Source organism: Coffea arabica, chromosome 3e, assembly GCF_036785885.1.
Source record: "Coffea arabica cultivar ET-39 chromosome 3e, Coffea Arabica ET-39 HiFi, whole genome shotgun sequence".
Taxonomy (NCBI): Eukaryota; Viridiplantae; Streptophyta; class Magnoliopsida; order Gentianales; family Rubiaceae; genus Coffea; species Coffea arabica.
In genome coordinates, this window is record NC_092315.1 from 14,295,910 (window position 1) to 14,367,998 (window position 72,089).

The 72,089-nt window shown below is 35.1% G+C and overlaps 2 protein-coding genes and 1 long non-coding RNA gene across 5 annotated transcripts in view; 1 reads left to right on the forward strand and 2 right to left on the reverse strand.

Annotated features, from left to right (window-relative positions):
* LOC113736550 (uncharacterized WD repeat-containing protein C2A9.03) overlaps positions 1 to 3,432 on the reverse strand; it is an 8,010-nt gene extending 4,578 nt beyond the window's left edge. The window contains exons 1-4 of one of the 2 annotated variants that reach the window (XM_027263578.2): positions 3,138 to 3,432; positions 2,372 to 2,554; positions 2,068 to 2,235; positions 1,896 to 1,982 (exon numbers count right to left, since the gene is read on the reverse strand). In XM_027263578.2, the coding sequence (XP_027119379.1) occupies positions 1,896 to 1,982; positions 2,068 to 2,235; positions 2,372 to 2,512 (396 nt within the window). In that variant the 5' untranslated portion in view covers positions 2,513 to 2,554; positions 3,138 to 3,432. Of the gene's footprint in view, positions 1 to 1,895; positions 1,983 to 2,067; positions 2,236 to 2,371; positions 2,568 to 3,137 lie in introns of both variants that reach the window. The other variant, XM_027263577.2, reaches the window with a different exon arrangement.
* Positions 3,433 to 25,303: 21,871 nt separating this feature from the next.
* LOC140038665 (uncharacterized) lies at positions 25,304 to 28,407 on the forward strand. Its single transcript, XR_011842238.1, has 3 exons — positions 25,304 to 25,514; positions 27,007 to 27,054; positions 28,011 to 28,407. It is a non-coding gene; the product is annotated as an uncharacterized lncRNA (long non-coding RNA).
* A 4,453-nt stretch (positions 28,408 to 32,860) lies between these two features.
* LOC113736552 (aspartic proteinase 36) lies at positions 32,861 to 45,309 on the reverse strand. Of its 2 annotated transcripts, XM_027263582.2 has the most exons (10): positions 44,860 to 45,306; positions 43,821 to 43,950; positions 43,451 to 43,698; positions 39,289 to 39,513; positions 37,903 to 38,065; positions 37,747 to 37,820; positions 36,497 to 36,584; positions 35,821 to 35,896; positions 34,433 to 34,504; positions 32,861 to 33,286 (listed from the first exon to the last, which is right to left on the reverse strand). In XM_027263582.2, exons 1-10 carry the CDS (start codon positions 45,150 to 45,152, stop codon positions 33,129 to 33,131), a joined length of 1,527 nt encoding a protein of 508 aa, XP_027119383.1. In that variant the 5' UTR covers positions 45,153 to 45,306; the 3' UTR covers positions 32,861 to 33,128. The 2 variants fall into 2 exon arrangements, with proteins under 2 accessions (XP_027119383.1, XP_027119384.1); XM_027263583.2 differs by lacking the exons at positions 37,747 to 37,820; positions 37,903 to 38,065 and having other exon boundaries at positions 44,860 to 45,309.
* Between the last annotated feature and the right edge of the window lie 26,780 nt (positions 45,310 to 72,089).

Genomic DNA, 72,089 nt, shown 5'->3' on the forward strand with positions numbered 1-72,089 from the left:
TTCTAAAAACAATATGTTAACCCAGAAGACACCTAAAGATGCAACAACTGTTGACTGTATTCCTCTGTCATTACTAAATAACAGAAACTACTCTAGTAGCCAATTCAGTTGTAGTAGGTGAGCTTGACAAGTAAACTACTTGATCTGGGGTAAAAACAGAAAGAAATATTGGCTATGTTTGGATAGATAATTTTTCCAAAAAAAATTTTCGCTTGCATCATAAATACATTTCCCAATCCACCTTTTTATATTTCCAACCACCTTTTTATCTCACATACATTACATCACAAAAAGTGCTACATTAATTATTCCAAATAATTATTTGGAATAATGCTCTATTCAAACAAAGCCATTATTTTCCGACTGACTTTTCAATCCCAACACAGATAAGTGAGTACTGATCTTCGTAGTCATACATAATCTTCCAGGAATTCGCAGGATTGGCCTGCCACCTAAGTGGCCAGTGGGTAGCTTTTGGTGAAGCAGAGTAATCACAAAGCCAAGAAATATGGTTATTCAGGACTAGAGACAGGATTAGGCGCATAGAATCCACATCAATCAACAATTTATTAAGTAGCTACTTCCAAGAAAAGAGGTTCTTCAGTAGAGACGATAGAGATTTCAGTTAAGACTAATAAATGTAACATTTGGTAGATGGCTTAATTGCATGTTAACTAGGCTTGAATAAAGATGAGATTTTGATTGATAAAGACATGTAAAGGCTTTTCCACGGCCTGATTGAGGAAACAGAAACGGTAAAACCATACCATCTTGGATAATTCATCCTACATGTGACAAATTTGTAGGTGTGGTTATTGCAAGCCTAAAACATGGTTGAATGTCTTAGAGTCTAGGTCATCACAAAAACATAAAGACAATAATCAATAAGGTGCATAACAGCAAAGTAATGGGTCATAAGGGGAAAAAAAAGATATAAAAGGATCAAAGACAATAATCAATTAGGGGCAGAAAGTTTGATTATAACCAAAGGCTTCAAATTTGCAGAGATTTAAGGAAAGTACTTGCCCGAGTATAGCCCCAGTGCCATAAAGAGCACCTGTTTCAACTCACATTAATGTTTATCTGCTCAATTTATTGGTTAAACTCCTACAGCATCATGAAACTCAACTCACACATAACAGAGAGACTAAGTTATCATTATCTTGTCTTATAAATAATATCTATATCCTTCTCTCTTTTAACATAAAAAACACATTCTGCAGAAAAAAAAAAAAAAGCCATGGCATTGTAGAACTTAAATGAAAAGCTGAGATGTGTCAGAAAATCCAAAGATATGCTCAAAGAAGAGCATAGGTTGACTTATAGCTTTACATGTTATCTTGTAAGAGTGAAGACTTAATCTTCTAGCTATTCAACAGTTTAAATATGCTTGTACTGCACTTCAGATCAATAATTAAATATTTTGATCCTCAATCTGATTCTTCAATTCGAAAAGGCAGAAACACGGAAAGACAGATCAATACAGACAACAGATCATTTATATCTACCATTTGCAATAATTTTCAGGTCAGGGACGATTGTAGAAGACCAACAAATCGGAAGATAACACTTCAATAAGTGTATCAATCAAAAAACACACTGAAAAATCAAAGCAACATATCTGCCACCTCAAGCATGAACTCAGATATTCAGCAACATAATTACAAGCAAGACGAGTTATGACACGGGGACACAAGAAGGCCTAATATTTGCAAAATGTTCAAATAAAAACTCCAAGAAGTGGAAGACAGATAGTATGCATAGTGCCACCTTTATTTACTAAAGAGAGTGAAATATGAAGAGGTGCATTTGAAACTGCAACACCTCATGTAAACATACAAAATGTAGACATCAGCTTATAGAACTAGGTAGTGGCATAGCATTTTAGTACATACCTGAAAATGAAGGATGGTAGGCTTCACCAATCTTGTGTTGTAGAAAAACTCATAGTACTCACCACCTTTCTCAATTGGCGTGCATTGCTAAATAAATAATCTGAAATTAAACTCATAGCACAGAGAGAGAGAGAGAGAGAGAACTCACTCAACTTAAACCAACGTTACCTACCTTATCAACAGTTTCACCAGATGCAGGCACATTTTCATAATTCTGATACTGCAGAATCCTTGTCCTTCTATAATCCTCTCTTGTAATATTTAACCTATCCCAAGGAATTCCCTGTATATCCTTCCCATTCCTCGCTTGTGAAGCCGAGGTATCAGTAACTTTTGTAAGCTAAAAGCACCCAAAAGAATATTACCATCAAAGACAGATTCTAATTCCATAACAGACTGAAAGTAGAAAACAAAGAAAAATCCAGGAATCCGACCAATTTATCTTATACTTAAACAAGTCAATTGAGTAAACCAACCATATCATATTCATCAAGGTTTACATCTTGTGTATCATCATTTTGGGCTTCCCCTTGCATTTCAGCCACGGAATCTGCTTCATCCTCTCCATCCTCCTCCATGTAGTCCAATTGGTGAGCACTTTGGCGGTTGTTAGCCATGTTTACTTGATTTTCTCTCCTTTTAGTTGGCTTTTTCCACACCTGCAACATACAACTATTGTTCCTTAGAACAACAAGAACAGAGTTTCTCAAACAACAAAGCTAACCTCCATATTGCCACCACCGCTACCCATAAGTAAACAAACAAAGGAAAACAGAAAAAGGAATCATTTTTCCCCTTCTCTCTGCATCTAATTTTAAAAATACACCAAAAGAAAAAGAAAGAAAAACAGGGATTTTCTGTAAAATAGTGTGGAAGGAAAAAATGGTCAAATTGGTTCTCATTATATATGACAGAACATTTGTATGGACAACATAAAGTCTACAAAAATGAAAAAATTCAGTAACCCATTTCTGGATTAGACCCACAAAAAAAAGTAAATTAGAAAATCAAAAAAAGGACCGAAATGATGAAACATGCAAACAAAGATTACCGGGAAGAAATGGTATGCAGAAATGAAAAGCTTTTCTGATTATATAGATTCCTTCATCCACAAAATTTCCGCTCCAAAACCATTATCTTTTATGAAAATTATGATAAAACACAAACACCTGAAAAAAAAAATAAAGAACAATATGTTTTCTTTCTTTTTTCGATTTCCTACACCAAATAACTACAAATTACCTGAAATATCACCTCAAAGCTGAGATATGGCCTAATAATTAGAACACCCTTTTTTCAGAGCTTTTGTACTACCATATATGCAAAGTTTCAAGATTTCTTTTGCAGGCAAAAAAACAAAGAAAACCCAGAAACAATTTTAAGGTTTATCTGCTCTAGTCTGGACTCTGGAGGGGTGGGGCAGTAATTTCAGTACCCCACATCAACTAGGATAGTGGTGGCCTGGTGGGGACTGATCTTTTATTAGCAGCAGCTAAGAAATTGTCATAGAAACCTGTGAACAGTTTTCATTAAGCTTAACAAGAGATGATGATGGGAATGGTATGTCTACTAGTACAAAAGTACAATTACAATGCACGCATGCGGTTTCATTTCAGGGGGGTAGTAGTGGTAATATGTCATCATGCATACCAATTCGATATGATGAGAGGATGTGGATGGTTGGACACTTGTCAAGTCGCGGTAAGAAAAGGAAGGTAAAAATTTGATTTTGATAATATTATATGAGAAGATAGTTAAGTTTGAAAAAAAAATTTGGGTTCCAATGAACATTTTTATTTAATTCTCAACAAATTATGGTTTGGGTATATTAGATAATATCTTGAGTTAGTTAGCAAGAGTTAGAAATTAGTGCAAGTTTTATTCGGTTATTTTTGTGGAATATTGGTAAGAAAGAAGTTAAGTTTACATCTTTTTATTTCCAATTGACTACTTGTAGAAGTTTTAATATTGTCAGTGGTACTACAAGTTATTAATGTATGAAAAATATAAGTGATATAAGTTATTTATGTATCAAAAATGCAAATTTAAAATAGAGGGGGATGATTTCATGATTTTCATCCCTCCTTAATAGGTAAATTTAAAGTTAAAACTCGTAGTTTAGGTGTTCAGACATAAATTTCTAAGCATTTAAAGGATTAGACTCATTCTCATTGCATTGCATTGAAGAGAATTTCATTCCATTACACCCTAATAAAATTAATTTAAAATTTATTTTTGAAATTCAACATTGTTCATAATATATTTCATTATTTATTTTAGTTATGCACAAAATTTCATATGAAATTTACCAAGTTTTGCCATCTGATTAATTATTCTAAATTTTTCTCAATTTTGACAAATTTTTCACTGTTCGAATGTTTCATGTAAATTGAATTTCGAAATATTCTTAAAACAATATCAATTTTTAGTATGTTGATCAAGAGATCAAAACAAAACTAATGACACAATTACAAATTTTTATAACATTATATAAATTTAGATATAAATAGATGAAGAAACCAATGGAGAGATTTAATAGAAAAGATCCTAACCCCACCCACGTCCAAGATCCATTTTGTAAAATCCGAAATCCATAATGCATTGTGAGATGTTCATATGGTACTTTTAAAATACAAAGTTAAGATATTTTCAAGCATCTAAGGTCCTTGGCTAGATTTTAAGGGTGCATTTAATAAAATTGAAGTTTGAAAACTGAAATCTGAAATTTGAAATTCAAAATCCATTAAGTTGCTAAATTGTTAAGCACTAAATTTGATATATTTGAGTGTATATCACGTTAAGTAATAAGTGAATGGTTTATCACTTATCTTTTGAAACAAATTTTGTTTAGAAAATCCAGCGCCACTTAATTAATCTAGATATTTTAGTTTTGGTTATCAAATACGTTTGAACATGCTAATATTTGAATCCATTGAATTTAAATACTGAATTAGATTATCAAACAGGCTCTAAATCTTGAACTCATTGAGTGATGTCAGAAAGTGTTAAAGTTTAGAGCCAAAACACATAGTTTAGGCATTCAAACGTGAATCTTTGAAGCATCCAAATTCCCTTGTCTAAATTGTAGATGCGTGGCTTACTGTGTTGTCCATAGACTAAAGATAAAATTTAAAGTTAGAAAAGCATAGTTTAGGTATTCAAGCTTGATCTCTGGGCCAAAAATTTTGGTAGGCTCCACCAGTAAATTAAGTGACTAAAATTTATAATACAATCTCACCAATTCAAATATTAAATATACGACGAAATTTGGACCACGGGATCTAGTAAACTAGACCTGTCCAAATTTTTGCTGAGCTCTCGAAACATTTGGATTTTCTTCTCTGTGTCCTACAAAATCCCCACAAGCCCCTGTTTAGGTAATGAGTGACCGTATACTTTTTTGGAAGGAAGGAAGTGATCCATGTCGTAACGTGGATCTCGAAAGTGCGGATTGTGCCCAACTATTGCATAAAATCATAAAATATTACTTTGTAATAATCACAAAGAATTGGTAGTTTATTACTTTATGCTACCATTTGATTAATCGGAGTCATCATAGGTCACCGTTAACATGTATTTCAGGTGTCAATTTTAAAATTATATATACATATATAATTTATTAATTTAGAAATATTTAAATATATTAATGTAATAATCATAATTATGTATAAGTTAAGTATAATTTAAATATGTTAATAAATTATCTACCGGACACTCATTAAAAAAAAAATCTTTTATACTATTGAATTATAGAAGCTTGTAGCAAAAATTAGGGATGTTCCTAGAACCTGCTCAGGTAGAATTTGGGATAAAAAAATGGTTAATTAACCTGTTTTTTTGGGTGATAATTCTTTGAGTAAAAGAGGCTATATTTTATGAAATCTAATGTCAAATTTAAGCATAAAAAATGATTGTTTTCAAGTGTCTTCGTACGTTTATCTTTTTTTAATACCGAAATGTATCAACGCATTTAGCCTAATAGTACTCTCTCATAATTTTTTTTTTGACTCTAATGAAAAGACACAATAAATTTACAAATTATGTGTTTTTTTGAAATTACAAATACTTCTCGGTCATTAATCACGATTTAATATGATTAAACTAATTGCTTAATTTCTCAAACCTAGGCCCCGTTTGGCAAGTGAGTTTTTTGGGTGTTTGTCTACAACTTTACTGTAACTTACTGTAGAAGTTTTTTAAATTTTTGAATATTTTTAAGTATATAGTTTAAAATTTTTGAAAAGTTTTTTGAAATTACTGCATCTAAAGCTTTTAAAAAACTTATAACAGATAAACTTGATAAAAAAACTCAAGTGCCAAATAGGGCCTAATGTTAGTTTCTTCTTCTTATTTCAATGTGTTTTTTTTTTTTTTAGCCTAAAGCAGAATTTGTTGTAGTGGCACACTTGTCGTCTAGTTTATAGTTTATAAATACACAAGGCTTTGCAAAATTAAAGGAATGGAGAGTAAAATTAGTTTGCATATATGCATCTAATTCTCAAACTCACAAAAACCGGAACTCAATAAAAAAGTATATATTCTTTCAATCAAGATCAGTTCCTACATTTGAAGGGTACAATCACTATTTGTGAATTAGTTTAGTACAATGCATATCTTTTGTGATTTTGTGTGTCTCCCAGCCAGGATCCAAATTTGTACTCATTATCTTGATAGTTTACTTCCAAGTAATCTTAGCAACCATTCTTCTCCTTCCCTAATTTATAGTAATATTTTTTGCAAATAAAAAAAATAAGTTTTCCTATCAAAAGATTTTTCTCAAATGCCAAAAAAAAAACCAATAATCTCTGTGTAATATAAATTTTCATTCTTTATAGTTACTTCCAATAACATTTTCATTTTTGTCTTTGGGGGTATAATAGGTATTTTGGTTACCTTTATATGAATCTCATTGTATTTAAAAATTTTTTATTTGTATTTAAATATTTATTTCCATATCCTTCCAATGGTCACTTGTTTCACTTCATTGGCTAATTGATCAGAATATTGGTGTATAAAAAAAAAGTCAGACACTTGTGGGTCTGACAGGTTCGACGTATAAATCTATGGGTGCCGGGCTGCGGCACCAAAAAATTTTTTTTTTTTTTTATAGTTGACACATGGGTGCCGGGCTGTGTCAGCCCGGCACCTGACAAAAACTGCAAAAGCTGGCTGCCGGGCACTCTCTGCCCGGCAGCCAGTGAAATTGTTTAAAAAAAAAAAAATCGGCCAGGCTGAAATTTTACACCTGAGTAGCTCCCGTGAATTTTAGCCAGTGTTTTGCTTCAGATTTGCCCCTTTTGGCAGGCTTGTGGACAAAACTAGCTGGGGCTTGCAGCTGCCCGTGAAGCAAAAAAGCTGAATCAGGCTAATAACTGGACAATACCGACTATGCTCCATTAGACTTTAGCAGGTCGTGAAACAATAATTGTGTGCTACCGGTGGTTCTTTTTTTTTTTTTTTAATGGAAACTTTGTAATCTAGCCGTCCAAACGGACGGCTAGATTTGACCTAATGCTCTATATATGCATTAGACGAAACTTCCTCATCGTCCGCACCTCTCACTTTCTCAATTTACCTCTCACTTTCTCAGTTTATATTTCTAACTTTTCTCTCAGTCGGAGTCTCTCTCTCTTTCTCAGTGTCTCACACTTTCACACGAGCACTTCACATTACATTTTGCAGAGACACTTTCACACAAGCACCTGACTTTACATTTTGCAGAGTTGGGCGTAGGCAAAGAACTGTCCTGTGGTCCAAAGCGTGAGTGTTTGTTGGCTTAGTCCTCCTTATTTAACAAATGATTATTACCTTGTTTGGCAGTAGAATTGGCTTGTGGTCCTGTTGGTGTTTCTAATAATTACTTTATTCTTATGCAGAATTGGCATCAGGCGCTTGGTGCCGTGTTTTTGTTAATCGCCGTGCTGATTAATTGCGGTGCTTCTGTTAAGGTGGCCGGACTCATTATTCACGGTGCTTCCGAGGCAATCGGTTTTTTGGATTCAAAAAAGGTTAGTGATTTGTATTATATAAAAGTTGTTATAATTTGTCACTTTATGTTAGTGAATTGTTGATAAATATTTTATGTTATTGTTATAATATGTTATTAATTAAATATTTAATTTATTGTTGAAGCAATTGTAAACAGATAATGTAATTTACGTATGTTTGCTAATATTAGTTAGTGAAGCACGGTACACGCTTAGTTGAATTAGTTTAGTGATTGAATTAGTTTAAGTAGATTAATTAGTTGTTTAAATTTGTTTAATAAATGTATTTAAAGTGATTGATTAAATGAATGTAAATCTATAATAAATGCAGTACATAAAATTGGAATCATTAGCATAGTTTAATATCGAAATTAGTATTATTGGTTCAATGCAATTCACTTTATTATGCAAGTTAGTTGATAATTAGTCCACGGTATTTAGTATATGATTAGTTTAATTAGTTTTGTGATTTAATTAGATTAATTAGTTGCTTTTTAATTAGTTGAATGAATTAAATTTAATAGGTTCGATTAAATGAATTTAGATGTATTTGTCGAGGCATGTATTGAGTTTTGCTTATGATAGCTATTTAGTGGGGATAATTTAAGTATTTGAAATAATTGCTACATTTAATACATTAAATGCATAAATATAATGTAATTAGGTTAGCTTTATTTCAAAATTAGGGGTATTAGTTTAATGCAATTCACTTTGTTGCGCAAGTTAGTTGATAATTAGCTTGTGCTATTTAGTATCTGATTAGATTAAGTAGTTTTGTGGTTTAATTAGTTAAATTAGGAACTCTCACTCTTTTGTAATTAATTAATTTTAAGAGGTCGATTAAATGAACTTAGATTTATTTGTCAAGGCATGTATTGAGTTTTGATTATGATAGCTATTTAGTGGGGATAATTTAAGTATTTGAAATAATTGCTACATTTAATACATTAAATGCATAAACATAATGTAATTAGCATAAAATCATTTTAAAATAGGGTTTTTAATATTAGTAAGATATTTGATTAGAATGGTTATTTAATTGACCCAATATGAAATGTAGGTGCATGACAGACTTAGCATAAGGTAAAATTTTTATAACTAAATGTAGTAATTAAGGTGGTTAATTAGGTTTACTTTGTTATTTATTAAATGATACGTTTATTTGTTATAAATGGTTGAATTATTTAATTATAATGCATTTTTTGTTGTTATTTGTTATATTACTGGTTATTATTTGTTACAATTATGGACTCATAATTATTTATTTATTTGTTATAAATTATACATATTTGATTCGATCAATTAATTGATTATTCAAATAAGCTTATCAATGCGATTTTACAATGTTATCAACACTCGTCCGTAATAGGTATAACATGTCAAGTGATAATTGCCTGGTGATACAATTATATTGGGGAGGAAAAATTATATACAAAAAGGGGTCAATTTCATATGATCCTCCTATACCGAAAGATGCGTTGTTCCTGACAGAGGTGGTGGGTTATGATGAATTGGTAGACAGAATATACACTAGTATGGGTTTAGATCGGAACAGCTATAAGATTAGTTTGATATATCGGAGTTGTCTCCAAAATGGCAAGTTTGGTGCAATGCCTTTGGTAAATGACAATGGAGTTGCTGGTCTGTACTACTTACAATCTGGTAGTAGACTTGCAACCGAAATATATGTGGAGGTCGAGAAGCTATTGGGTTTAGAAGAACATGGTACCGATGGTTTACAAATTATAAGTGGTAATCTTGAGCGAGGCGGTAGCAGTTCCGAACATATATCTTTATTCCAGCCAGTTGGCCATTTTGAGAGTCAAATGACCCAACTAGCTGGAGCAGATGTCGAACAAAGGCATAGAGGGCGAAGAAGGGGTACTGGTCGGCAGACGAATAATGATCCTCCATGTACAGGTGCTCGATCGATAATTCACCTCAACCATTCATTCTCGAGGTGCGAATATTGAATCGGCACCAATGTTTGATACACAGCCATCTACTGACGATCAGTTTGTAGATGTTGACATGGACTCCGAACCGGAGCCCAATCTTAGTGGTTCCGATGATGAGAACCACGAACATGGTACTGACAGTCAAGCAGGGCATCTAGAGGGCACATCTATGGCCCATGATGACATGGATCATGGTGCTCCTTGGATAAATAGTGAGGGTCCACAACTGCGTTATGAAGCTGGTGTTGACGCTGCATTGAATTTTGACCCCCTTGATGCTGGGCGAGTGGAGAAGTTAAGAATGTGGAACGAACACACCAGAGATTTAGAATTGGGCCTCCTTTTTGAATCAAAGGAGCATGTCCAACGAGCTGTGAAGTTGTGGTCCATCAAGGAGAACAGGGAGTTCAGAGTTCGTGAGAGCACGCCAACGACTTGGTATGTCCGTTGTCGGGCTCGTAACTCCGTCCCCCCTTGTAATTGGCAGCTTCATGCAACCTTACGGAGCTCGCACAACATGTGGATGATTGTCACACTTGCTGACGCACATACTTGCGTCCGTGTTTGCCATAGTAACGATCACCGTGGATTGAGTAGTGACATAATTGCCGAGCACATTATTCCCCATATTATGAATGGTCCGGTGTACAAAATCAAGGAAATTCAGGCATCGGTGAAACAAGAGTTTCATTGCGATGTGTCATATAAGAAGGCTTGGTACGCTAGACGCCGTGCCATTGATATATTATATGGGGACTGGCCGACATCCATATCGCAACTGCCGACATATATTGAGGAGTTACAACAGTCGAATCCAGGGACGGTAGTTGTGTGGGATCATCATCCATTAAGTGCCCCCTCTGCAATAATCTTTGATTATATATTTTGGGCATTTGCTCCAGCCATCCAAGCTTTCCGTTATCTAAAACCGGTGATATGCGTGGATGGTACCTTTTTAAAAGGGCCTTATCGGGGAAAACTTCTTGTCGCCATAGGGTTTGATGCTAACAATTCAATGTTTCCCTTGGCATATGCCTTAGTTGATGAGGAGAATAATCGGAGCTGGTCTTGGTTCATGAGACTGTTACGCATTCACGTGTGTGGTGAAGTGCAAAATATATGTATTATTTCTGATCGTCACCACGGCATTATAAACGCAATGCGTACACTCGAAGAGTGGCAGGAGCCATTAGGGGTGCACCGATTCTGTTTGATTCATATTCGGAGCAATTTCACACAAAAATTCAAGAATGAGAGGTAAATTGTCTCCGAACCCTTAAATATTTTTTCATCGCACCCTAACATACTAAACATATATTAAACTTATTCTGACGATATTTTATCACGCCTGGCAGACTTAAAAGCCTGATGTACGCTGCTGGTGTGGCAAATCAGCCGCGCAAGTATGAGGATATCATGAATGTGATTTACTCCATGAATACGGAGGCGTACACATGGCTAACGGGTGGATCAGTTCGACCCGAGCAATGGGCTCTGTGCAAAGATGGGGGATATCGTTGGGGGCACATATCCACAAATATGGCCGAATGTTTCAACAATTTATTGAGGGACGCTCGATTGCTTCCAATTACTGCATGTATACGGTTCACATTCAACCAAACAGTTGACCTGTTTGTCAAAAATCACAAGGTGGCATGGAATCAAGTATACGCGCTCCCAAAAAAATGTTGGGGTCAATATGTAAAAAATGAAAAAAAAGGGAGGGCACATGCAGTTCAAGTGTTCGATCACCAGAGAGGCATTTACTGTATCACAACTGCTAGGAGGCAAAGCCGACAAGGAGGTCATGCCCAGACTGTCGACATTGGAAGTCGCACCTGTACATGTGGAAAATGGAGAGAACTACGCTTCCCATGTTCACATGCTATGGCAGCGTGTTATAGGTGTGGTATTAGTCCAATGACGCTTGTCGCTCATGAACATACGTTTCCCGCTTATCAAGCTACATTCAGTGGTTCTTTTCAGCCGCTACGGGATCAAAAATATTGGATCTCGGCGGAATTAAAGCTGAATGTCAATGGAGATCGGTTGAAACAAAAGATGCCCGGACCATTGAGAACTGCTAGGATCAGAAATCAAATGGATAGAAGATGCCCTGATGCACCACGCCGATGCAGTAACTGCTTACAGCCGGGTCACACTGCCCCTAATTGTCCATATGCCGGTTATTTTCATAAATAACTTGAGATGTCTCAGTTCTGGTAGACGGTTGTACTAATAAGTAACTGGATTTTGATATTTGATAGTATTAAATGCATAAACTTTTGATGTATTATCTATTGTGAACTGGTAGTTGGTCGTGATAAATATTAAACTCTGGATGTATTGTGGTTGTGATGCATTTATTAAAGTGTTAAAATTTGGATGTATTATTTTTTATGTTATTTGTATCTGAAAGCAGGATTTAAAATGGAGCGATGGGCCAGAACCACAACACCCCCTCATCCCGGTCCCTTGGATGACAGTGTTTTATATCTACAATCAGAACATAGGTCATCTGCGATCTTCCAAGGCACAGGTGTGGATTTAGATGTTCGGCGGTGTGATAAGAGGTTTTTTCAACCTCTTATACATTTAGATGAACGGGTTGCACAGTACATCGATGCTGCTGGCTTTTATGGCATTCGCCGAGCCGGTTATCTCACAGTAGATCATGGTCTTATAAATGCACTTGTGGAGCGTTGGAGGCAAGAGACACACACTTTTCACCTTCCAGTTATGGGAGAGGCGACTGTGACTCTGCAGGATGTGGAGGTTTTGTGGGGTTTAAGCGTTGATGGTCTACCCGTCACATTAGTACAGACGAAACGTAGTCCATTAGACCGCAAACAATTGGTTAACGACCTTTTGGGATATTGGCCAGAAGATAACATGCTCAACCACGGTCGTCTGAAGTTATCATCCATATCCCGACGGTTGAGTACGCCACTGCCTGCAGATGCTTCTGATGAGATGGTTCGCCAGTATGCCCGGATGAACATCCTAATTCTATTGGGTGGATTGCTATTTGCAGATTCGTGTCAGAACGTCGTCAGTTTAAGTTGGCTAGACTATGTTCGTGATTTGGATGCCATGAGCCAGTATAGCTGGGGATCTGCGACGTTGGCGTGTTTATACCGACGATTGTGCCACGCATCACGTGTTTCTGCAATCACATCTGGAGGTCCGTACTTGTTAGTACAGCTTTGGGCGTGGGAGCGGATTCCCGTGATTCGTCCTGATGTACTCCCATATTCTGGGATTGGGGATTTTCCTAGAGGTGGTAGATGGGCCGCTGAACGAACAGGGGTTGACCCTTATAGCCGATCCACTACATCTTATCGGGAGCAGTTAGCCTTATTGCGGTTGGATCAGGTATAACGTCCTACATATCAATAAATTATATTTTATAGTCCCTCGTTTTTAATTTTGGATCGTATCTAAATTATGGTTATGGTAGCAGTTTATTTGGATGCCGTATAGCGATGGCGTACTGGCTAGTCTACCTGATTATTGCAGAAGAGGGGAGCGCATATGGCGGGCAAGAGTCCCTCTAATTTTCTGGCACATCGTCGAAATACATTGTCCAGATCGTGTCATGCGCCAATTTGGGATGAGGCAGGAAATTCCGGAAGAAGTTGACACTAATCGAGGTTTACACCAATTGGAGATTTCCGGTTATCCTGGAAGAAATTGGGCTCATTTTCATCGGGATTGGATAGGATACTGGAATGCGCGTGGAGAAGCACAAGTACCTGGTGTGCCTACAACCACGTTCAGGCCTTCCAATAATTATCTGGAGTGGTATCACAATCACACCGTTCTGTACATTACGCCGCCTATCCAGCAGCAGGCACAAGTTGGACAAATGTTGCATGGAGTTTCGGGCCAGTTTGAGTATTTAGTAAATTACTACTATCTCCCAAATTTAATTTATTTACTTTTGGACAATGGATGATCATGTTTTCTCCTATTTTGTATATGTCAGATGAATACTATGCAGCGCATTGGTCGGCAATCACATGATGCACTTGAACTTGATGACCCTGGAAGTCGATTTCATCCACGTCTTGCAACAATTGTTGATGGAGCATATGGATCAATGCAATATCTCCAGCGCTTTGATCGCATGGTTGTTGGTGATTATGATTCTTTCAATCATAATCCTCATGTGACACCAGAAATTCCTATCCAACCTCGCGTGCGACGTGTCCCTACACAAGGTGGACCATCATCTAGTAGAAGTCGACGCCATAGGCATGGGTTGCAGGACGAAGTCATTGAGGAGACGGGCATTCAAATGACCGAGGGGGGCACTCAGTCGCATTACAACCCGACTAGTAATCAATTCACCACATCTGTGCCTTTGTCGATGACAGACATCCACGGTGTGTCACCTGGACAGAATATATCGGCCTTTACCCCTCAGGTGACATCGTTCCCGCACTCACAGCATATTGCTCTAGATGCCACGCCTTTGCCACAGTTTCCACCTTTTGGTGTATATTCCAGGCCCTCTCCATATTTGCCTGTATTTGGGGGACATTTTCCATCCTCGTCAAACGAGCCTCCATTTGGATACGTTGCCACTGCAGCGGACTCATCTTCTACTGCTAAGCTACATCCAATATTCAATTTTCTGAACGAAACGGGTGGTGTCCCTTCCATTTCAGACCTTCCCGATTATTACAGCCTTGGACAGACTACGACCGTACCTGCGTCGATCCAGCCGATATCTACTACTACATACGGTCAGACGGGGGATTTTGCCACGTATCGTTCTCAACACGATGGTGATAGCAGTACGACAGTTGAGTCGGATGAGGAGGATGACGTAGGACCCTATGCTCTTCGTGATCGTTGCAGACGAAAGCTTAAAAGATTTTGTTGTCCGTCTACAACACCAGGTGATAAAGGCAAGGGCAAAAGGCGTACCAACCGTTGATATGATCATTTCAATTGCATGTTTTACAATTTCAAATATTTGAATATGAGGATTTAGCGTTAATTTAATCTTTTATTATTATAATGCTTATCGCTATTTTTAAATTCACGATTGTACAATGTCATGTTATTCATTTTTTCTTCTTATGTTGATTTTTTATTGCATAATCTCAAATAATTATAAAATCTTTATTTCAAGTGAAACTTAATAGACAACTACTTGAAATGTCCAAAAAAATAACTGCTTACATATTATTCAATCGACTTAACGCTATATAGTTACTTATATTATAATAGAATATTTAATTAACTATTTAAATTTACCAAATATAAGTATTGAACATTAGATAATGAATAAATTTTTAAGAGGACTTTTATTGTAATTTTCAAATATATACTATTTTTCATATATACATAATCAGCTTTTTTCCAGTGCCCAATATACTTCTCTGTGCGTCTCCACATTTGCATTGCTCCTGCTTATTGTGCGCAGAAAAGTGAACTTTCCACCATACAAATGTAACCTATGTTTAATTCTTCTCTCCGCTTTAATTCCGTGGATGTTTTTAGGGTTTTAGGGTTTAGGTTTTAGAAATGCATTCTTCTTTAGGGTTTAGGGTTTAGGGTTCCTTCTTTAAGGTTACATTATTTTGTACTTCTACGCTGTGTATAGTCTAGGGTTTAGGGTTTAGGGTTCAGGGTTTAGGGTTTACGGTTTATGGTTTAGGCTTTTAGGGTTTAGGGTTTAGGGTTTTAGGGTTTAGGTTTCAGAAATGCATTCTTCTTTAGGGTTTGGGGTTTGGGGTTTAGGTTTCAGAAAATATTTATTTGTTAAAATTTATCATTTGTTTGTCATTTGTTTTATCATTTAATTTGTTTTAACAAATGATGAAACGTGCATCATATATAAAAGAAAATTTAGTGAAATAGAAAATTTTAGTTTGCGTATATAGTAACTTTAGTTGTAAATAGTATTAGGTATTATAATCGGTTATAATCAGGTATTATGATTAAAATAACAAATAAAGGTGATTACCAATATAAAGAACTCACATTAATTTTTAAAAAACTTCTTGCCATTTCTTCTTGTCTTTCTTGCATATTAAATCAAATATTTGAATCATACAATTTGTTTATCTTACATTTATTTTTTCATCTTACATTTATGTTTATCTTACAGTGATTTTTTATTGCATAATTTCAAATAATTATAAAATCTTTATTTCAATTAAAACTTAATAGACAACTACTTCAAATGCCAAAAAAAATAACTGCTTACATATTATTCAATCGACTTAACGATATATAGTTACTTATAATATAATAGAATATTTAATTAATTATTTTAATTTACCAAATATAAGTATTGAACATTAAATAATGAATAAATTTTTAAACGGCCTTTTATTATAACTTTAATATACATAATATTTTTCATCCATGCATAATTTGATTTTTTGAGTGTCCAATATACTTCTTTATGCATCTCCACATCTGCTTTGCTTCTGCTTATTGTGCGCAGGAAAGTGAACTTTTCACCATAGAAATGTAACCAATGTTTAATTTTTACCTCTACTTTAATTCCGTGGATTGAAGAATATTGTCAGAAATGCATTCTTCTGCCGCATTTTTTTTTTAAAACAAGCCGACAGCCAGCTTTTCACACAGGTAGAAGCCAAACGCATGGCTAATCTAACCACTTCTTCTTCATAAAGCGCTATAGCTTTGAAGGTCGTTTCATAGCTTGCCAAATGTCCTAGTGCTCTAACAGCTACCCTTTGCTCTAACCTGGGTCATCTTTCCTCTAAGAAGCTCTAATAATGGTGGTATAATTCCCCAGCATCAACAGCTTTGACAGCATACTCGGCATTGTTTATCGTGTAGGAACCAATAATATGGCTAATCTACTCGGCATTCATCTTATAAACAGTATGTGGCCGAATTTTTTTTTTTTAACAATTTAACTGGCTGCCGGGCAGAGAGTGCCCGGCAGCCAACTTTTTCAGACTTTGTCAGGTGCCGGGTTGACACAGCCCGGCACCCATGTGTCTTTAAAAAAAAAAAAAAATTTTTTTGGTGTCAGGTGTCAACCCGGCACCCATATATTTATACCGGACTCCTGTCATATCCACAAGTGTCTGACTTTTCTTTTTAATACCTATATTCTAATCAATTAGCCCAAGTTCTTGAACTTCAGAGAACTTTTGGAACTAATTAAAAGTAGTATGGGGCCTTGAAGCCATGCTGGACCAGTCAAATTTGGCCCTCATGGTCATAGCCACAAATATAAGGTCACATTAGAAAAAAAAGAAAATGCAAAAAGGCTACGATATTATATTTTGACCCTACATCTCAATATTTCATTCTATCATACCTTTACAAAATTTCTTAATTTTCTTTAAGCCACAAAAGCACGAGTATAAAAGATCCAACCACCTATAGTTTCTTCTTGTTTATAAAGGCATCATGAGTTTGTCCATTATAGAACATGTATTGATGTCTTTGCAAAAAAGTAGGACAACAGAAAGCAACCATCACGTCAAAATTCTCAAATATTCCTAAATTTCAAATGGTTAATAACACAATTAATAAGTTAATTAGCAGAATAACTATCTAACTGAATTAGAAATGGAAAATCTGCAACACATGGATGTTCATGATCATTTATTTACAAACTTAACATCTCCCCGAATAACTTATAGTAATTTATAGATACATAGATGTTCATAATCATATATTTACAAATCCCTTAGCACCTCCCCAAATAACTTATAGTAATTTATAGATATATAATATGTTCATAATCATATATATACAAAACCCTAATCATCTCCCCAAATAGCTTATAGTGTGTATATATATATATACGTATACCTGCTAATTATTATTTTTTCTACTATCCAACTGCAGAAACTACTAATCCTCCTTGATCCTATACCTGCGCTGCGCCCCTTCGTCCAACACAAATTTGATTGGATGAGGGGCAAGTTAGCCAAAGTTAAACAGGAGAGAAACATGGGGCAGAGATTCACCACACACTTGATTTTGATTTTTCATTCCAATCTTTCCATATCCCCAAAAGCCAAGTCCTCTTCAATTCCTTCAGGCACGACAGGATGACAACATGGATAATATGCCATAATCTGATCAAGAGTTGGTCGGTTCATTGCATTTGAATGGGTTTCGACTGCAACAAACTGCCCCGAAGCAATCAAAGCGCAGATAGACATATAATCCGCATAGATTGCGTCATGCCATTTCCCGACTTATCTCATTGCCCGTTTGATGAGTACTAGGTGGTTTTGCCCTGCTCTTTGCGCAGGATTACCCATGATTTGGTGATAGTTTGTCACTTTAATTAGCTGCACCATTCTTTTTTTTTTTCTAATTTTTCCTTCTCGTTTGTTTTTTTTTTTAGCAAAAAACACTCATTTGAGATTTACCTTATGGAAATAGAGAACACAACAAAAGGGAAATGGAAAGCATTTGATAACGACAGCATATTTACAAGATAGAAAGTATAACGTCAAAAACATCAAGAAGATCCCATACCCCCCTACTACCCCATACCCTAACCCCATTTCCTTAATATTCTCCTAAACCTAACCCTCTCCTAACTTTTCTAGACACAAACTCTATTCCAACCTTACTAGCGATTGCCATGAGGCGTTGTTCCGACGGCTTATCTCGGCCATTGGGCTTATATTTTGTGGGAACTTTAACCTTCACCTCCCAATTGGGATTGGACCACTTCACCTTGATAACAGTCTCCAGATCTGCTTTCGATCTAATTACAACTTTGGGAAAACTCTGCAGACGTTGGTATTTCTTGTCAACATCTTTCACGGCGACGAGATAGGTCTTAAGGGCCTTCGTGGCAGTTTTCTTCGCGGTGCGATATGCCCTAAGAAGCCTTAATGATAGTGGGGCAGAAGTCATTTTTGGAATGATTAATTTGGGTTATGATTTCTGGAGTTAGGGTTATGAAGAGGAGCACCCGTCGGCGAAGACAATAGGGAGGAGCTCTCCTTCTTGTTTGTGTGACATATGACTTTGTTTATGTTACAACCAAAAATGGTCCAATGTTGATGTTCATTATCATCATGAGAAGCTATCAAAAAGGAGTGTAGGCTTCGCACCCTTTATTTTTCAATCTTTTTCTTTTTCTTGTATTTTGATCAATTAAAATGACTCTATGAAGGTCAAAAGATGTTGGGGTTGATGTTTTCTTGCAAGGAAATTGTATAAAATTGATGTTTTGTGAAGTGTGTGCATGAAACGCGGGTAAGTGAAGAAGAAGAAGAGAAAATGAGCTGCATTTGTCTTTTAAAAGAAGAACGAGCAAAACACGGCTCTGAAAACGTGGAGCAGATTTTACAGCGAATCATGTTATTTGGATTTTTTAGGCTTTTGTTTAATGGTGATAGGAAAAATGTTAAGCGATGATGTTAGTTGGCTAGTAATAAAGTTTAATAATATTATTATTGAAATATTGATTAATGGAAGTGGAATTGGAGGTAAAATATTTCACTAAATTTAAATGGAAAAAGGGAAAAATTTGAAATGCAGAGATATGTGAAGTAAAATGTATAAGATAATTTTTTTAAACATGTTCTTTGTGTTTAACTGGAGCTCAGTATATTCAATTATAAATGATTTAATGTTTTTGTGAAGAATTGAGAGGAATTTGGAACATAATTAATATTAAATTATTTAACTAAATTCAAAGGAAAAAAAGGAAATAATATTTGATTTAGAGAAATTTGGAGTAAAATCTATGAGATGATTTTTTTTTATATATAATCATGTCATGTTTATTCAATTGGAGTTCACCATGCGCAATAGAGAGGATATCATTATTATTATGCTATTAAAATTAAGTAATAAACAAATAGTGTATAGGAATAATAATAATAGATTTGTTTAGAAAGTATTGAATAAGTATCTAATCAAGAGTTCATTTATTTCTTCTTTTAATATAAATAGAAAATAAGTGGAATAAAATTTATATATTTGGAACAAAATTTATGTTAGGATTTTATTATGACATTATGGTTGTTCAAATACTAAATTAAATTTGAATAAAGAAGGGAAGGAAAAAAGTGAGATATGTAAAAGAAATTTTGAAGCGGGATTTATATTGGCATTTTTTTTATCACACATAGCCGTTCAAACACTAAGCTAAATCTGAATACAGAAGAAAAAGAGGGAAATCAAAGATGGAAATAATTTTGGAGCAAATTTTATTTTACAATTTTTCACCGGACCATGTCTGTATTTATTTTAGAATCTTTTATCAGACCATGTTTATATTAATATAAAATTCTCTCAAACTATATTTATATCATTGATATATAAACTAATGTAGAGGAACAAATAACAAATAATAAATTGGACCGTTCACTTTCTCTGCTTGGCACAAAAATACTACATACTCATTGTTACTAATTATTATCATTTTTTGAATTTTTCAAAACACATGGTTTAGCAATTAGGAAAAAATTGGACGAAAGGAGCAATTAGGATACAATTTTATCGAGCAAAAAGCTTTTCAAGGAAGCAAGTAGGAAAAAATAAATTCAACCTTGCATTCTCTATGTGTAGCATTTCTAGCTATTAAACATTATTTTTCTATTATCTAAAAGTCATCGAAACAATTGGAGCTCAACACATTTAACACAAAAAATATTAGCATAATTATTTTTTAGCAACGAAGAAATAAATAAATGGCGCATACAAATAGCAATAATTAATGTATCCAAAGAGCATTAAATAAGTGTCGAATCAAGGAAATTTCTCTTTTTTCTCTAATATAGAGGAATTTGGAGCAAAATGTACCTTGGGTTTTTTTTATTAGATTATGTTCATTAATACCAACCATGTTTCACTAATGCAGTGAGATTTGGAACAAAATTTATTGTAGAATTTTTTGTTACGCTATGTTTATTAATACAAAGTAATAGTTAGGAAAAAAGCCATTTAAGGATTAGAAAAAGTCAGAGAAACAGACAGGAAATAATAAAGTTCGGCTATTTAAAATGTATACAAGTAATTAAAGCTCATCATTATTTTTTACCAAGACTTTATATGTGGCTTGTTTAATCATCTATTGGTATTATTACTTTTTGACTATTTAAAATGTATACAAGTAATTAAAGCTCACCATACATTTTTTTTCAACAATGTAAAAGAATTTTGAACAAAATTGATATTAAAATATTCAATTAAATTTGGAACAAAATTATACTAAACTATTTTTATGCAACTAATTAAACGATGCATAAAAATAGTAGCAATGAATTAGTACAAAAAGTGTTATATAAGTTGCCACTCAAGGTACTCTTTATTATTATTATTATTTGGCTAGGAATGTAGACAAAGCTGACCATACCTCTTTTTCTTTTCTAGTGATGTAGAAGAATTTCGAACAAAATTGGTATTAAAATATCCAATAAATTTGGAACAAAAATATACTAAAATTTTGTGTTAGTAGCAATGAATTCGTGGCTTATTTATTCATTTTTTATCAGGAATGTAGACAAAATTTGGAGTAGATTCTCTGGTGAGGAACGTAGATGAAATTTGGAGTGAAAATCACACTAAAATATTAAGAGTAAATTTTATATATGCCGTTAATGTATACACTATTATAGTTGGATAGATAACACATGAGCAAATTTTGAATTCAAAATTTGTACATGTGTCATATATCTAATGGTAATGGTGATGGTGTATACGCCGATAGTGTGTATAAGATTAATTCAAATGTTAATGATATGTCTATTCATCCAGATTTGCATCAGTTAATCTAAATTTATAAATATCTCTCAAAGAGAAAAAGCAAGCAAAATCATTTTTTTTCTTAGAATCCATTTGGGGCAAAATTGAAAAACAAAATTTTAGTAGCAATGAATTCATGCTTTCTTATTTTTTACAAAATTGGTGTTAAAATATTCAATTGAATTTGGTGCAAAATTATACTAAATTTTGGTTTTAGTAGCAATGAACTTGTGCTTTATTAGCATTGAAACAATTGGGGCTTTCATTGCTAAAAAATAATCATGCTAATATTTTTTGTGTTAAATTTGCTGAGGTCCAATTGTTTCAATAACTTTTTTAGTATAATAAAGCATGAATTCATTGCTAATAAAAATAGTAATAGTTAATGTATCCAAAGAGCATTAAATAAGTGTGCAATGAAGGAAGCTTCTATTTTTTCCACTAATATATCATGCAAAAAGTAGTGTTATATAAGTGGTCACCCAAGGGACTCTTTATTTTTTTTTCTGGTCAAGAACGTAATCAAAATTTGGAGCAGATTTTTTTGGTCGAGAATGCAAACGAAATTTGGAGCGGAACTTGTACTAAATTGTTAATGTAAATTTATAAACCATGGCTAAGAGGGCGTTAACAATCACTAAACAGTCACACATGAAACCACAAAAGCGCTGACTTGGGCAAAACCGAAATAAACTGCAGTTGAGAGGGCCATTAACAATTGACCAAATGCATACATGGGTCAGTTAAAGAAAAGTGAAAAACGGTGAAAAAATAGAAAGCACACAGCAATGAAAATGACGTGCACAAATTGCCCCTAATGTTGGAGGAAATCACGAAGCAACCGGCAGAACATCAGAGGGGACGACACTTCTACTGTTCCTCAACGTTACCGAGAGATGTCTCGTGTCACTCGAACTTAATTGTTGTGTTTCTTTTTGTTTTCTACATTAACTTTCAAAAGAAATCATATCATATATTATTTGAAAAAATCTTATACTAAACAACATACGGCTGAAACGATATAAATAAATTAAAGGATGACCTACCTCTTTGATTTTAGAGATTTTCATACTTGTATCTATCATTTAAAAATGTTATAATTTACGGTCGCTTTTATAGGTAAATTCATATTATTTATTAAAGAAAGGAGAAAAAACAAAAAAGGAAGCAACATAATCAGTAGTACATGTCTTTTGCTACCACAGTCCTTGTGGATCATTTCCATCACATGCCTTGCTTTGTCAAATGGACACAAAAACACTGAAAAAACCAAAAAAATCTTGAAAAGCCAATTCCTTAGTTGGGATAATAATACATAACTTCACGTGCTTTGCCCAAGAAATTATTAATGTGCAAAACTATGCAGTTTCTTGTCATTTTCACATAATTTCACACTTTTGGTACATTATTAGGGTGTACAAGGCGTGACAAATTAGGATGAATGGTGTGGACATCGATTAAGTCTCTCGCAAAGAAAAGAAATGGGTAAATCAAGCCAAATCCCCTTCAAATTTACTTTGAGCATCAATATTAATTACATACACCAAATTCATACACTCACTAATTAATCCAAAATTTTAAAATAAACCCAATTTTAAGTTTCGCACAATCAATAAAACTAGGAAGGAAAAAAGTAAATTAACTAGCAATTAATAATTCCTTTGCTTAATATATTTCCTCAATAGTTGCACCTACACACATAGACACTGTGTATTTATATATGTTGTGTATATCTTTTTAAATCATGAGAAAACTACATAAGATTTTTCAGGAATATGAAATTGTCAAAATCAATGAGACTCGGTTGCATAGTCAAGTCTTAGAAATACGTGTCTGGGTGTGTGTCTATATATATATATATATATATATATATAGAGCGGAGAATATTAAATTTGAAATCTCTTATTTACACTTTCTTCGCTCGTACCATCCAATTCATTCCTTCCTCCAGTGTATATATGTATATATATATATATATGTGTGTATGTATGTATGTATGTACATATTATAAAATCTACAATGACAGTTTTTCTTTTTGAATGATTTCTTATGCAGCAGCAGTTAATTGGCCAAAATTGTCTCTGAAGTAGTAAAACTTAGTAGGGTAAGTCCTAAGTTCCTAATTAACAAACAAGAAAAAAAAGATTAGAACGAAAAAGACTACCACAAACTTACACCATATCAGGAATTTTAATTAGGTGATATCGCATCAGATGGCAAGTTCGATAATGATGGGTTCATTTTTATATTAGAATTCGTGTTTAACTTGTTTATGTGACTAATGATGATAACTTCCATTGATTATGCTTCACCTACAACGGGAATAGTTGTTAGTTCTAACCCACTTAACAAATATTAAGGTTGTATTTCTAACTCAAGAAGTCAATAGAAACAGTTGTCTTCAGATTTATTTACTGCTGGAGCTTCCAGAAACCAAAATCTTTTCTGCTTTAGTTCAACAATATTTTTAAGATATTTGTACATGATTTTTTTGTTTTTGTTTTTTAGGATAAACAAAGATTCACGTTTTTGGTTAGAGCAATTAATCAACATGGTTAGGTAAGCACAAAGCAAGTAAACTATTATAAATGATTTAAAATCTACAGCCAAAATGATTGTTTTGACCAGTTTGCAAAATCTTTACATGGTTAGGTAGGCGCCCTTGGAACCGCTGAGCTTAGCTTGGTGACCACCAAGATGGGTCTTAAGACTCTGTTTGGGTTGTAGGTGAGGATTCAAATCTCATCTGCAGTAAAAAAAATTTAAGGGTTATACCAAAGTACTCCCTTGGTCCTGCTAGTCTCTAACACAAAGTCTCTTTAGACTCCCCCTCCCCTTTAGTTTAGGATAGATAGGTTATACAATAGTTGTCATCTCCGAAAAAAAAAAAGGTAGGCGCCCTTGGTTCTAAAACCTAGAAAGTTAAGATAAAGATGGAAATTTGAGGATTTTTTTTTTTTTTTTGGGAGGAAAAGCCAATCATCAAATGCTTGGGAATATGCCATAAAATGGAATATTAGGAAAGATGGTGGAGAATTTGTTGAGCTTGTTTATGAAGTTATATTGCTTTTTTCAATTTGATATTATTATGATGAGTGATTGATGGAGACACAGTTTGTGACTTATCTCTACATTTGTCAAGACCAATTTTGTAATTGCAGCAGTCTTCATCAACTATGAGAAATGGCCTGGAAATTGCAACAAAATACAAGACAGAATTTCAAGAAACTTCCAATTTAGTGGCAGAATAGAAGACATAATTTCACTATAACTCTCTTAAGTAGTTAAGTGTAGTACATAAGGGACTAAAATGCAAAACAGGCAAAAGTATAGGGAATTTTAACCGCAATATCAATAACCAAGATAATTTTTTCAGCTAGTGAGCCATGAGATGGATAAAAGTGGCAATCTAGACCTAAGATTAGTTGATGAGAAACAAAAGGAAGACAGTCCATAAATAATTTTGGATCCACTCAAAAAAAAAAATTTTTGGGAGCCACTCCAATCAGAATCTAAGATATAAATTAATTTGTCATTTTGAATTATTTTATTATCCTAGACAACTAGAAGATATCCAATGAAGCACATGTAGTTGGCGAATGAAATCAGTGAAGGCATATTTTTCGTAACGAGTCTTCTTGTAAAACCCACGATTTTTGGGCTCATTTTATCTTGCCAATTTAATTAAATGGTAATTTATTATGGGTAAAAGCAAACATAATTGCATGTTAGGTTAAATAGGGTAAGGGGTCTAATAAATGAAAACTCTTACCCGAGCCACCTACTAATAAGTAGTGCTAGGTTTAGGATTTTATTAAAACCCTAGATAGGAAAATAACTCTAACCTTACTTTTCTTTCGTCTACCTCCCTAGAGCAAGAGCCGTCAGAGAGGAGAGAAGCAGAAGCAGACAACACCGTCAATCGATCCAACGACTAGGCACCTAAACCTGTAAGTCTCGAGTTCACACAAGAGAACCTCTCTTTTAAGTTTTAGTAGTTGTATCAATTGTTCTAATAATTTTATGGGCATGTATCGTTGCTATATAGGTGTAGATATGTATGTTTTGATAAGATTCGTATCTGGATTAATAGGAATAGGAGGGTTGATTTTAACCCTGATATTATAGGGTGTTTGAATATGTTTTAAAAAAAAAAAAAAAAAGAAAGGGAAGAGCAGCGGCGGCTGCCACTGCTCTGTTTCGGCCAGGCGTTGCAGAGGCAACGCCACAGGAAGAATTCCAAGGGTTGGCCGAAACAAAAAAAAAAAAAAAAAAAAATTTGAAAGTTGATGTCGCCAGCACTTGCTGGCGACAATGGACATAGGAAATGGTTGGCCTTTCGGGCCAACCAATGGAAGGAATGTTGTTGCCAGACCTTGGTCAAACAAATGGTTTGTGACGACCATGGTCTAAAAGGAAATGGTTGGCCTTCTGGCCAACCATGGCTCTCACCCGAAGAGGAAAAAGGGATAATTTAGATGTTAACCAAATATAAGATAAAATAAATAAATATTTAATAAATAAATTTTGAATATAACTAGTCTATTTTTATAGGTGATCATGGGTATTAAAATTCAGGACCCAATTTAAAGAAATTGTTAGAATTCAAGTATTGGTCATGTAAAACTTTTATTTAATTAATTACGTCTAAGATATTTAAAGAAAAATCTAGGATATCTTAATTTAGCCTTATGAGGTTAATGTAGATGAGGTGAGATAAATTCTAAATTGTTAAACGAAACGTTTAAAATAATAATAATAATAATAATAATAGTAAATAATAATGCTGACGATAACACTAATATTAATAATAATCATAATCATAATAATAATAGTAAATAATAATTAATAAACAATAATAGTAAGGATAATAACAATATGGGCATGGAGGAAGTAAATTAAGGATATAAACAAAGATACAAATATAATACGAGTGGAATAAACTAAGACAATAATAATTATAATAGGTCAATATATATAGATATATATATGTACATGTATACATAAATAATAATAACACCTATACACGCCTAAAAGTGGAAATAAAGGGAAAGGTAATAGTAACTATCTAACATATATATAAGTGATAATAAAATAAATTAGCGACGACGAGGATGGTAATAATAATAATGGATAATCATAAATTATAAGTAAATATAGTAAGATAGTAGTGAGGATAATAAACAGGATTGTGAATAATTATTTTCTTCTAAATTAGGAAACTTTACAAAATGAACACTTTCCAAATTAAGAAACTTTCTAAAAATAGAAACTTTCTAAATTAGGAAACTTTCCAAAAAAAATAGAAATCATCCGATTGGAGGGAAATGCTATTAGGGTCCATACAATGGTCTAGATATGAATCTTGTACTTACTTAGAGGTTATTTATTTATACATCTATAGGAAGTAACAACTAATTAGGGAACTCATGCATTTGATAGGTACGGTACAAGGATTTAAGGTAGTTCCACTCGAGCAGCCAAACAGAGGTAGGTGGTACTTACCCTTCTGAGATTTCAAATGTGCAAAATGAAATTCTTGTTTTCAATCCTATTTTGTTGTGTTGACTCGAAAGGTGTTTGATTAAATGCTTTACTTGATATTTATGAAAGTTATATTTTACTATACAAAAAGGACCATGTGACTTATTTGAAATGTTTTGATATGTTATTATATACCAAATGAGTTGAACCGTTTATGTACTCAAAGATATATATATATGGTGCGTGGAATGAATTTTTGACAATTAAAACTCAAAACAGTCATAGGATAGACGGTAGGGGCTATAGTCCTGTATAATGGTCATGGTAGCCTGGTATAAAGCCCAGCCGATTGACCGATGGATAAAGTCATGGTAGCCTGGTATAGAGCCCAGCCGATTGACAAGGTCAGGATAGCCTGGTATAAAGCCCAGCCGATTGACCGATTGATAAAGTCATGGTAGCCTGGTATAGAACCCAGCCGATTGACAAGGTCATGGTAGCCTGGTATAAAATCCGGCTGATTGACCCAAGAATGAAATGAGATCAATCGATTGTCGCAAAATCTATTGGTCGCCCACCTAGAAGGGGTTTAATCTCTCGGTCATTACATGTACTTGTTATGAGCTGATCTAAAAGAATGATTTATGAGCCGATATGGAATGATTTATGAACTGATTTGAAATGAGACTTATGAGCTGATTTGAAATGATTTTTTGACGTTACAATTTCTCATGTATAAATATCAATAAGATGCCTTTTGAACTGCTTGTCATTTCTTTACTAATGATTGTTTTATAAATGACGTTACTTTCAAAATTATGGATGTGAATGATTTGCAAACGATTTGAGTTGTACTTCTATATATATGTATCTATAAAACTAAGAGTGCATGGTCCAACAGAGTGGTAAATATTACCTACTGAGCGATGTGTCGCTCAACCCACTCCTTACCATTTTTGCAGATTCTGAAGAGTATGAATTGGTTTACATAGAAGACCCTGAGGAGGACTTTTATTAGTTTAGGTACATAGAAGTTGGCAAGCTAGCTACTTCTAATTGTTAGTTTTATTTACTTTTGTTTCCACTGTTTCAATCAGAGAATAAATGTACGAATGTCTTGAACATTTGTAGACTTTTTTTTTATACGTGGTTTGTACCGCACCTTATTTAGTTAAATTATATTGTACCTTTAAAGTTAAATTAGTTAATGTAGCCTTGTATTCTTGAGTGAGACTTGGGAGTATGGCGGATGTCATGTGACGGGCACGTGCGGGCTCGGGCCGTGACACTTCTGTTCTATTTTCCGTGTCACTTTCTGTCTCACTTTTTATTATATTGATATTTTTTTCTTCATGAACATCATATTTTAGTTCTTTTGATACGAAATCGATGTTTTAGTTCTTAAAATTGCAATAGCATGATCCAAAAGCTTTTCCCATTTACTAAAACTACTAGATACAATTTTACACCTTTATTTTGCTTATAAACCTCCCTTCTACGTACTATAAATATCAGCAATTTCAAAACTGCAAAAAGTGATGCTAACAACTACTCAAGACTTATCTGATTTGATATAAATATAGATAAAAGACTACAAGCCTTTTTCATATAAGCTTGGAATGAGAACTTAACAAAATGATAAATTTGCCTTCCAAGTTCAATTTTGAGGATTGTTTCAAATTTTTAGTGAAAGTCAACAATGTTTTTGGATTTTCATCATCTATTTGAAGGTTAAACAATATAGGAGTTATTTGGAAAAAAGTAATAAAATTTGGTTACCAAACTTATTTTGATCGGTATTTGATGTAGATTTTGGTTTTATAATTTGATCAATGTCTGCTTCATAATGTTAAACAGAAGATCAGATCAATTTCTCCATTTGAACACCAAAAGTAATTTATAAGTGTTACTTTTAGGTAATTTGTATATTATACTCCCTTCGTCTTATTGATTTTCTCCCATGCCGCCAGCAATTAAGAAATGTATTATTTAACCGAAACATATCAGCTACTAATGCAATTATTTCCGGTATTGGCCCGTTATTAAACTTTGACCGTTTGTTTGTTAGGAGCTTAAAAGGAGAGGTACAACTATCCAAAAAAAAAAAAAAAATGGAGAGGTACAACTATCAAACTTATAGATGGATATGAACTCTTGTTTTAATTATTTTTTAAAATTATATTTTTAGTCTAGAAAGGATAAGACTTAAGAAGTTGGCAGGAGGGAGGGGAAATTGTACCTATAATTTGCAATTCTTGAGATTTCAACTTTAACTATTAAAACGAGGCATCATTGGCATACAAGCTCCTATTTATAGTTGAAGCACGCCTTAGAAGTTTTGTTTTTTCTTTCTTTTTTGAAAATTAAGTTACAATAGGTAAATTTGGCTTTATTTAGCTGATATTTAAAATCCAGGTAGTTTATGGTAAACCAAATTAGAAATCATGACTATTAACCATTATTTTGTTTACAAAGGGTTCATTTACTTCATGGGATGACTGAGGATATAAGATTGAATTATTAATCTTGTGTCATTCCAAATTTGATTACTTTATATATATATATATATATATATATATATATATATATATATATATATATATATATGTATGTATAGGATTAGACATTCCACTTAATCGAATTAATTTCCCATATAGAGGATAAAATAATCCGATTGGAGAATGTTGTATTAGTTATCCCCAAGTGAGTAGGATAATAAAATTTTGGATTTAGATATCTCTACTACAAAAATAATGCTATATTTTAGTAATTATATGAATCCATATATTGGGCTTATTTGTCCATATTAATAACATTACTGAACTTCTGATTAATTTGCCCCTACTAATAATAGAACTCAATTTTGGATTAATTTGTCCCCATTAACAAATAATTAAAATTGGATAACTTTTTATACACTATCAGTGTACATTTTTTTTTACACTAACAGTTTTATATCATATGCTACATAACATGAATTCAAATTTAAATTTCAAATTATACACATGTGGCAGACATCCAAAACTGTTTGTATAAAAAATCAACTTGCTGTCAATGCATAAAAAGTTAATCTATTAAATTTTAGACTAATTTGTCGTCACTAATAACAAAACTAAGTTTTTGACTGATTTGCTGCTATCAATAACATAACAAAACTTTGGATTAGTTTACCCATGGAACAAAACTAAGTTTTAGACTAATTTGCCGCTACTTGCGAATAATAAACCTTATTTTCTTTCACAATGTTGGTTCATAAAAGTTTAGACATATCAATTGAGACTTGTGATCATAGATGGCAAAAAGCTTACTTAGGTTTAGTAGAAAACTGCCTTAGTTTAAATGCTACATGAGTTTGACAAGAATTACAACATGTTAAGAAATAGAATATATTTTACAAAACTCTGGAAATTCACTCATAATGTGTTATTATGAAGAAAACATTTCAGTTGGACCCTAAAAACACCTCACATAAAACTTTTGAACATTAAACCTAACATTCACCTTAAAAGAAAAAAAACCAGTTGTGTTTGGAAACTTTTAATTTTATGATAATACTCTAGGATTCAGAGAATGAATTTAGATACCTTAAGAATTTTTTTTTTGAGTTTTAGTTCAATTTAATTCAACATTAGAATTGAAAGTGAAAATATAGCTGGAGATGAGAATAGGGATGAAAATGGTACATTTTGGATATGTGAAGGACCAAAAAAACCGATTGTAAAAGTGAGGAAATAAAATAGTATAAAACCTCATGTATAGAGGACTTACATGCATCATTTTAAAAGTGAGGAACTAAAAAACTATATACCTCATATATAAGGGACCAAAGTGCATCATTTCAAGTATATCAATTTCCTGACCCAACGTTTGGGACCTTGGGAGATGCTACATTATTAGGCATGTGTCAACCAATTATTATATAAATTTGGAGAATGGTTCTAAGAAGCATAGAAATTTCCTAAGGTTTGAATTAGTTTGAAACATTGCTTATCTTTTGTGATACTCAGCCTATCTTTTGTGGTTCTATGTCTCCAAGCTGGGATTCCACCATTGTACTCCTTAATTTTTGGAGATTACTTAAAGTATTCCCAGTGCACAATCTTTTTTCTCTTATCTAACCCTTCATTTGGTACGCAGGAATTTCCTGGAATGGAAAGGCCTTTTCGACTTTTTCATTTCATTCTCATATTTGATATGGATCTTTTGAGTCGAGAAGGCCTTTTTCCTTAGAAAATTGATTCCAGTTTTTTTCGAGAAACACCATTTCGAAAACTGATAACTGCACATATGGCCATGCACGCGTGTTTATAAATATTTTGTTTTGATATCTCACATTTGAAATGTCAGCCTCGTTCGGATTTTAAGGTAATTTTAGAAAAATATTAATGCAATTAGCAAACTTTTTGGTTATATATATGTGATATAAAAAGGCGCCAATTACAGAACAAGAATGAAATTTTCTAAAAAAATATTTTTTGAGAAATGATTCTTTCCAAAAATAGAATGCAAAAATGAACACAAGTTCATATGCCGATTGAATGGTCAATTATTCATAATTCCCAAAACTTTTAATTCCTAGGGCTTAACCTCCATTAGTAAACATAGTACAAGCATTTTCCAAAGAATGTGAACGTAAACATACATACATTCATACATACATATATATATATATATATATATATATATATATATATACACACTGAACTATAGCCCAAATTGAAATATACAAATGCAATGATGTGTTTTAAATTTGTTGTGAACGATAAGCATCATTTTCATACAAAACATTACAAAATGATAAATTATTCCCTCAAAGGAAAAGGAAAATCATGAATGTGCAAAACCACTTGTACAATTCTTTCTTCTAAAGACTATTCACTATTTATCATTTCCTTTTTTGCTACTCCGGCTCAGTATAGATTAGGTGTTTTTAGGTTTTTAAAAAATTTTATTGTAATGATGTGTGTGAAAACAACTATAGTAGATGGTCCATTTGATTTAGGTGTTTTTCAAAATGTATTTCGAAGTGTTTTCAAATTTAAAATTTTATTGAAATATTTTTAAAATTTTGAAAATTTTTCACCACCCATCCCATCCTCCACTGCCACCACTAGCCTCCCCCTCCTGTCTCCTCTCTCCCCTCCTCCCCCCTCCTCCCCCTGCTGTCTGTACGTTACATTGGTAGGTCCACATAGTTTTTTTTAAGAGATCCAATGCATGAAAGATGTATAACAATGACGTATACATATACACATGCATGTATGTATATGTATATATATGTCTGTGTACCTATCATTGTTGAAGTTCAAGACTGGAAGAAAATAAACTTCAAGCTCTCAGTAATTCACAATGGTAGGTCCATATAGTTCCTTTAAGAGATCCGATGCATGAAGATAGACAATAAACTCTAGAAATAAGATACAATTAGATAAAAGATTTGAAATCTGTTTATTTATATGACTAAAGAGAAACAGCCATGCACCTAGGAGTTTTTACAAAAACCAGATCCAGAAAGAACCACCCATCTTATTTTTTTGGGCTCAATACCTAGTCTGGTGTTCAGAAACCTTACAGAGCTGAACTAATGCCAAATATTCGCCATCCAGATTTCATGCAAACCTAACAAATCTGGTAGGCAGTCCATATAAGTTTCTTTGATGAAAATCAAAGGAACTGATTTAGTAGTCTGTTCAAGACTCTTGAACTGTTATACTGTAACTTAAAGTACATGCAAAAGCTGTAACTGATGCTGGGAATATGGGGGGTTACAAGTTTTGTGGAGTACAGTAATTAATAATGCTGTAATCATGGATGATCATAGAACATGCTGCCGATATCTTGCAATATAAGAGATGGTCACTATATATACGGAGCTATTTACAAAATTTGTTTTCAGAGAATTTGCTACTATCATTGCAAAATTTCCAAGGTACTAGAACAGGCTAAAAACTAACCTTTGTATGCCAAATTGGATCACTATCTTGATAGTCACACCACTCTGTTATATACTCTTGTGAATATTTTCTAACAGTCAATTATTTTCTATATCAATTTCTTGATCTTAACATTCACCATGGCAGTCACAAACCAGTGAAAATAGCTTGCAGCAGAGTCATCAGTAACAAGAAGATAAAAGCCTTTTGTGCGCTTTGGCTGAAGGCGCAAGATGGTATAGAATGAGCACCAACCAGATGCACTGACCCTGTAATTTCATCCTTCAGTTTAATGCTGGAAGAACCTGAAATCAATGATGAATTTTACAGTTAAAAGGAGTGGTTCTAACAGAACATCAAATATGCTGGGCAGTAACATCAAGCTCTTTCCTTCAGGCTGTGTAACTTGATCAACAAGTTTGCATTTCCCATTCCAAAAACAAATAAATAAATAAAGGTTTCAGAGTAACAACTTTCTATGGATAAACATCATTAAAACTTGGAGTAGATAAGATATTTGTAAGGCTTGCATCTCATGAATGCTAGAAAAGAATTAATGCATTGCTGCATATAGCAATGATATGAAAATGTATATAATGTTTGATTGGTCTGCACTCTACTTTCCACACACAAGAAATGTTCTATAGATTTACCAAAAGATGGCAAAATGCTATCGGTACGCCAGGTAGAAATATACAAAATCAAATCATGCAGTCAAGCAAGTTAGAGGTGCTCCCTTACTTTCTGGTTGAAAGATATTCAGCCGAAACAATTGCACTATTGCTTGATATCATATGTAACAACTAAACCAGTTTAAAAAACAAGGCCCAATCTTGCAACGTAAATATGGAAGCCCATGGCATGAAAAGTTATAACACCCTTCACATCCCATTCTTGTGAAAAAGAAGCAAAAAAAAAAAAAATAGTAGTGACAACCTAGAGCTAACAAAATATATTATCAAAATAACAATCCACATGAAGGTGAACAACTCCACCTTTTCCAGCTCTCCACATCAATCCACATCTAACAAAGCCCACACCCACAACAACCCACAACTCCACATCTTTCCCAGCTCTCCCATTCAACAGAATAACATAAAGGTGAACAAAAACACAAATGGAGACTTTGAGAGTAGGGTCCCAATGTTACCCATTCCAAAAAGCACCTTAAGATACAACCAAAAGTGCAGTGTGATCCTTCCTCCTCCAAAAGAAGAAACATGTGTATAAAAAGGGGAAGGATTCCGTTGTTAAGTTAGCTTGCTATTAGATTGACTGTACAAATGGACAATGTAGGAATGCCACTTTACACCAACCAAGATTAACAGATAATTGAACGAAACAAGCACAAGAATACAACAGCTAGAAAATGTTGAAATCAGCATAAATCTTTAGCATTCTTGAAAACATCAAAAGAAGATTTGGACAGATACATGTTTGTCCATACTTACAATTGTATGTGGTCCAGCCAATTGTTTGATTTTCCAGATCATATAAGACCAGCTTGTTTGACAGTACCAAATCTGTTAACCAAAAGAGTGCATTGTGGTTAACAACAAATGAGGCAGAGAGGACTAAAGATGCTCATTCAGCTGGTCATTGAGTTACAGAAAATTCAGGCTCCAGTGGAGAAAGTGAACCAATGAAATGAAAATGTTGACAATTGCATAAAGAAAAGAAAGACAATTTTTCTGCAGTGACCATTTGACTGATTTTATGAAGAGCTTCAAACTGCTACAGTAAGCCACAACCTCAGCATTACTAGACTGATTTTATCTCTTTAGAATACTTGTTTTCCTTGGGATTCAGTTCCTTCAAAACTCGCTAGAGCATGGATGATTTGAAGTTCACCGAAAAAACTATATCTCACACTCGAAAAATAGACCCAAGGCAACCATCTAAATCATAAACTAAAAGGTTAAAATAATTGTACATTACAGAAGATTTTCATATTCAGGATGGGTAAAGTGTAGAATTGAAGAGATTAGGAAAAAAGGAAAAGAAAAGAAGTGGAATAAGAAGAATGAAAACGAATTTTATGTGATTTTGAAGGCATGCAAGATTCTAGAAATTCCATTAGAGACTGGTAGATACTATTAGATTAAATTTTTATTCTTTTCTTTATCCTAATTCCCTTTATCAATTAAATGTTCTCTTTTGTGCTATGCAATATGCCACTGCCTGAAACGAGAGGGAGTAAGGTTTTCTGGTTGGTAAATAACAACCAGTTCTATGCAGGACTGCCAAGTAATGCAGTAAAAAGGGAGCTGAGGTTTGAATTTGGTTCTCCAGAAGAAAAGATTGATAGGATGGAAAAAATGATCAAGGTTTGTGTCATATTTCAGAAGTTTTGAAACTGCAATTCATGTTGTAGAACCCCAGCCAATTGAATATGCACTTGTAAAACGACAAGTAAAGTATCAGCTCCCAAATTTGAAAATTTTCAGTTACTTGTATCAAATCAAGATTTTTCCTATTTCTTTTACAACACATATTGGTAATCTTAACTTTGCATAGAGATATTCCAAGTCATAAAAGGTGAAACTTGCATGAAAGGTTTGGCCATAGAGAACATAGTTTTGCGGAGACTCAATTATTAGTAGTTCCACATCACAATTTCTTTTTTTATTTTTGTCATGGGGGGGGGGGGAGGGGAGGGAGGGAGGGGAGGACAGATGAACCAAAGAATAGAGACAGGAAGAAAGAAACAGAAAGCCAGAAAGAGAGAGCAACTAGGACAGAAGCATTTAGTTAATTGCTCAAGATGGTTAAGTGAGATGATGAGTTCTGTATATCAAAGAGAACCAGTAATGAATGTATTAAACACAGAGAAACATACCTCCTAGGAGCGTAATATTCGTCTTCTCACCAGAGAGTACCCCACTGTTCTGCCATCCAACACACATTAACCCATCCTGCAGAAGTAGCAAGAAGAAAAAAATTTCATTAGACCTAAAAACCAGAGCATGGGTATTTGAAGAAGGTTTCTGAGGACATGTAACAGCAGAAGAGAAGTTCTGATGCAAAGGAGACAGCAAAAAAATATGTCATGATTTAATATGTACCAAACCACCTGACCTATGCCGAAACCAAGCATTATGACTTTAAAATCAATATAGTGGAGTGCTCAACCTCACTGTTATACAGAAACAAAAGCATCTGTATTGCAACATGCAACTCTTAACCAGAACTGTACTGAAGCAAATTCAGAACTGATCTAATTCTACTGTAAATAACAAATTATGAACAAGTCACTAATCAGAACTCTTTTAACTCTACCACTAAGAACAAATCAGGAAAAGGCAATAGTTGAACAAACATCTTGTGAACCCCACCACCAACACGACCCCCCCCCCCCCCCCCCCAAAAAAAAGGGGGCCAAGAATAAAAATGAAAATAAAAACAACAAAATTGAAAACAGAAGAAAAAATAAAAATATAAAAAAAGTGAAAACAAATTGATGTCTATCAAACAGTGTTAACTTCGCAAAAGAAACTTGGGTAGAAGATACTTACAAAAGGAAATAGATAATCATGTGGATAAACTGTCAAATTAAGTGAATTTCCAAAGTGAAAAGTGACTGGGGGAAACCCGTCATCAACACTGCAAGAGATAAGAAAACATTATTTCAAATTTCCCAATAAACCACCAATCGCCATTGCCAGTTATCTAACAGAATCTCAAACAACATAACTGGAGGACAAAATTGAAACAACTTCAAATCTTTGGGTGAAAAGAAAAAAAGATGAAGCCACATAAAGTCCTCAACAATATAAGTATGTGTTAGGAACAACTTTAACAAGAAATAAATGGAACTCCCAAATTCAAGAGAAATTTCCATTAAGTTAATGACTTCTTAGCAAGAGAAGTTAAGAAGCTATTTTTAAATGTATTGCAAGTAAGCTTTCCCTTGGAATTGGAATTGGCACGTCTCAAGCAGCATTTTTACCTCATTCTCATGCAGATCATATATTTTAGCATTAGACAGAAAATATTTGTATAAAGGATGAAAAGCTAAAGACAACCTAATTTTGTTTCAAGTCAACACCCAGAGATGGTGGAATTTTGGCAATAGACAATTCGGTGTTTATTAACCAAAAAAATGATTAAGACGTATGGGAGAGCCTTATTGGCCTAATCTATTGAAATAAATGTTATACAGCAGAACCTCAAATTAGAAACTGAACCATTTTGTAACGTTTGATATGGTAACATCCAAAAACTTGTCATACTTATAAAGACTCAGCTTGAGATTTTCCACGAAACAATAAACTCCACTTCTTAGATCCAACAAATAGTGCGTCTGGTTCATCTCATTCAAAATTTCATACTTTTGTTCATGTATGCTCCAGCAATTCTTAAGAATGTCACTGACTCCAGGGAAAGTTCGTATTATGTCACATGAAAATCACAGTACAGTCGAAATAATTTCCAATAGAATAGAGGAGGTTACAGTACCTATTAATCAGCATCAGCAAAATATTCCCTTAAAAAAAACTAATCAGTAGTTTACATGTTTATTTTTTCTGAATTATCAGATAAAAATATTTTACTGACTTATCAGAATCTGGTCAAACAACTTAGTTGTGCACTTGAATCAGGTTTTTTGTAACCCATCCAACAAGAAAGATGCACTGAAATATTATCCCGCTCACATCATCTCTCTACACCTCAGTCAACTTTGAATGTTTGCTCTAAAAGATGTCACGTCATAAGAAACGACTAAAAAAAAAAAAAAGATGGTTAGTTGAATTAATCACCATACCTATCAGAGTAGTCAAAGCACGTATAGTCATCGTGAACTATTTGCAGTTTCAAATCAGGTTGCCAGGACAGTATCTTCAAACATGTTCGAAAAGAAAAAAAGATAAGACAAGTGCACCCCAACTTAAGGTTATTCTGTATATAAGACAAGAGATACCTTTACTACTAGTTGCTGATATACGACTTCTGGGAAATAAGCCAAGGTTGTACCACTATCAATTATTGCCCCTTTTGTATCTCCAACAGTGAATACCTCCGTAGGAAGACTTAGCATAGCATGACCGACTTCAATTGCTGTCATGTTGACATTGTAATGCGACCTTACATTTTTCCATGGTAAAGTACACGTTTGGTTAACAGAAGAGGAATAAAAGGCCAATTTTATGTTTCAAAACTACAACCTAAAATATGATATTATAAACACATCAGACAGAAGGCAAACAGCAAGACACGCTAAACTGGTCATGAGTTGCTTCTACTTGAGATCACAATTAAACAAAATTTTCCCCAGTAATGAAACATTTCAGATCCAAAGTCTTGTATGCACATTCAACAAATTTGTATGTAAGATGTCTGCAAAATCTGTAATTTGGATACAATAACTGGATAGTTTAAGAACGTCAATACATGCAGAAGCATATTCCATACTTCGATATTTATGGATACATGTTTCCAGATTTGACACCACTGCATCTACTGACTGTAAAAATATCTGCTTAAGTTATTTATCTCCATAGATAAGCTGATAGATTCTCCACACAAGAACCAACAGCAAAATCAGCAAACAAGACAAAGATGAGTTGTCTCAATCCAAAGATAGTTTTCAATCATACAAGTCATCTGCTACATCGTTTCATAGAACATGACAAAAGAAAGTACCACATGTAAGAGAAGCAATGCATGGAAATCCATTTGTACTGTTAAATTCCATAAAAAAGCACACATTTAGATCTGTTCTCCTAAATGTTAGCTTGCAAGGGCACCAGATTTTCTAGTTACCAACTTATAATAATGTCAACCAAGAATAAGGTTATATGCCTGGTTTCTGCTGGCATCACTTCTCAGAAAACCAAAAATCAAAAACTTTTCACACATTAATGTAGATACATAAATCAATACAGACCATCCAAACTCCAATTTTCAAAGTAAAAAGATGTAAAAGTAATCAAACTGAAACTTCAATCAAGGGTGAACCAGATATGCAGGCTAAATAACCAAGGTAAAACCCCAATTTAGTAATCCAAAGAACATAAGAAAACATTTTTCCAATGGATTAATTCAGAGGATTATAAAATGTTCCTGAACATTACAAGCAAATTGAACATATCAAATACTGCCACATCAAATTAATTGTAATTGTAAAACCCTTTCTCTTGATCTACCAATCTAATGATAAAAAAGGCCAAACCAACTATTCAACTTTGTTAAACATGATCGAGCAAGCAGTGCCTCACAAAAGAACATACCGAGCAAACCACATAAATTATCATTCAGAAATCTGAAAAGTGAAAGTAATTAAATTCATAGGAAAGATCCCACATACTGGTTTGGTACTAAAGCTGTCATGTTAACTTTTGGTTGAACAACATGTCCTATGGCAAAAATTCCACCACCATTTACACCATCTAAACAATGGGCAAACATATTTTTCACCCTTCCCGCTGATGCAAGCTGTGAAATCAAGGATGAATTTGCCTTTCCAAAACCAAGTACACCATCAAGGGCATCATCAGATGAACTAAGATCAGCTGATGGTCCAGCACCACACCTGCCAAATAAGCAGAATTTGGTAATTGACAGGAAGAAACAAGCTATCCATCACCAATTGCAAAAGCCAAACCATTAATCCAGTAAACCATCTTCTACGATTAAAACTAATGCACAAGAATACATAAGACAAATTTGCAGCCCCAAGATATCTAAAAAGTGAAAAACTGACACAGAATTCTTGTCTAACTTCTGCAATGCAATGCAAGAGTAGATAAAGAAAGAAATACAAAGTATCTCTTCACTCACCTAACACTTTTTCCACAGAGAATATTGGTATTATTGCAAAACAAACCTTACATACCCATGATATGCATGCAAAGACCCATTTTCAGAAAAATAAACAACTAAGTGAATAAGATCAGAAAGAATTTCCCAAAATTTTGGTTTGCTTGAGATTATGATCATCAATGAAATGAAGAATCCAGAACTAAAGGCTTGTACCACAACCAAGCAACTTGACTTGATGCGTACTCTAGAATTGATTTAGCTCTAGTAACACTGAACTTGAAATTCTGCTAAACCCATCTCATTTTTATAAAGGTTAATGGACTTGCTTTGGACCACTGTACCAGGTTTTGGCACATTATAATATCATAACCTGCCTGCAGCAACATAAAGAAACTGCATAAGCAGCTCTACTCAAACCTTCCAGAGATCAAAATTCAATCTGAGTGTGCAATATGCAAGGGATGATTATCCCATGGCATGGGCAGCTCGGAAGTTGTCGGACGCCAAGCTACCACAAAATTTAACTAATTGTCAGCTAAACTAAGAGTTACACAATGATGGGCATGGAAAGCAACAAAGCATCTTGAATGGTTGACCACGTTGGCGGACAATTTTGTGAGTGGGATAAGGCATCTTTTTGTCAAAAATTCATCAAAGAAGCTGGAGATTAGCTTAAAAGACCAGGGATTCTTAATAGTTGCCTGAGACTTTCAGCTACTACTTCACCAATAAACTATAGAAGAAAAGATTATTCTTTATATATTGTTTTAGCTATTGGGGTAGTGGATAATGCAACAGTTTATAGTCACAGCACTATCTTAGTAGGGGCTACATGTTCAGTTTCCAATCAAATCCATAGAATGTAGACACTCCCAAGCAAACCTAACCTTGGAGTTGAAAGAAACATATAGAAGCTTGTTGTCTTCTTTGATGCTTAATATAATTTTGACCTGCACAGACTTCACATATCTGTGTGAATAACTGGAAAATCGAACAAGAACAGATCGGAAAATAAGTCATATAATTCTATATTTATAAGTTGAACATTCACCAATATTGAACTATAAAGCCAACATTTAATTCTAAAACTAATGTCAGCTGTATAATCAGATATGTATTTTGGCATACAGAGCATTGTAAGATTATAATTGAAAAATTGAAGTCAGCTCCTTCATGGAAATGAAACATGTATTTTCTAAAGGGACTTTCTTAGAAAGTTTTGAGTTGGGCAAACAGAATTACTACAAACACACATCGGTGACTTTTTATATCATTATCATGTTACAAATATCCAGAGATTTCCTACTTTTACACTCCCTGATACAACATCAACTCATTTTGTAAGTCAACAGATTCTGTCTACAGGTACGATATGACAAATCTTCATGCTGAACGGACCATCTTTCAAATAGAGATATCATATCCAGGTTGAAGTTGTCACTGTGCATAGAACCTCTTTAAATGATTTGATTAGTAATCCATACTGGGGTAGCTACTTTGCACTCAAAATCCCTCCATCAAAATAATCTCAAACAACCAGAAATTGTCATTCTAAGCAGAAGAATGAGAAATTATGCATCTTGGCCAATTTGCTGGTCCATAACAAGTATTAAGGGGCTTAAAACATTTCTAAATGATCAAAAGCTTTTAGTTGAAAACTTAAATAGCACTTGCATCCATTTATCTTTCAAAATCAATACTGACCACCAATATCAGTCTTATTAAACTTCTACCTGAATGACTTCACTTCTCCAATCACTTTCAGCTTTTAACAATGAACCACCATCCAACCTTCCATATTAGAATCCACAATCTGCTCAGCAGAAATATCAGATTCCGAAATCCATTACAAAACAAGGATTTGCACAGCTCTCCCATCAAGAACGTATTTTCACAACGTGTACAATAAAGTTCTCATATTTTAACATGCAATACTTCTAGAGAATCTAAAAAACCAACTTTCTTCTGCATCTCAAAGTTGCTATACATGTACATGTTATAGAGTTGAATTTCTACCCACAATAATTGAAGTTTCTATGGCATTCTGTTACTAGTGCATTAGAAAATTATCAGTGATGGGGCTACACTTAATGGATCCCCATGCCTGATCTGAATATAATTGTCATAGACCATAAACTCCTTTTTGAAGTTATTGAAATTCCCAAATCTTTCTTTTCCATTATTATGTTTTAAATTTTCCTTTTTGACCATACAAACATGACAATCAACAACATACGAGACCTTTTCTAGAACTCGCAATACATATAAAGAAAATAGGCATAATTTCTTCTCATTTTTCCCCAAAAAAAAAAAAAAACTCAAAAGCACAATGAGCTTTTGATAAATCATCGACAAGATCCAACTTATGTTTACTGATCAAAAATATTACGTTGAATTCTCTAAAGAAATGCACCTTTATCCACCCTTGTGTACAAAATCACACCGAGAGATGATCATATTACATGCAGAAATTCCTGTCTCGGCTATGCCCACCACACCTCCATTACCCTGGTCTTCCCTCCTCTTCTCTCCTTCCTTGTAAGAACTTGGTCAACAACCACCAGCAGTAACATATACTCGAATACTAGGTTCAAAGGAAAAACCTACCACCATCTTCCAGCATATCATATGAAGTCTTCTAAAAACATAAGCAGGTGCTCAAGGACTTGAGGCTCAGCATCATGTGTGATATGTACCAGCCACTTATGATAACAAAAGCAGACATACATCTCAAAATCCAAGTGAACATACAACTGTGCATGAGGACACATATTGCATTTCCATTGTGGAAACAAATTTAACACATCCTCAAAAAGTTGATTTTGAAGGTCAATTTTGAGAAATTCACATTGTCCTACTAATAGTAGAACTAAAAGAATTCCAAAAACCTCCATCAAAGAAATCATTTATTCTGGATCTGGACATTTATGGAATACAAGGTTTTCTTGTATTCACAACCCTACTATAATGAGTGAATCCATATAATTTAATCTTTATAACCCTTAACAAAAACAGAGCTAGTTATCCTCATACAACTACAGATTCTTAAGCACTTATGCAACTACCAACAGTAGATATCATAACACAAGGATTGCACCTCTATAACATTTTTCTGTTACACTAGTTCAAGTACAAATGCCTTGATGCACAAGGGTTTAAAATACTTAAAATAGGGCATCCTCAATGACCTTTCACAACTCCACATGCCGAGGTTTCCACCTAAACCACAAGACTGCCATCCAAGGCAACTTCTTGAATCAGATTTAACCATTTGCAAAATTAGATAGAGAAACCATACATCAGCTTCTCCCGAAATCAACTTCTAAAATTAGTTGGTTACTGTTAATATTAATTCTTTTGTAATCCTTCCTTCCTCTTATTAATTCTTCCAGTTTTCCTTATCTGCTGCCATTCTCTTGAATTCCTTCTTGTCCATTGACTATTGCCTCCCAATTTGGGTGGAAAGGGCACCCAAAATCTCTTCTAATAGGAAGAGTACCATAAAGCTCATTAAAAAAAACACTAGGATGATACCTGGGTTAGACCCAAAAACCATTTCCTACAATTGATTCTCTTTGAAATGTGTATCGCTTACAAGGAGCAAGATGCAAATGCTAAGTCATGAATAACAACATAGTTACCAAGAAATCCACACTCATAAAGCAGCAAGTTCATGATACAATTATACGAGCAGAAAATAAACTAACCCGAATATGACACTTCCGTTTGCTGATTGAGTTTGAAGATCACCAGAAACCCGATCATACTGAACGAAATCCTCAACAAAGTATCCCATGCTAAAACTCCCATCCCCATAAACTTCAGTATATAGACAGGTCTCATTAGAGGTACACCCCGAGGATGAATCGCGCATGATCTCCTTACAAAATTCCCATTCACAAGTAATCAGTTGTCCGGTAAGAGAATCCTTTGGATTGTATTGGGTTAACTCGAGCTGCCAAAGCAGAACAAATTTAAAACCATGTCACCAATATACAAAAAATTTTGTTCTAGGAAAAGGTGCGTGGGCGTTGATTATGATATGGCACTTAAGAAAGCCTAAAATGAGAGACATACACCACGATAGCCTCTGGTAGGACATTGTTGGCAATTAATGCAATTAACCCACATGATGTCACTCCCAGTATCCACTTGCACATAGTAATCTTTTGAAGGTGTCCCAATCCCTATTTTTGCATAGTACAGCCTACATTCAAGAAATCAGAAATTAAGCTCCAATACAAAATAATAGTAAGAAGAAATAAAATGCGAACATCTCTGAAGTCATCTAGTCACCTTCCATCTTAGATGCAGTTCAAAATTATCCTTTTTTATTTTTGGCAAGTGGAACAGCAAAATCCAACATTAGGTAGACTCGTTCAGGTTGACTGATAAAGGGGGAAAAAAGGTGCAAACCCCCTTCCATGAGTCCATCAGTCAAACAGAGAATTCATGTCCAAAATGTATGAATTTAATTGTCATCAATTTCCAATGGAACAGAGTCATCTTTTTTATTCATGCCCGATAAATGATTCCAAATTACCCAACTCAGCCACAAGATTTTCACTTATGTGCCGAAAAGCTGCATATTTGAAATGCTATAAGCGCTAGTAAAATTTTCAACCAAGCTATCCCATTCTATTCAAAATGAAAATTTACCAATGCTCAAATCACAATACATGCTAGCACAAATTTGTTTGCCTCCGCACTCAGAGAAGACTTCCAGAACTGAATTACACTAAAGAAATTATTATCAGTAACGACTGCACAACCAGTCAAGCATAAAGAACAACTCTTCATTGACCTCAGTATTTGCTCTATCCATTCAAAAATATACTACTACCACAAAATTAGTCACACATATACATTTACCGGGGAAAGGAACTTTGACGCAAATCTTAATTAGCTACAGTGGCACAAAGACAACTACAGAGAGTACAAAATGCATCCCTACAACATTTCATTTGCCTGTTCTAATACTTGTACGTTATGCTCAGAGTCTCATACCTTATCGAACAGTACAACCGTTTAAAGCATGATTTTTCGTTTTGATTATTTAATTAGCCGAAAAAATCATGGAGAAAGAGAAACAGAGAGAGAGATGATGTCAACAAACCCGACAGCATCAGGGCGGCCGGTGCCACCAATGGGCAAGTCAACGCCGGCGATAATTTGGAGGTGGCGGATGCTATCGTGCTCCCTAAGAGCGCTGAGAGACCTCTCCGTGCCGGCGAACTTGTAATCCACCTGGAATACTCCACCGCCGTTTACTTTCGTACTAATCAAATTCAAAAAATTAACTAAAAACAATAAGCAAAAAATACTATTGCTGTTATTTCTTCCCATTTTTTCTACTCTTTCTGCTTCCGCCGCAGGGGCGGCGGCGGCAATAGCAGCGCGGTTGTTCATTGAGAAGACGGCGGATTGTTGGTGGTTTAGTAATTTTGCTTTTTTTTTTTTTCCTTTTGGAGTGTGTTTTTCCTTTTTATTTTTTTCAGTTACTACTATTTGTTATTCAATTGGTTATTGAGATAATGAGATTGGGAGTTTTATTGGTAATTAGTGGCTGGAAAGCCTGGAATGAAGTGGATGTATTTCAAAATTGACCTTTTGGTCTACTTTGCAAGTCTTCGTGTTTATCCAATCAAATCCCATCTTAAATGTTGAAAAGATTAATTACATATATTGCTCTTCATGTTTGGTTAAATTGTGAATCACACACCACATGATACATTGATACTCACAATTTTGTTTCCTTGCATTTAGTGCTGTTAATCGATTCAAACAACTCGAAAACTCAATAAAGTTTGGTTGCTAAGACTCGAACTTGACTTATTAATTTCAATAAACGAGTTGAATTTGAAGTACTAGAATATCAGGAATTAAACCCTTCTTCTTACAAAAATGCTCTTGGACTAGAGTCAGGAGATGATGATTATAGCTAAAAATGAACCAAGAAAAGAATAGAACCAGAAAAGGAAAAAGAAGAGAAGAAAAAGAGAGAAATTGCAAGGAGAATATAGAGAACCAAAATCATCTTCTTGCATGCCTTATTTCTCACGAAAGGTGGTTACATTTATATTCTTACAGTTTCTATTGTTCTCATTCTCATAATAACTGAATTATTTTACTATTACTACTAAAATTATGTTACAAAAAATTTTTGTTACAAGGACTATTATTGCAATTAACTAATTACCTTCAAGTCCTTAAATTCTTGACAATACTTCCCCTAAGAAATCAGTCTTGTCCCTAAGACAGTAAGACTGGAATGAGTATTGCCCTCTTCAGTATTTTTTTTTGGTTGCATCATACATTCATCTTGATCACTAAACATAGGTAAATGTGGGGATATTGTTTGGGTAGGACCAATCTTCCTTTAAAAGTAGTGAAACATGGAATATCGGGTGCAATTTAGCCCCTATTGGTAACTTGAATCTAAATGCGACCTCTCTAACATTCTCTAATATTTCAAAAAGCCTACAGTACTTAGCAGACAGCTTCAAAACTCCTCCTTATAGCCACTGTTTGCTATCTATAAGGTTGCAATTTAAGGAACACCATATCACCAACTTCAAAGGATCTCTCACTCCTATGTCAATTAGCAAAGAATTTTATCCCTTATTGGGCTCTAGAAAGGTGTTCCTTAATGTTCTGGGTCAATCTAACCTTTTCCTAGATCATATGAGCAGCTGCTGGAACAAGTGAGTCTTGATAAGGTTCCAATGGTATGTGATTAGGTTGATAGCCATTTAGTTGCTTCAAAAGGTGTAGCATGTAGTGAGGAGTGATATGTTGTATTGTACCACCATTCCGCTAGTGGTAACCATTTAAATCATCTGGTGGGGTGGTCACCTATCATATGTCTTAAGAAGTTTTCTACACATTGATTGAGCCTTTCAAACTATCCATCTATCTGGGGGTGAAAAGATGAACTAAAATGTAGAAATACTCCCAAAAGCTTGAAAATTTTCTATCAGAATTGACTGATAGATAACTAGTCTCTGTTCGTGACTGTAGAGATTGGCAAATCATGCAATATGTAAATGCCATTTGGGAACTGCTGTGCCACCTGAGATGCATCAAAGGGATGTTTGAGTGCAAAAAAAATGTTCATATTTGGTAAAACAGTCAATGATCACTAAAATAGTATCATAGCCATTTGAAATACGCAACTTTTCCACAAAATCCATGGTAATATGAGCCCAAGCCTACTCTGATATGGGTAGATTATGAAATAATCCAGGATAAGCCACATGTTCAAATTTAAACCTCTGGCATATATCACACGATCTAACGTATTGTATCACATCTTTTCGCATGCCTTTCCAATAAAAGATGGATTGGAGCCTATGAAAACTACCTCTTTCACTAGAATGACCCTGCACTCTTGAGTCATGAATACTCGTAATCAGTTGTTTCCTAATGTCATTAGCTGATCCTACCAATAGTTTCCATTTATAGTTGAGCAAACCATCAACCAGGTCATAGTTTGCAAGAGAACCAGGGTCTAGAAATAATTGTGAGATGAGATTTTGACAGTTAATATCCTCTTCATAACTCTTATACAACTCGTCCATCCATTTTGGTTTCACAACTAAAATAGCCGAACATGAATTGTTCTGTACTTGTTCCTGTTCATGGTTATCAAGCACACTTCTAGACAAAGCATTTGCTGTAGAATTTGCGCAGCCTTTTTTGTACTGTATCTTATAGTTAAGACCAACTAGCTCAGTGAGCCATTTGTGTTACAAAGGAGCAGTTAATTTCTATTCTAGTAGGTATTTGAGGGACTAGTGGTTACTCTTGATAACAAAGTGATGTCCAATGAGGTAATGTCTCCACTTTTTAACTGCTAATACTAATACTAGCAGCTACTTTTCATATACTGATAGTTCCAGATTCTTTCCTGACAGAGCTCTACTGAGATATGCAATGGGGTGTGATTCTTGTTGTAACATTGCCCCAATTCCACCACTGCTAGCACCAAACTCTAGAACAGATGGAATTTTGAAGTCACGAAGCGTTAACATAGGTGCAGAGCACATAACCTATTTTAATGTTTCAAAAGCACACTACGCCTCCTTATTCCAGCCAAAAGCATCCTTTTCTAGAACTTCAATGAGTGCATATTATTCCATAATTTCTGATGAACCTTCTGTAGTACCCAGTCAACCCAAGAAACCCTATGAGTGTTTTGATTGAACCTGGTGTAGGCCACTCTGCTATGTCCTTCACTTTATTCATGTCCATGCTTACCCTTTTTGCAGACATTACATGGCCCAAATAATCCACTTGCCTCTGAGCAAACAAACATTTTGAGGCTTTTGCATAGAGTTGATTGGTTCTTAAGACTTTCATATCTACCTTAAGGTGTTCCTGATGCTCTTCCAAAGTTTTACTGTAAACTAGCATATCATCAATATGAGAACAAACTTCCTAAAATAAGAGTGAAAAACCTAACTTATTCATGCTTGGAAGGTTGCAAGAGCATTTGTCAAGCCAAAAGGTATGACTAGAAACTCATAATGCCTTTCATGGGTCTGAAAACCAGTTTTAAATGTATTATTTAATTCACTCTAAGTTGATGGTACCCTGCACACAAACCTAAGTTGGAATAATATTCTGCTCCACCCAATTCATCTAGTTGTTCTTCAATATTTGGTATAGGAAACTTATCCTTAATTGTCAGATGATTCAAATGTCAACCTCCAGGTGCCATTCTTCTTTTTGGCCAACAAAACTAGTGAAGCAAAGAGACTAGCGTTGTACAAAATTGGGAAACAAAGGTAATAGAGTTGTGCTTGATTATCCCATTGTTAAACATTTCCAATACCTGTTTCTCAATTTCAGCTTTTTGAGAACGAGGGTACCTGTATGGCTTGATTTTGAAAGGTTAAGCATCCAACTTGAGTGGTATAGCATGATCTAGACTCCTCTTAGGTGGAAATGCTGTAGGGATTTTTAATACATCTTGGAATTGGCTAAGCAATTCTGAAATAAGTTTGGGCCTTTCTTGTCTCTCTACATCTCTGATTTTGTCTTGTCCTCCTTGTACCATGTTTAAATAGTTGTTCTTATATTTGAGGAATTCCCTGAGATCTTTTCCTTTCAAGAAATTTATCTCAGCTTCAGCCACACACCCTCTCAAAATAATCTCATTAACTCCATTGTGCACTATAATGTGTAATTTGTTGAAATCAAAAGTGATTGGACTATAATAAGTCATCCAATCCATCCCCAATGCCACATCCCATCCTCCTAGCTCCATCACCCGAATATCAAAGTAGAACTTGTAACTATTGGTGGTCCAATGAACTTTAGGACACTTAACACAATCAGTCACACTAGCACCATCCTCTACTACTACAATGAATGGATTTGTAACTACACAGGGTAAGTTTAGTCCTCTGGCTAAATGTTGACTAATATAAGAGTCAGAACTTCCTATTTTCATAAGGATGTACACAAATACTCCATGTATTTCTCCCCTTAAGGTGATAGTCTTTCTTTTCAAGGATTCTGAAATAGCATAGAGTGAAGCTTCTATAAGCTCTCCAGGATTTCTTTTCATCCTGCTCTCCTATGACATCCCAGAATTCATCCTCATTCCCATCTTCTCCTACCATGAGATTCAAATGTCTCAACTTACATTGATGATTGGCCTCATATTTTTCTTCACATTTAAAACACAATCTAAATTTTTCTTGTACTGTATATCTTGGGGCAAAATCTTCTTAGTCATAGAAGTAATTCAAAGTCCTTCTTGAAAGTGTTAGGCAAAGGAATCTTGTAAGCATTTGCAGGTGCAACTTCATGACTATTATAGAAACTATATTTCTGATCTATCTCAACTTTCTGATTACTTTTACAGTTTTGTTTGTGCACATCCAATGACTCTTCTTGTAACTGGTCTATATCAAAGGCATCTGATAGTTTCACAAATTTCAACATCTTTACCGTGGTTCTGATCTCATTTTTTAATCCATTGATGAAACTAGAAACAAAATAAGCTTCACCAAATTGTTCTTGATATTCTTCCACCTTCCATTCTACTGCAACTTATTGAACTCTCCCACCACATCTTTTGAGCCTTTCTCTACAAATCTTTCACATAACAGGTCACAAAATTCTTGCCAAGTAAGCTTAGGTTTCCCCATCTTGATTCCCTAGAACCAAATATCAGCCTTATCATCCAAATATACATTTATACTATCTCGAGTTTATACTCCTCAGGAGTCTGGTAAGTAAGAAAATACTTGTGGTATTCCCTTAACTAGATTCTAGGATTTTCTCCTGTGAACATAGTTAGTTCAATCTTGGGAAGATTTGGGGGTATTCCCTTACTAAACCTTTCTTTACTTCCAGAGTAAACGCCTCCTTCTATGGCAAGATAATTCTGGAGAGGAGGTGTCGGAAGCAATGGTGTGTGGTTGGCCTGAAAAGACTCCCTTGCCTCAATCATTTTGTCTTTAGTCACCATTTTGACTAAAACACTTGATTCCTTCCTTAATCCTCCAATCATGGTGTAGACACCAAAAATTTCATTTATTCAATTTAATGTTAGCTTTATTTTTATTTTTTATTTTTTATTTTACTTCATTTTATTAAATGATAGATTAGTATTATTTTTACTTTTGCATTAAATTCCTAAAAAGGAAAATCTTCATAAAAATTCAAAAATGGTTTTTAATCCTCTTAGATTCAATTTTTTTAAAATAAATGAGAATTTTGCAATGTAACTTCATTTAGGAATTAACTTTGTTTGTTTACCTAAATTAATTTTGAAAAAACAAAATAATAATGAAAAAAAAAAGAAAAAGGAGAACTGCACACGCGTGAATCCTTTCCCATGGCTTCTTGCCATCTGGTACGAAGCCATGGAGAATAGTACAAGGAAGATACAGCTCCATTTCCTATCATTTTTCACCATTTTTTTCTTCATTTTCTTTTTTCGCACCATTGGATCATTCCAGTACCAATCCACCTGGCCTTGATCCAAGCATCAAGAATCTCATGGAACAAAACTAATCAAATGGCTTAAAAAATTGGCTGCAAAACTGGGTTCCGTATGAACCCTTGAGATGAGGGTTTGGAGAGAAATTTCCAATTTTGTGATAAATTTTAAAAAAATTCTACAAAAGGGGTGATTTTGGCGAGGGAATCCGTCGGGGGGTTTTCGCATTCGTGAAATGCGAGCTAAGCAGAGCCCTGAAATGCGAGCTCAATAGAGCCCAGAAAGTATAAGTAAAATTTTTGTGCTTATTTTTTTCGGAGGTAGAGATTTGTTTGTATTAAAACAAAATGTTTAAAGAGCTCGCATTCGCGTTTGCATTCCTTAAAAAAAAAAAATTTTTGGAGGTTAATAGAGCTCGCATTAGAGTATTCCGCGAGCTCAATAGAGTCCCACACTAAGTATAATTTAATTTTTTTTACTTTTTTTTTGGGAGCTAGAGAATTGTTTCCAAGAAAATAGTAAGAGCTAAATGCGAGCTCCTAAATGTTTTTTTTTTAAATTTTCAAATACTCGCATTTGATAAATTTGACCTCCAAAAATTGTATTTAATTTTTTTGTTAGATTTCGCATTTATAAGTATGACTTTCAGAAAATTAAATTCAAACTTGCTAGAAAAAAAAATTTAAAATGAAATTTAGGAGCTCAAAAAAAATATAAAATTAAAAGTAAATGTTGTTTGTTTTGTAGAATTTGCCTTTACTAAAATGCTGTCGGTAGTAAAATCTAATTTTAAAATCTCTACTAAAATCTTATATTTCGGAGAAATGTTAGAGAAATTTTATTTAAAATCTGTAATTAGTAGAGGAATAAATTTTTTTTTATTTTAAAACTTGCACGTGCCTAAAGTCATCAAATATGTGCTCTAAAAAAAATCATATTCACAATAATCTTTTTAATATAATTTACTATACATGCATATTTCTTTTATATTAAAAAAAATTGGTAATTGTACGGTTGGAAATACGTTATTTTATTATAATACATTTAAATGGTGGAAAAAGTACACATGCATAGTTCTTTCTATTTCATAGATCAATGTAAAAATAGAATGAAATTGTTAACATGTAAGGTGTTGACTATATTTTATGAATAAAATACTAACTTTTTTTCCTTTTTTATCAAATAAATTTTTTTTGATCAAATTCTAATTTTCCTTTGTTATTAATGAATCGTATTTATTTGTTGACACCGATGAATATTAGTTATAAGAATCTAATAATTAATAGTCATTAATATCTATTGCAATTTCAACTGTAATTTTAGAAATTCCATAACGCAATGTTATTTAAAAAAATTATATAAGTTATTTTTATGAAGTGCATGTTATTTGTTTGGTAGTTGAAAAGGAAAAGAAAAAAAATTAAATCAAATATCTAGCGATTAAATCTTGCATGTTTTACCTTTTATAATTATTGGCAAGATTACTATTTTGATTAAAAATATAAAGCGATAATCAAGGCAAATTTATTGTCATGCAAAAATCCTAAAACCCTAAGTGCTAAAGCCGTAAAACACTAAATCGTAAATCTTAGAAACCAAATCCTTGTAAACCCTAAAACATTAAATCAAGGTTGTTGGGTTTATTAAAATCCATTAAAAAATATTTTTGCGGCACGATAGGATTACTATTTTAATTAAAAATCTAAAATCCTAATCAAGGCACACTATTGTCAAACTAAAATCCTACAACCCTAAACCCGAAAGTGCTATTCTCCTAAAACACTAAATCTTGATCTCTAAAACCCTAAAACCCTAAATCCTAAAAGCTTCAAACCCTGAGTGCTATCTCTAATGTAGTCAGTAGCTGATATTATAATTTATGTTTTTTGCATCGACATTTATAAAAAGCTAGTTGTAAGAGATATCTTATTTAAAAACTTATTATTAGTTGAGGAATATATCTGTTTCTTTTTAAAACTTGCATGAGTTTGAAGTTCGCAAATATGAGCTCTCACAAAATTATATTCAATTTAATTCTTTTTATATAAATAACTGTACATGCATAGAGGCAGATTACGGTTGGAAATATCTAATTTTATTATAATACAATTATTTTAACGAAATAACTACACATCTTGCTTCTTTATTTTCAAGGTCAATATAAAATAAAATTAAATTGTTAATAAGTTAGGGCTTAATTTTCATGAACAAAATTGGAATCTTATTTTTAACTTGCCCATATGAGAATATTAAAGTTTGTTCCCTATATTTAATGGGAAAACTATGAATAACAAAAGGTAAAAAATAACAATATATAATTATATTATAAATAGTATGTTTAATTTTTTTTTTGGTGAAGTTCCGACATGTAACTAACTTACCGTGTATGAACTAGAGGAGAGGTTAGTATAGTTTACCTTTTTTATATGTATTCTGTTCATGGGAAAAAAGTATTTCTTTGTAATTTTATCCTACATTTTTTGTTTTGTTTAAAAGAGTACTCATATAAAGTGAGAAATAAGATACGCGTGATGGCATTGTTTCACTCATATTCGTGAAATTTTAGAATATATACAAAATGTCATCAAAAAAGTATGTAATCCATAAGTTAGGTTATTTATACAATAACGATATAAGTAGCGTGCCATCAATGCTGCCCAAGTTTTCCACGAGTACCACATGTTGTTGGTTTAGGTATTCTTTGGCTTCGACGTGGTTGGTTTGGCACTACTGTATGGACTTGAATAATATGTGTCAACAATGTAGCATCTTGAATTTGAGTGCTTGTACCTTCACCTTCTTCACATTGCTTAGAAGTATGCTGATGTGAGTCCCTATCGGGCGTAAACTCTGGAAAAGTCACAGGGGATCTAGAATGCCCAATCGATACACCTCTCTCATGCATGACTTCGGTCTGAGATGTGACAAAAGTAGATGCGCCAGCTTGGTCCTCAGTAGCCAGCGAACCTCCATGGAATCCAGTTTGTATGGCGGGTTCTGGTGTTCGGAGTCTACGACGTCGTCCACCGCCATGTTGACTTCCGTGGGTATTTTTAGGAGCTCGCTGAACATGACATGGATCAGCATATAGTGGAATCTCCTGTGGTACGTGTGGAGGGCGAAATGCAAGTCGGCGTGACTCTCCTACATGATGCAAAGATGTGGATGCAAAATCCCTTAACTCTTGAAAATATCTGCTGTGTTGTTCATCACTAACTGCAAGAGAGTCCTGTGCCATGAAATACATGCGAGATATGGCATCGCTCTGGAGAAACAAATATAAGAATAAGAAGGAGATACTATGGTAAAAAATAGTTTAAAAAGTGAGCAAACTCAAAGTGATTATTAAAAGTGGGTTGGAAATAAACTTACAAGATATTGTGCTCTAGCGCTATCACCCTGAAAGCTCTCTGGGAAAGCGGGAAATCTACTTGGATTTGAAATATAAATCACCGTCCGCTCCCGATACCACTGAACATACTCATCCGATGGATATGTAGTATCTTCAATTACAGTGCCATCTTGTACATGCACACGTCGATCAGTCCAAATATCAATATATTGTCTATGCGTGGTGCTCCAGTTTTGATTCGCCCTACCACGATCATCTAGAGAATGTAGAGCTGTCTGATTATCTATCAACCTCATATCAGGCAGGGACTGATCAAACCCAAACTGCCGCATAACCCGATGAGGGAGGTGCGGCTCAACTACATCCCAACAAATAAGATACGTTACGGACCTCCAAATGTCCTGACCTGCAGTACAATACGCAGGAAGAGAAGCAAGAACGTCCTTCGAATATGGCTGCCATATGAATTGAAAAAAATATAAAATCAATAGCCGGTCCAAAGGCCCAGAATACATACTTAAAAGTCTTAATTCGATCCAAACTATCCGAATGATGCGACCATTCCACCACGGTGCCTGGATTGGATTGCACCAGGGCATCGAGATACTGTGGTAGTTCGGCAAAATTCGCCTCCCAAGATCCAAACACAAGCTCAATTGCTTTACGTCTGGCATACCAGGCTTTTTTGTAAGACACATCAACCTTCAAGTTTTCTTTAACGAAACTTAGTATGTTCTTGACCTTTAATTCAGGATTATCTTCAATGCTACGGAGTATGTGTCTTGAAATAACAGAAGCCGTCAGGCTTGTATTGTTATTTCTAATCATGTCGCCCAAGCAGTTATGGTCAATGACCCATTTTGTAATTTGCCACATTCCATGAGTCTTTTTCTTTACGGCTCTAACACACCAGTCGCATGGTGGATACGATGAAGTGGAAGGAGTTCGTTCAATTAATGATTTGCATTTAGCAAACCACGTGTTACTCTTACTCTCAATAACTCTGAACTCCCTATTGTGATTGATGGACCACATCCTAACTGCCCGGGTGAGCTGCTGCTTACTCCCAAATCTTATATGGAGACGTATATTATTATTCTTCTCACTGAATGTGACAATACGCTCCAATCCATTCTCCTCTTCTATATCATCATCATCTATGCTTCTAAGATCGGAGAAAAAAATCATTCCTCTTGGAACATACGCAGAGCTGCCAACTGTGCTATTACGTCTGATATCTCCGCATTTTGTGTTGGCAACCCGATACCCAACAAAAGGTTGTTGGGTATCGAGATTTACTCTTAAACCCCTACCTTCATGCTCATCATCCGAGTCACTCCCAGACACATCTTGCGACTCCGACTCTTCAACCTCTTTCGCATCAACTTCCGGGTCATCTTCTTCCGGATCATCTTCTTCAGAGGCAAGGAGCCTATCATACCCACTAGCATATACATCATTTTCAGCTGAACCCATACAACCTTGACCAGGGTTAGACTCGATCCCATGTGGAGAAATATGGCATGATGGCCCTGGATCTCCAAAACTTGGAATCGAATCCAGACCATGAAAATATTCCTGGGCACCCATGGACCCTAATGTGAGACTTGATTCTAATGAATTCATAGATCGATCATCATGCATATAGTGAGATGCCGATGAAGTCTCTGGAACGACTGAACTAGAACCGAAGTTAAACTTTGTTGGATCCATGAATGCATGTACAAGCGACATCATTGGACCAATATTACCTATTAGTCCAGTGAATACGCTATTAACTACAGGCATTTGGACGATTTCTTCCTTCTCGATATAAATCTCCGCCATGTATGAAACTCTTTCGATCCAAAGATCGTACATTACATTAAGAGTTTCATCGTCCACCACTGCTGAAACAGTATATTTGGAACTCTTCAACGGTTGACGAAGAAACAATTTCAGTTTGAACATCCCTTTATCGACCCTAATATAGTGATAAATCTTGTCAACCAACTCCCTGTATCCAATTCTATGCCTCAAAGTGAATGTCCGGTTGGAAGTACGAGGCAAATAATAAACAAAGTCACCCTCGTAATGTATTGCTCCTCCCCAGTATAGGTTTACCCGCAGAGGTCTTTCTACAGACATGTCTGTGAAATGAATCCCTATTTTGGGGACAATAAATTAGAATTAGTAGTCCAAGAGTCCAAACAAATGAAAGAGGGTGGACTCTAGGTCGAAATTGGCAATATTAAATAGACTAATTTCGATCCAGATGTTTATGAAAAAATTGAAAACAGGTATGAAATATGCTATAAATGACGATATGAATAGCCTAAAACTCCCAACGAAATTTTTAGAAAATTTGGACAGAGTCTCCCCTAAAATTTGGCTAAAACTCCCTGCCAACCAATCCACAAAATAGACTAAAACTCCCTGCCAACCAATCCAAACAGGGTTTATATGAAGTTGTAATGACATTTGCTACACTACATATTGTCAAGAGACCCTATAATTTTCAAAATACAAGTATAAGAAAAGTACGGGAAGATATATATATTTGGGTTACACATTCACACCGCATAACAAGATCCACATTCACAATGATGTGATATTCTAGCAATGAACCTTACAAAATTAATGTTTTTCCCTGTAGCAGATTTTGCCACTTTTTTAGCATTATAGATTTTACCAATTACAAAAAATACTACAAGGTTGGTCATTGACTTTAAATCCATCAATTCGCCTTAAAATAAATTCGTATTTCATATTTTAACGTCCTTTTCTACTGAAAGAAAATTTAACAAACTATACTATTTCAATTTGACGGCAAAGATCCAATAGTTGTAATATAAAATAAATTACCTAATAACTTGTATCAAATCTGAATGTAGCCCTCACAAAGAAATGGTAGTTGTAATATAAAATAAATTACCTAATAGTCAATTGCACTCACAAAGAAAGAAGTACAAAAATTTTGACAGAGTCTAACCTACAAATGGGCTAAAACTTCCTGTCAAACAATCCAAATTATTGTCATTTCAAATTGCACAAGACGTATTAAAGTACTTTAAATCCATCAATTCGCCTTCAAATAAATCTATTTAATTTCATTAACGCCTTTGTGGTTTGGAAGAGCTTTAACAAACTATACTATTTCATTGTTTCGACGTCCATAATATGTAGTTGTAAACTAAAAATTAATACCGAATGGCTTGTATCGAATTCGAAAGGTGGACTTCTGTGGTTTGGACGACGGACTTCCTAACCCAGGTCTCTACGCTAACATATATTGTAATTTTAGTAAAATTTATTTTTTCATTTTAGTTCAAGACCCTTATTTTTCTAAAATCATCTCTACGAACACAACTCTAATGTACGATTTACCCATAATTGCCCTAGAGAAATTCGTTTCTCATTTTCATCTCATGTTTAATTCCCTTAATTAGAACCCATTTTCTATTTTAAATGGAACTTGCCCATTTTTTCTTTTTTTTTTTGTTTTATCTTCTTCAACACAAAAAAATAGACTTTTTTTAAAAACGTTATTTCAAATTGGTCCAATGTTAGAACATTTAGTCATTTTCTATGCCTTATCGGAAAAATCATGAACACCAACCCGTTCGTAGTACCACTAGCTCTCTATCCGCCGTAGACAATAAAATGAGACTAGCACCACTTTTCTTTTTAGGGTTAGATGTACAGAAAATAAGTTTAACCTAAATTTCATTCTAATTTTAAAAAAATTTTAAAAAATAGTTGAAACAATTAAATGGACTTTTTCCTTAAAGGGGTTTTAGTTTTAAACTATTTTGCAATATTTGTCAAAAAACTACTTCTTTCTTTTTCCGGCTCCACTGTCCATACGGACACAATTAGCGCAACTACAACAAATTGAAAACAGAAAAATTGCAAGAATTCAAAAAATGTAACGTATATCCTCAAATTCACCACAAAAATTATAAAAATAAGCACAACCCACATAAAATTTAAACCCAAATTTCACAACAAATCTGAACTTGCCGTTGGATTCAACTATTAATTAAACTTAAAATGCTATAAGTGAGGCTTTACAAGTGGAAAAAGCTCACCGTTATGCTGTTTGGCAGTCGCAATGGGACGACAATGCTGGCAAATGTTGGGTCGGCAATAGGGTGGTAGTGGGTGGGCAAAGGCGCAAATGGGTCGGCAATCTGGTGGTTGAAGAAGCTCTGAAAATCGGCTGCAATTTGGAGGGCTTGCTTCAGCGAGGCAGAAAGAGAATGAGGCGTGGCTTCCGCCGGAGCAGAACAACAGAGATGGTGGCGCCGCTCAGCCGTGTGGCGCCGCTCCTCCTATTTCTGCCGTCCGGCGTTTTGGCAGCACAAAATAGGACAAATGGTGGCCAGCTCCGGTCTTTGGATGCTTCGATGTGCAGAACCCAGCTCAGATTTTTCAATTGCGAGGAGGCTATGGCGGGAGTTTGGAGGCCTGCTCTGTTTTCTTTGTTTTGCTGTTCTTTGAAGATTTCCGAATCGATGCGTTCTGCTTCTTTGACTCACTTTTCTGGTCATTTTTCTTTTTTTTCCAAACAGACCTCGCATTCGCGGAATGCGAGCTCACTGAGCTCGCATTTCACGAATGCGAAGACCCCATTTCAAGAACAACCTCCAGAAACCGCCCCACTTGTAGAATGCCTTTTTTTTCATTATAAACTAAGAATTCTCCCAGGGTGAATTCTTAGTTTATGATGAAAAAAAAGGCATTCTACAACTGGAGCGATTTCTGGGGGTTGTTCTACAAATGGGGTCATCGCATTCGCGGAATGCGAGCTCAGTGCGACCTCGCCGAACGCGAAGACCCCATTTCGGAAAAAAAAAAGTGAGTCAAAGAAGCAGAACGGCTGTCGAACAGCAAAACAAAGAAAACAGAGCTGGGTTCTACACATCGAAGCATCCAAAGACCGGAGCTGGCCACCATTTGTCCTATTTTGTGCTGCCCAAACGCCGGACGTTAGAAATAGGAGGAGCGGCGCCACACGGCTTAGCGACGCCACCATCTCTGTTGTTCTGCTCCGCCGGAAGCCACGCCTCATTCTCTTTGTGCCTCGCTGAAGCAAGCCCTCAGATTGCAGCCGATTTTCAGAGCTTCTTCAACCACCAGATTGCCGACCCATTTGCGCCTTTGACCACCCACTGCCGCCCCATTGCCGACCCAACATTTGCCAGCATTGCCGTCCCATTGCGACTCTCAAACAGCATAAAGGTGAGCCTTTTTCATTTGCAATGCCTCACTTATAGCATTTTAAGTTTAATTAATACTTGATTACTTGAATCCAATGGCAAGTTCAGTGTGGTGTTGACCGATTACAACTTAATATAGACCCTGTTTGTATCATTGGTACAGTGAGTTTTAGCTTACTTATAGGGGAGACCTTGTCAATTTTTTTTTAAATATCTTTGTCAGTTTTTGAATATTTATAGCAATTTCCGTAGGGGAGACTTTGCCGACATTTTTAAAAAGTTTTTGTAATCCTCGTTAACTAACTATTACTAATTGGGATGCAAATAAGTTATATGAAATGGTTTGCATATTGAGCAGTTGTTGCTTCATATAGGTGCATACAATATTCGTGACACAAGCTTAGGAAGCGTAGAGACCTGGGTTGGGAAGTCCGTTGTCCAAACCACAGAAGTCCATCTTTAGAATTCGATACAAGCCATTCGGTATTAATTTTTAGTTTACAACTACATATTATGGACGTCGAAACAATGAAATAGTATAGTTTGTTAAAGCTCTTCCAAACCACTAAGGCGTTAATGAAATTAAATGGATTTATTTGAAGGCGAATTGATGGATTTAAAGTACTTTAATACGTCTTGTGCAATTTGAAATGACAGTAATTTGGATTGTTTAACAGGGAGTTTTAGTCCATTTATAGGGGTGACTCTGTCGAAATGTTTGTAGATCTTTTTTTGTGAGGGTAACTGACTATTACAAATACATGTTGCAACTTCTATATTTTTAAGTGATTTTTGGTTGTAAATTATTTCTTCATCTAGGTACAACAAGGTTGGGATACAAGCTTGGGAGGTTGTGTTTGGTACCTCTAGAATCTAACCCACAGAAGTTGACTACATTCGGATTTGATACAAGTCATTAGCTAATTTATTTTATACTACAACTATTGGATCTTTACCATCGAATTGAAATAGTATAGTTTGTTAAATTTTCTTTTAGTAGAAAAGGGCGTTAGAATATGATATACGGAATTATTTTAAGGTGAATTGATGGATTTAAAGTCAATGACCAACCTTGTAGTATTTTTTGTAATTGGCAAAATCTATAATGCTAAAAAAGTGGCAAAATCTGATATAGGGAAAAACATTAATTTTGTAAGGTTCATTGCTAGAATATCACATCATTGTAAATGTGGATCTTGTTATGCGGTGTGAATGTGGAGCCCGAATATATATAGCTTCCCGTACTTTTCTTATACTTGTACTTTGAAAATTATAGGGTCTCTTGACAATATGTAGTGTGGCAAATGTCATTACAACTTCATATAAACCCTGTTTGGATTGGTTGGCAGGGAGTTTTAATCTATTTTGTGGATTGGTTGGCAGGGAGTTTTAGTCTATTTTTAGGGAAGACTCTGTCCAAATTTTTTAAAAATTTCGTTGGGAATTTTAGACTATTCATATCGTCATTTACAGCATATTTCATACCTATTTTCAATTTTTTCATAAACATCTGGATCGAAATTAGTCTATTTAATAGTGCCAATTTTGACCTAGAGTCCATCCTCTTTCATTTGTTTGGGCTCTTGGACTACTAATTCTAATTTATTGTCCCCAAAATAGGGATTCATTTCACAGACATGTCTGTAGAAAGACCTCTGCGGGTAAACCTATACTGGGGAGGAGCAATACATTACGAGGGTGACTTTGTTTGTTATTTGCCTCGTACTTCCAACCGGACATTCACTTTGAGCCATAGAATTGGATACGGGGAGTTGGTTGACAGGATTTATCACTATATTAGGGTCGATAAAGGGATGTTCAAGCTGAAATTGTTTCTTCGTCAACCGTTGAAGAGTTCCAAATATACTGTTTCCGCAGTGGTGGATGATGAAACTCTTGATGTAATGTACGATCTTTGGATCGAAAGATTTTCATACATGGCGGAGATTTATATCGAGAAGGAAGAAATCGTCCAAATGCCTGTAGTTAATAGCGTATTCACTTGACTAATAGGTAATATTGGTCCAATGATGTCGCTTGTACATGCATTCATGGATCCAACAAAGTTTAACTTCGGTTCTAGTTCAGTCGTTCCAGAAACTTCATCGGCATCTCACTATATGCATGATAATCGATCTATGGATTCATTATAACCAAGGCTCACATCAGGGTGCATGGGTGCCCAAGAATATTTTCATGGCCTGGATTCGATTCCAAGTTTTGGAGATCCAGGGCCATCATGCCATATTTCTTCACATGGGATCGAGTCTAACCCTGGTCAAGGTTGTCTGGGTTCAGCTGAAGATGATGTATATGCTAGTGGGCATGATAGGCTCCTTGCCTCTCAAGAAGATGATCCGGAAGAAGATGACCCGAAAGTTGATGCGGAAGAGGTTGAAGAGTCGGAGTTGTAAGATGTGTCTGGTAGTGGCTCGGATGATGAGCATGAAGGTGGGGGTTTAAAAGTAAACCTCGATACCCAACAACCCTTTGCCGCATCAAGATACTTGGCTCCATCCTGGATGGGAGCTGCAGGCAGACAAGAGCAAGTTTGTTGCACGTTGGGCAGGGCGGGTTCGAGCTAGCAGAATTCGGAATGAGATGGATAAAAGGCAAGATGTCGAAATTGTCATCAGACGGGTCACAATAGGAGAAATTGTCCGAATTATAGGTCTTGATTTGATCGAGTTCCTAGAAATTTTGAACTCATGTCAGTGCACTCCAGTTTGCCTTAGGGTTCATTCTAGTTCATTTGTGTTCGTTTCAGGATTTATTTCAAACAATTACATTAGTGACTTTCATTGTTCATTTGTCAAATGCATGCTGTGTTCTTGACTATGATAAGTATTGAATTAACAATTTTAACCGTGCAGCCTAACAGTTTTATTCATTTATCGCTACATCCCCTATCCATTGATCTGTTGACATATTTGTTAAAGGAATGTTCGGATGGTGTGTTATATGTGTTAATGCTCTTGCATATGTAGGATATGGTATTTTGATGTTTGATTGACAGGGAGTTATGGCCGTTTTATAGGAGAACTCTGTCAAATTTTTTTTAAAACTTTTAAAATATGACTACAAATAGATTGCTGCAGTATATGAGTACATTGAGGGATAACAAATGTTTCTCAAAAAAAAAATAACTGATAGGTATGGAGTTTTAGTCGATTTATAAGGGATATATGGTCAAAATTTTCTCAAAAAAAAGTCTTGAACGCGATTTATAGGTCAAAATTGTATACACAAACTTTTGAGAAGTACTTATGCATAACTATTGAATTTAATCGATGCCGATATTTGCTTGGGATTATGGCCTACCAACATATCCCTCCTGGCCTACATCCAGGACCATACGTGCACGACATTATATCGGCGGGAACTGCACACCAGGCACATTTCATTTTTCATGGACATATTGAGGGCAATCAGTTAGATGTCAGACGGTGTGACAGAGGATTTTGGGTGTATACGCCTATTCCTGATCGGGTTTATCGTTATATTGCCTTGGCTGGATTTGAGGGGGTGCTTGAGAGTGGATATCAGATGGTTGATCATTCTTTGATCACAAGTTTAGTGGAGAGATGGCGGCCTAAGACGCATACATTTCATTTACCGGTTGGAGAGACTACCGTGACATTACAGGATGTAGAGGTGTTGTGAGGGTTGCACATCGATGGTCCACCGGTTATAGGGATAGACACATACCGCAGCATTCAGGAGTGGGGAGCCATTTGTGAGGAGCTCATTGGATTTTCTCCTGCAGTTGGATACTTTGATGGACAGAGGCTAAAATTGGGATGTTTAGCAAGAGCCTTGGACACAGAGTTGCCACCCGATGCTTCAGATGTCAAATGTAGGCAGCGTGCCCGCATCTACCTCTTACTGATATTAGGTGGACATTTATTGTCCGATAAGTCCGGCAACAAAGTCCCTTTGTTGTATCTTCCATTATTGCGGGACTTGGAAACTGTTGGGCAATATAGTTGGGGTAGTGCGTGTTTGGCGACTCTCTATCGGTCACTTTGTGATGCCACGAATCCTGCCAAATCGGTTATTGCCGGTCCATTAGTTTTGCTACAGGTACATTGCACCGAATAATGATATGTCTTGAGTTTTTTGCATATTATCATTTTATAATTTTAACATTGATTCTAATTTCCTAACAGCTCTGAATTTGGGAACATATACCAACCCTGCGTCCGGACCGAATCGAGCCGTTGGATCATTACCCTGGTCCATATGGAGTTAGGTGCGCGTTTCACCCTTATTTCAATCCTGCCAATGACATTTGTTATTGAAACAATTTTAATTTGTTCTAAACAGGTTTCTACTTTATTAAATATAGGTGGAATAATGACTCGGACGTACACAGAGTTGTTAGGCATGTTGTGCCCGCATTCCGAGATCAGTTGATAGGCCTGCGTCCTGAAGAGATATTGTATATATGTCCGAACAATAGAAATATTTGAAAAGTTGTGCCAGTAGTCTTGTCATAATATTTCTTGTCAACTGAAAGCATAAGTTTGTCAGATTGCATTTTGTGAATGGAAATTGAGTTTGTTGGCGGGGAGTTAACCTCCAGTTATAAGGGAGACTCTGCCGAATTTTTTTTAGAAATTCAAAAATTTTTTAATTGACCGGGGGCTAGCAATTTTTTCATGAAATTTTCTGTGTTGAATATTAGAAAGTTTTATTATTTTTAATAGAAAAAATGAAACAACTTTGATTTTTTATTTTTTTCAGTTCATATGGCAGCCATATTTGGAGGACGTTCTCGCTTCTCTTCCTGCGTATTGTACTGCAGGTCGGGACATTTGGAAGTCCGTAACTTATCTTATATGCTGGGATGTAGTTGAGCCGCACCTCCCTCATCGGGTTATGCGGCAGTTTGGGTTTCATCAGTCCCTGCCTGATATGAGGTTGACAGATAATCAGGTAGCTCTACATTCTCTAGATCATCGTGGTAGGGCGAATCAAGACTGGAGCACCACGCATAGACAATATATTGATATTTGGACTGATCGACGTGTGCATGTACAAGATGACACTGTAATTGAAGATACTACATATCCATCGAATGAGTATGTTCAGTGGTATCGGGAGCGGACGGTGATTTATATTTCAAATCCAAGTCGATTTCCCGCTTTCCCAGAGGGCTTTCAGGGTGATAGCGCTAGGGCATAATATCTTGTAAGTTTATTTCCAACTCACTTTTAATAATCACTTTGAGTTTGCTCACTTTTTTTAAATATTTTTTACCACAGCATCTCCTTCTTATTCTTATATTTGTTTCTCCAGAGCGATGCCATGTCTCGCATGTATTTCATGGCACAGGATTTTCTTGCAATTAGTGATGAACAACACAGCAGATATTTTCAAGAGTTGAGAGACTTTGCATCCACATCTTTGCATCATGTAGGAGAGTCACACCGACTTGCATTTCACCCTCCACACGTGCCACGGGAGATTCCACTATATGCTGATCCATGTCGTGTTCAGCGAGTTCCTAGAAATACCCACGGAAGTCAGCATGGCGGTGGACGACGTCGTAGACTCGGATCACCAGAACCCGCCATACAAACTGGATTCTATGGAGGTTCGCTGGCTACTGAGGACCAAGCTGGCGCATCTACTTTTGTCACACCTCAAACCGAAGTCATACATGAAAGAGGTGTATCGATTGGGCATTCTAGGTCCCCTGTGACTTTTCCAGAGTTTACGCCCGATAGGGACTCACATCAGCATACTTCTGAGCAATGTGAAGGAGGTGAAGGCACAAGCACTCAAATTTAAGATGCTACACTGTTGACACATATTACTCAAATCCATACAGTAGTGCCAAACCAACCACGTCGAAACCAAAAAATACCCAAACCAACAACATATGGTACTCATGGAAAACTTGGGCAGCATTGATGGCACGCTACTTATATCGTTGTTGTATAAATAACCTAACTTATGGATTACATACTCTTTTTTGTGACATTTTGTATATATTCTAAAATTTCACGAAATGAGTGGAACAATGCCATCACGCGTATCTTATTTCTCACTTTATATGAGTACTCTTTTAAACAAAACCAAAAAAAAATGGCTACATATGTAAACCAAAAAAGTAGTGCAACTATACTAACCTCTCCTCTAATTCATACACGGTAAGTTAGTTACATGTCGGAACTTCACAAAAAAAAAATTAAACATACTATTTATAATATATTTATAAATTGTTATTTTTTACCTTTTGTTATTCATAGTTTTCCCATTAAATATAGGGAACAAACTTTAATATTCTCATATGGGCAAGTTAAAATAAGATTCCAGTTTTGTTCATGAAAATTAAGCCCTAACTTATTAACAGTTTAATTTTATTTTATATTGACCTTGAAAATAAAGAAGCAAGATGTGTAGTTATTTCGTTAGTATAGTTGTATTATAATAAAATTATTGGCTCACTCAATAGTGGATTGGCTCAGAAGTTTCGACCAATGGGGAGAAAATCGCTCCCTAATGTTCTAAAATGATTCAATTTTTTTGAGTCGAGCCAACGACTATAAACAAAAGTGCTTGTTGGGAGGCAACCCAATAATAATATTGTAGTTGTGTTTTTATGTGTTTCTTACATTTTGGTGTGATTTAATTGACTAATTAGATATATTTCACTTGTTTTCAGGCGGTACCGGAGTTTCGTCATTATTTTGGAGGTACAATTGAGGAACAAGTGTAAAAAGGGAGGTTTTCTTACCAAATTGTGCTTTAAGTGTTTAGAATTCCCAACCATACATACAATGTTGCATTTTCAGTATATTCAAGTGAGTTTTGGTGATAACATGTTTATGCATGCTCATGAACTCATTTGATGTGCATGTAATGCCCAAAAGTGTCATTTTTGTGTAAAAATACAAAAATGATCAAAGAACCTCACCCCTCGATTTGCAATGTAGATGTGTTTGATGTGTTTTAAGAGATTGGATATTGTACTTTTGGTATATTACATGTGCGTGAGAGGTTAGAATTGATAAAACTTTTTTTCAAAGCGTGTTTTGGAATTGGCCAGAAAAAGGGAGAAAAAATTTGAAAAATTGCAGTTTCTGCAATTAGTGCAGAGAAATACAGATCCGAGCTCGGATCATAAGTGCCCAGACGGATCCGACCACGGATCCATTGATCCGAGCTTGGATCCAAAAATTTTCATAAATATCCGAGGGATCGTCTGTGCTTCTGGCGGTGCGGAACCGAACCATGTCGGATACGAGGGTTTTCAGTAACGAACCGAGCTCGGATTGGTTCGCGGATATAGCAGAACCGAAGCCTCGTTTCTGCACTTTTCAAAATTTTCTTCCCTCTTTTCACCGAACCCTAACCCTCTCTCTCTAATCTTCCATTTCATCCATTCATTCCCTAATCTTTCACCTCAAAATCATTTTCCAACATCTTGTGATCATAAACCCTCAAAGATTTCATTTGAAAAACATCAATTTAGGGGATTTCAAGTGTTAAAACCGAAAGGAGGGCCGAACTGAAATCTTCAAATTTGGACTGTTTTCTTCCTCATTTTTGCAACAATATCCTCTTCTATCATCACTCTACACATTTGAGGTAACAATTTGTAACTTTCTTTGAGATTTTATATTTCCTATTTTTGCATTTTTCTAGTTTTTGGGCATATTGTGATAAATGCATATTTGTTGGAATTTCTTGTTATAAATGTGCTACATTGTACTAGAATATGTTGTTACTACTATTTTTATGCTTAGTATGAAAAAGTTGTGGATTTGGTGATATTTTTGGTATATTTTTTTTAATTTATTAGGTTTGAGCAATTTGGTTCTTTAGGCTTGTGAATGTTGGTTTCCATTGAATATATAAACTTGTTTTGAGGAGTATAAGTCACTGTTGTACCAATTAAAAATGATATGCGATTAATAGAACCAATTCCATTAGGTAAAAGAGTGTGTTTATGATTAAGTTTAGCACATTCAATTTTTTTTTTACTTGAAATCTCTTATCACTTTGGGTTCAATTGTAATTGTTTTGGTAAATTTGGAGCTCATTCGTATGCACTTTATTAAGAATGGGTATAGCCAATTGTGGTGCGATTCGTGGATAAAGTTATGAATATATCGGCATGTTCATTCTTGAAATAATGGTTGAGGTTCAAATGATCGAACTCTTTGATGAGATTCTACTTGAAAATATGCATTTGAGTTTAAAATGAGTTAAGTAGGATCTTTGGTTATTTTTTTGGTACATGTTGGCAGGGAGTTTAGCCCTTTTATAAGGGAAAACTCTGCTGAAATTTTCTTAAATTCTATGTGAGCAAGTTTATATTGTTCTAATGAACGTTCATCTTGTTTTTGTATAGGAACTATGGCTCGCACAAGGAGGGCTCGTATTCCTACTCCTACACCATCTTCAAGCGAGGAACGCACTTCCTCACATGAAGAGTCGCCTGAAGAAGAATCTCCTTCGCCTGAGCCACCACCTTGGTCTCGCCGGAAGACCGCATCCACTAGCCGCGACGAGACGCTTCCAGATTATGACACCACTAGATTCACGTCACTCGAGAATCAACAGTGGTATGAAGCAGGCTTAGATAAGGAAATTATCATTAAAAAACACCTGGCACCGGAGGTGGATGCGCACTATCACATCTCTATGGCATTCAAGAGACTCGGATGGGAGAACATCATTCAATTGCCCAAGCACTACTACCCCAACCTAGTCCGGGAGTTCTACGCCGGGAAAAATCCATTTTTCGTCCTCAAACTTTAAGTCATAGACACATTTCGTCCCTCAACTTTCAGGTGGTACACATTTGGTCTCTGAATTAATTTTTTTTGGACACATTTGGTCAAAAAACGTTAATTTGTCGAAATTGGACGGAGAGGGTCACGTGCCTTGCGCGTGGCCGTTAAGTGATGTCGATTACCTCAGTCAAACAGTCAAAATCAAGCAAAATTTCCCCAATTTCATCTTCCCGTTCCTCGCTCCTCCATTCTGATATTTTACCCAACGACAAAAAGTTCTCTCCTCTATTCTAGCTTAAAAAATTGCATTCTACGCTTAAATTGAGCCAAGTGGGGAAAAGTGTTTGATTAGATTGGCTTGTACAAGTAAGAACTTAGTTGAATCAAGTATAATTGCCCTAAAAAATGAGGTCCAGAAGCTCGGAAGCCTCCTCGAATTCATCCAGCAGCTGCCGCGTCGTGTGTGGGTGTGGATTAAAAGCAAAATTGACCACTTGTTGGCGGGATGACAACCCTGGAAGAAGATTTTATGGTTGTCCACGATGGCCGGTAAGCTTTTGTTATTTTGTTGGATATTTTCTGGAGGACAATTGCGAAAATTCGTTCAATTTCTGATGCTGTACAAATGTAATTGTATTACAGAGACCGGATAGATGTAAATATTTTGAATGGTTCGATGAACCAATCTGTGTAAGAGGAAGGAGCATCATACCTGGTTTGCTAAGAAAGATGAATCGAATGGAGGAAACAATTGAAAAAAAGCGTAAAAGGGAAAAAATTCTGATTTGCATTATCTGCTTGTTAGCTATGCTTGTTATTGTATTAGTTGTTGGGGGAAAGAGTCGACATACAAAGGAGGGAAAGTTTATGCTCAGGTTGGAGTGAAATAATAGCTGGGCAGATGGCAAATTGTAAAAGTAGTATATGTAATGCAGTATTGGCCCTGCTTTTGTTTGTTTAACTGGGCGAATTGTTGTAATAGTAATGCAGGTTGGAGTGAAATAACTGCTTTTGTTTGTTTAACTGGGCGAATTGTTGTAATAGTAATGCAGGTTGGAGTAATAGCTGGGCAGATGGTAGATTGTAGAAGTAGTATATGTAATGCAATATTGGCCTTGCTTTTGTTTGTTTAACTGGGCGAATTGTTGGTAATGAATGAAAATGTCTTACTTTTGACTTTGGCAATTTACTTGTGTTGCGTTTCCAGAAGAATACCAAGTCAGCAATAATGAATGAGAGATCCAGTTGTAAACCATTCAATGTGGACAAATTATCATCATTTCCATTTCAACAACTAAAATTAACATCACGTTTGCCACTTGTTTGTGGACCATAGACATAAACCAAAAGCTAATCTAATGCAACAAAAGACTAACATGTCATTGTCTAAGGCATCTGCCAAAAGCTGGTCTACGGCAACAAAAGACTAACATGTCATTGTGTCATTGTCATGGACACAAAAAAATAGCAACAAAAGACTAATCAGCAACACTATTTCATTTTTTCCCCTTCCGTCCAGAAGAACCAGCAACACTGCCAGCTGCAATATCCAAATGTCCAGACTTTATCTTGAGAGGGACATCATCCTTTTTTTTTCTTGGGTGTAAAGGCTGTCTATACTTCACTTGAGACCTTCTTAGGCCAAAAACCTCATACAAATTTGGTGAAGATAGAGCAGCTGCTGTGCCAATACCATCAACAACCTCATTTGGTGTAGTTGCATCCTCCTTCCCCTGATCCTTCATTTTCTGTAAAAGCAACAAAAACATAATGTGTGAAGATGACCAAATGCGGAAATAATCAAAATAGCAAAATCGTTTACTTTTTTTTTCCTATTGCAGCCTCCATTCTTTTCTTCTTTCTTTTCTGCAAAATCAATGAAACAAAGTAATAAGTTGAAGAATGATTGTAGTAACAGTAATATCAGAAAAATGCAAAACTAATATCTACCTTAACTACCGTGTCAACTAAGTTGTTCTCACAAATTTGGGGAGTACACGTGAGTGGTACTTCAGCTTCATTACATTCTCTGGAGTCATCTTCAACATTTGCAGAAGTATTCTCTGGAATTTGGGAGGCTGCTGGACCTACTTCAGTAGAAGCAGCATTCTGCTCATCCTTCCTAAGCTGGCAAGACCTGATATTGTGGCCTTTTTGCATGCAATATTTGCACTTGATGATTTGTCCAACTCTACTCATTTTCTTCTTGGTATACTGCTTTTTCTTTGCTTGCTCCTCTTCATCTGCATTTCTTCTTCTTTGTTTCTTTGGCCTTCCAACTGCTTTCTTGTACAGGGGGGGTTTTGGACCACTTACACCAAAGTTCTCCCAATTTCTTTCTCCACTCATTGGAGACACACAGCCATCATAACACTTCAAGTATTTCTCCACTGTGTACCAGCTGGAAACAAACTGGATTGGATCCTTTTTTGCACTCCAAAGAGCAGATATAGCATGGGGACAGGGAATTCCTGTCAGTTCCCATCTCCTGCATGAACAAGATTGCTCCTTGATGTTAACAGCATAATGATCACCATATGGGCAGGAAACCTCATACAGATCATCATTTGACTTGAAAGGAAAGCATTGGGTGGCCTTCTCCATTCTTTTTTGTATTCTATCAACGATCCTAGGACAGTACACATTTTCTTTCCATCTTGATCTAGCGAAGTCTCTATTTTGCTGCATCCTTTGCATCAGATATAGCCTCAACAATTCCATCATTTCAATGATTGGTTTCTCCCTAGCATCGACTATTTTGCTGTTAAAGCACTCACACAGATTATTCAATAAAATGTCACATTTTGGATAAGTGCTAAAAAAGGCTCTACTCCATTGAGCTGGGGGTTTATCATCAAACCACCTAGCTGCATCAATGTCAATTGCTGCCATTTCCTCCATTTTGCTGGAAAATTCAGCTGGTGTAGTTGCCTTTGCAGCAGTCCATAACGCTTTTCTGAGAGCTTCTCCTTTGAATCCAGCACTTGAAAAGTTTGCATGCATGTGTTTCACACAAAACCTGTGAGCTGCATTTGGGAAAACAAGGTCACAGGCCTGAATTAGGCCTTTTTGCTTGTCACTCATGATTGTCAGCTCATAATCCCTCTCTATCTTTAAATCTTCCTTCAGCAATTTAAAGAACCATGCCCAAGATTCTTTGTTTTCTCCCTCTGCTATGGCATATGCAACTGGATAGATGCTGTTGTTAGCATCGAATCCAACAGCTATCAATAGAACTCCTCCAACTGACCCTTTCAAAAATGTGCCATCAACTCCAATCAAAGGCCTACAACCATATAAAAATCCTTGTTTCACTCCATTGAAACACACATACAGCCTTTGGAACCTCTGTTGTTGTGTTAGTGTGCTTGTAGATTCATCCACAGTCTTCAAAATAATGGAGCTACCAGGGTTGGATTTCTGAATTTCATTCATGTATGCTCCCAACTTGCCATATTGATCACTTTCACTGCCATGAATAATATTGAAAGCCCTATGTCTAGCTCTATATGTTTGTTTTTTGGAGAAAGAGCACTTATTTTCCCTCATTACTGTCTTCCTAAAGTGCTCCATATTCACCTTTGGATTAGTCCTAAACTCCTCAGCATATTTTCTACCAACCCATCCTGAATTTACTAGTGGATTGTCATAGGTAAAACCACATGTATGAGTTTCCTCAAATGTCTTGATTTGCACACTACCCTCATCTGCCAATTTTCTTGCATAAATCTCCCAATGGCAGCCTTCACTTCTACACTTAGCCCTCACTCTTAATCTATCCTGCTTCACAAATTTACATGGCCTACCTTGTCTAATACTATAATTAGTCACAGCCAACTTGCATTCTTTTATACTACTGAATAACATTTGTAATTTCAACTGTGGATTATCCATGTCTTTTGGGTTGAACACAACATTTTCACTCCTATTTATTTCTTCATCTGATTCATGGACAATCTCAAAATCAGATTCAGAATCAGGGGCAACATCTATATCTTCAGGCATCACCAAACTGTCATTTTTTTCAATTTCGATTGTCTTATTTTGCACATCAGTCTTATGGTGATCTACACCTAACCATTCTGC

What these genes read in the sequence shown, in the direction of transcription:
- LOC113736552 (XM_027263582.2), bottom strand. Translation starts at nt 45,152, where the DNA reads ATGAACAACCGCGCTGCTATTGCCGCCGCCGCCCCTGCGGCGGAAGCA. An exon ending in CTACCAGAGGCTATCGTGGT is followed by an intron (nt 43,699 to 43,820) that starts GTATGTCTCTCA and finishes CTGCTTTGGCAG; the next exon opens with CTCGAGTTAACCCAATACAA. An exon ending in ATCAGCAACTAGTAGTAAAG is followed by an intron (nt 37,821 to 37,902) that starts GTATCTCTTGTC and finishes ACATGTTTGAAG; the next exon opens with ATACTGTCCTGGCAACCTGA.